Source organism: Strix uralensis, chromosome 1 (genome assembly GCF_047716275.1).
Source record: "Strix uralensis isolate ZFMK-TIS-50842 chromosome 1, bStrUra1, whole genome shotgun sequence".
Taxonomy (NCBI): domain Eukaryota; kingdom Metazoa; phylum Chordata; class Aves; order Strigiformes; family Strigidae; genus Strix; species Strix uralensis.
Window position 1 is genome coordinate 142,435,290 of NC_133972.1, and position 72,089 is coordinate 142,507,378.

Here is a 72,089-nt window from a genome sequence, read left to right on the forward strand (position 1 = left end):
ATACTGTGGAACTCTTATTAGGTGACTGGGAAATAGATGCTTTAATGGATCACTGCCTAGCTGTAAATAGTATGACAAAAGCAGGATCTCATATCAGATGGACATCATCTCAAAATGGCTCAGACCATCATAAAATGGCTCAGACCATCAGTTCCTAAACAGAGTTTAAAGCAGCAATATTTGGTCTTCCCTAGGCAAAGGATAAACAGAATTGAAAACAGACTTCTGGAACCTTCCCCATAATTAAATCAAAAAAGGAGGAAAAGAAAAATTGATGTAATCCTGGACTCTAAGCACACACATGCTTTGACTATAAATCCCTTAATTATCACTTGTCACTCATAAATTTCTCAAACAATCATAGATGCTAGTCATTTCATCTGAGCTCCTTTCCCTTGAAGTGTACTTCATAAAATATTTTTATGCTGTTCCCTGTTGAGCAAACCCATCTTGTCTCTGACTTGCAGTATGATCAGTTGTTCTTAAGTACTTATGGGTAAACAGTCTCTCTTTTTCTAAACTTGTTTCTTTCCCTAGGATTCAGTTCAGTTCTGAAGTTCAGATTTCTGGCAGTGTAGGAGTAATTAAAATTCCCCTTGATCAGTGTATTCTAACTTTTTTACAGGCCTCTTTTATCTGTACAAATATGGCTTCAAATGTGTTTTTTCTCCTTAGAGGCCAGTAACAGATCCTAGTAAACATTTTTTTTTTGTGCAGTCATATCCTTTGTCCCAGTTACTCAGCTGCTACAGATTTTGTCTTTTCTCTTTTTTTTCTTTTTTTTTTTTTTTTTCCTGGAAAGGCCATGTTTTGATATAACTCAAGCTCAGTGACCACATTTTTCAGACGAGTCCTGGTTTGCACTAAGGATCCCTGAATTGTTTTAGATTAAGCACCAGCTCCCTTCTTGCCATTGCCTTGTCTGTGGAAGAGATCTTCCCAGGCATTTTAGTGACTCAGTTACGCCTGGATAAGGATTTCCTCCTCCTTTGTATCCAAATCCCTCAAACATCACACAGATCTACCCAACATCTGCTGCAACTGTCTGTATTTGAGAACAAGTTTTATGCTCTGTGAGACATCTCAGTCCAGACCAAGGGTGAAGCAAGTATTAAGGCAATATGGAGAAAATTGAGAGAAGAAACTGAGAAAAAGAAAGGAAAAAGAGAAAGAAAAGCCAATACACATCTTTTTCTCAGCCAGTTTTGCCTGAATCACCTTTGGTTGGTCCTTTGACCGAAGAACAAGCATCCACTCCTCTGGGTTTTACTCTCTAGCAAGTGACTGGACTGCATCTGTTACAGAGACATTCACCCAGTCACTCCTCTATAAGACATATTTTAAGGAATAAATAAGTCATGACCTCTAGCTTCTTCTTAATAGGGCCACATGCAGTATTCTGAAAACACATGAATTTTTTTCAGATGCCTCTTACAAATAGTAACCAATTGAAAGTGGAAAATGGTATCTAGTCAAAAGATGCCATTCACACCTATCCTCCCAATTTTTGACATATTTTGCTTCAAATTCTAAATGTTAATTCAAACAGGCCTGAATTAGGAGGAAACACGTTAGATATCAACAGCATCATTAGCACTCCACAGCTGTTACATACACATGTTAAAGACTTTCATGTTATAATGCCAGTTACTGTACCAGAACAAAACCATATTCTTTTCTGATTAAAACAAAAAGCTCAAAAAAAACCCAAACTACCAAAACCAGCTGAAAAGAAAAGAAAAAAGTCTACCAAAACCAGCTTAAGATCCAGAAAAAACAGATAAGTATGGTAAGTATGACTGCTTTGTAAATGATGAGTTAGCTATGGCAGGCTAACAAATAAAATCTGTTCACCTCCATAGTGATGCAAAAAATGTAACTTTCACTCTCCACCTTGAAAGAGTCCAGCAGGTTTCAGAGTCCAACATATCTCATTCATTTCCACCCATTATTCAGTTTGTCTTGCCTAAAATTGTGTATTTTCTCTTCCCCTCTTTTTGCCTTATTGCATTTACAGCCAGGCAGGCATAGCCTTCAGTCTGATGCACAGAGCACTCTCCAGAAAGGTGGAGGATGTGGTCTAAATCCTCTCAGGCTAAGGAGGAACAGGAAAATGTAGGGAAAGAGGAAAACAGCAGCACCATGACAACAGTCCTTAAGGGAAAGTTATGGGGTACTACCTTTGAAAGAGGATGCTGGACTTAGGACCTACAGTAGAAAGAAGAGCCTGTTAAGTCTCAGACCCCAGAGAAGGACAAGATATTGGTTACAAGCTCAGCAGAGGAGCTGCCTACTTCAGCAGTCTACTTTAGATGGCTTCCAGACAAACATGCTACTTCTCTGGATCCAAGGGAGCACAGATTTATTGGGATTTATACCTGGGATGAGCATTGAAAAAAAACCAACAAATACTGAAATACTGCAGGCTGTGGTGATCTTAACATGATGTTAAGTATTTCTTAATTTTTTCTTTAGGCAGTTATTTACAAGGTTTTATGTACTCCAACTCCCTCTCATTCTCTCCTTTGGAGACATAACATCTGCCTGCAGCAATTGTTTTGTGAGTCAAGTCCAAGAGGTGCTGAAGAAGGGTGCCTTGACTGCACTCAGGGTAGCGAAGAACCAACTAAATTCCTCTAGATCCACAAAGCAGACAGACCTCATTTTCCCTCATGCCCTAATCCACAAGTATTTTCAGAACAGAGTATCAAAGGAAATACGGCTGTGGCTGCATGCTGGCTCCTCTAGTATCTCTTTCTTTAGTGTGCACTCATAGGATGCAGAAATACTGGTTTCCTCTCCACCCTGTGCCTATTTACGTTGTTTGGCTTCACACCTGGGCTATGGGGTTCACTCTCAATTGAACTAAAAAGAGGCTGTAGTGCAGAGGTTGGGCAGCTGCCTGGGAGGATATGGAGGACACCTTACTGTGATGTTGCTTTAACCACTATGCTACTGAACCCCATTCTCTTCTCAGCTCATGGCACATGAAAAATTTCATCAGTCCGTAAATCAGAAGTGAGAGCTAACCATGCAACTGAGAGCTGACCATGATCTTGTCTTCCAGACTTTCTCCCATTTCTGGTGTAAAACTCTTAAATACCCCACAGAGGGGCACTGACTAGATAGAAAGCCTTCATTAACTGCAAGCTGAGAAATGACCAACAGTTGCTTTTTCTTACTAACACTGGAGCAATCTGGAATCTACTGCCTGCATTTGTCCTTGACTAGCCAACTGACCATGAACCCAGGTGTAACAGTAAAAATTTCTCCTAAGGTGAGAATGAAAGAATTAAATGCTTTTAATTCTAATTTATTTTATAGCATAAAAATTGAAAAATAACTGTTTGAGTGAAAGTTTTTAGTTCACTGTATGAAAAACAATTCCATTGTCCAAGGAACATTTCCCATACCATCACAAATCACCATTTAACAGATAGAAAACAGCTTGATATAGGTACTGATGTAAGAATGATTCTAATTTCAGTTATGTTTGCTCTGATAATCATGTTTGCCACATCATTCTTCCTATTTCCTGAGAATTTCTTCCCACATTGTAGAGATCAGACCCCCTTTTGCAATCAAATCCACATTAGTACATGTATTTCAGAAATTCATATTGGGACTACTTACAAAAATCTTGTTATAAAGTAGTATAGCTTATATGAAATCACCCAAGAACAAGCTGAAGCATTATTCCCAAAGCAGAAGGTACCATCCCTGACTCTGGACTGGTCTTCCACATTGCAAAGGGGAAAAGAAAGTCATTATGTTTTTCTTTAAAATCACCCCTAGAACAAAGGATTTTCTTTGATTGTGCATCCTTTTCCAACTCCAGTGCAGCTGTGTGCATTTTAAAATAAAATTATAATTAAAATAAAATTTAAAATAAATTATAGAAGAATCCTGAATACACTAAAGACATATTTAAATAGGAACTAAACAAACTAAATCCACCTGTAACTGGGGCGTGGTACATGTTGACTCTTTTGGGAATTTTGCTGAATTTCCTTTTGGGATCTCTTGAAGCCAAAAATCCAATTCCAGGAACACTTTGTGGGCTACTTTTAGCTAGGCTCAAAGGACAAAGTTGGCATAAAGTTTGCCCTTGGCCCTTACACTCCCAAAGTGTTTTAGGAAAAGGGAGGTTTCCCAAGGTTACCCAAACAAACCTTATCAAATATTCACTGATGCTTAGCAGCATGCTGCAGTCTTTGCAGTTCTCCTGCATCCTTTCCAACAAGGCATCTAAGGACAGGCTGACTAATTTTGCTGAGCTGACTCCATAGCCTATGAAAAGAAAACTATAAGAAAATAAAGAAAAAAATATTTTCAATATTGATGAATATAGATGGTACATTGTCTTGTCTGACATCTTTGTCATATGGACCTGTGTCTGGATACTGTACTGGAGGTTATCCCATTATCCAGGTTTGTCCTATAGGAGTGCACTGTGCGTGTTAATCTTATAGTCTTCTCATGGATATCTCCTATTTACTAAACTTGCTCTGTAAGATCCAAACCTTAGAGTAAATCTTGATTCAATAACTATGAAGTGGAAAATCCAGAACAGTTAAATGCTCTGGAACTGATGCAAAGCATTTTAACTATGTACAAATGTACTAATTTTAAACACATTTGAGTTGATCATATTCAATAGACACACATTCAATAGACACACATTCAAATAACAAAAGCTGTCTCTGGCTGGATCTTAAGGTAGATCACTTACTGTTGAAATCACTGCTTCATCTGCTAAAGATGGCTTCATTTGGGAATTAACATGCCTTAAGAGTTGCAGGATAGTTCACATACTGAGTCTACACTTTCTAGAGTCCTTATTGATCCTATTTCTAAGGTGGCAGTAATCAACACAAGTTAAATAAGTCATGATAAACTTTAACCACAAATCTGAAGTTCTATCATCCACAAATCTGAAGTTCTATCATCAGGATAGCTTGTTTATCAGAACTTCTGACATGTCATAGAATGCATTTCAGTTCCCTGAATCTATATTACTTTATTCAATAACCTAGTGATGCTGTTAGACTTAGTTGTCCTTGAAGCACAAGCCAGCTCCCACATGCCCTCTGTCTTCCTTCACACTCAATTTCTATCACTCTTCTCCCTCACAGTGATACAAAACAAGATCTGAAAAGAGGTTACGTAATGGATAAAAATATTTGTTAACAAATAATAGCACTTGCTAAGAACAGAATGGCAAAATGAAAAGGAAAACATTTTGGGGCTGAAGAGGAAGTAATCACGAAGAAAACAAAGATAAACTTAATCAGACTATTAACACTTACATGGAAATACACTCCTGTAATAAAAATTTCTAAATAGATATCTTTGAAATCTCATTTCTATTCCAGTTAGCATTGAGAATTCATTCCTTCAACACTAACACATTTATAAAATGAAATGCTATCCAATACTGTGGTAATGGGTATCCTTCATGCCAGTCCTCCAGGATGGATGGATAGCATAGTCCCTGAAATGAATGGTCATTAGATCTTTCCTCAGAAATCTTCATTTATTATAAGAGTTATTCAAATAATATGAATAATTATAGAAAAACAGCTACAGATCTGCTGGTTAAAAGAGGATCCATAGTTTGGAAAAGAAAATATGTATGGGGAAGAAGAGACAGAAGAGAACAAGGGTTTCTTCACAATTTTGGTCACAAGTCCAAAATTGCTCAAGTGGGATAAAAAACTCTGTGCAGAGTATATTGTTTGTGTAGACATGTTCTGTAGTCAATTTAGATCTGTATTTTCTCATAATACCTGAGGAACAATTGCTTTTAGAAGGTTTGCAAATTGCTTTGTCTGTTATGGCTTCTTTCCCACAGTCTGTCACACATCCTTCAGGAGTAAAGGTGCACTCAAAGTAGAGCTCTGTCAGCCAGAGCACTCACCAGAGTAGACCTCTAGGCATGGGCAAGTTTAAGATCCTAGGAAACATAGGGATGTCAATATAGATTATATGATGTCACAGAGCTCGCTCAGAGCTTCTCAACATGAAAACCATACGTTGCCATCTCAAGGGTGAGGACAAAATAATTTTTACCTGCAATACCAAAAAAGAAATTCTGCAGCACTGATCATAATCAGGACCCAGGTATGATCCCTGAGAAGGATCAGAAAGTATTCATGAGAAGCTATTGACAGAGGACTAGCACAGGAGGGCTCAGAGAGCTGTTATGGGGCTGGGGAAACTCCAAGGAGTTTCGAGATAGGTGGGACGTACAAAGGTAAGGAGGTGTCTGCATAACTTTCCAGCTGCCTCCTGCCCTCAGGAGACAACCTGATTTCCCAGGGAGTTCAGGGGTCACTTCAGGAGGATTTCAGCCTAGCTGGTGGCTGCAGTGTCAGGGCAGGTTGGCCCAGAGGCAGCTGGTGGTGAGGCTGAGGTAGTGGTGCTGGGCTGGAATGTGAAGACAGAGCATAGACTTCCCTTCAATTGCTGCTTCCTGCAGAGGAGCATAGTAGAGTAGCAAGGGCAGCCACTGCATTCACTGGTGGGTCAGGGAGAGCCAGTGCCAAACAGGAAACGTAGAGGCAGTGACATGCATCCTCTGACATGTACCTGCTGAGCCTGTCATCCTTATGTTTCATTGCTAACATGTGACACAAGCTCTTGTGCTCCAAAAAAAGATAGGAACGAGTGTTAAGAAACCTAAAGACCCCCAAACTTATTTTCCAACTGCTTTTTTTTTCTTGGTGTCCTACAGAGAAAACCAGCTCTTGGAGGGCCTTTTGGTTGGACTGAGAAATGCCAGTTCTCCAAAGAGATGCTAGGTGATGCTGGAGCCTTACAAGCGGCACCCATGGAGACAGACAGAGCTAGAAATGTTGCTAGGGCTTGTCTCAGGCTACCATAGCCTTAAAACATTAGTGCCTGGTGTCTGCTGCCTGGGAAGTGTCAAGTAGGGGAGCTGTACCAAAATGCTCACCAAGAGCTAGCTGAAAGGAAAAGTACACCCCGTACTTTAATTTCAGAAATGTAAAGTAAAGAATAAACAATAAGAAGAGCAAAAGTCTTAACTCACATCTTTATAAAAGGCTGCCTTCCAGTCTTTTCCACTCTTTTTAGTGGGGAGCCTCAAAATAACAAGATTTTGCCAACACTGGTGTATCTATAGTTCTGGCCTTTGAAATGGATGAATAACTAAAACTACATGTTAGCACATTTTGTTCAGCACAGAGTGTTTTAAAAGCACTCCATGGTTCATCTATAAGACATGATGTTCTGCAAAACAAAAGGAAGAAAAAATATTTCAACAGGGGAAGAATCATTTTCTCAAGGCCAAAAATAAGAGGGAAAACAACTGTCACAGAAATGTCTATGTATATAAGTGGAGTTGACTTGGATTTGTAAAAGCTCTGAAAAAGCACAATTCAAAGCTCACATGATATAGAAGGAGTGTACGGGAGCCCAGGGTCAGCCACAATGGATCCAAAATGGTCGGACTGGTGCTGTAACACACTGAATGCCGGCAGTTTTCAAGGGGAAGACTATCCTTAATAAATTATTCACAGTGTATTTTGATGAAACTTTTAGATACTGATTATTAAAGCCATGCGTTCTGTCAAACAGGACTGAGAAAGCGTGCGTCATCTGATTCGACGATGTCAGCTCTAAGAGAACAGTATCCATGTTGAGGGAAGACAGTAAGTTCTGCTCGAGAGCCTGTAACTGCATGCTCCTGTGATGGCATTGCAGCTGTAGCCAGGGATGGATTAGTGGCTTCAGATGGGAAATCAATGGGGAGAAACGTGAAATCTATTTTGTGTACTGCTGTGCTAATATGCCAAACATCACTGTCTCCCAGTTGGCTGCCTCAGGGAGGGGCACTTGCATTTTTCTATCAATTCCTTGCAGACTGCCAACTTGGAAGATCTTAAGTAAAGCAAACCTGTGCTACTTCACTGAAGCAACAATGCAGAATAAAATTGTCATGAGCTGCAGCACTGTGATAGTGATTTCAATCAAAAATTGATAATATAATTTCAAAATACAGAACTGTTAAAACAGAGTTTTCTTGAAATTATGATCTACGCACCAGAGCCTGATGACAGATTATGGAGATCAAGCATCAGGAGAAATTATTTTCGAAGTCTTTCTGTTCCACATGATTTTTGCCATTGTAATTAATATCGGGATGCAGACCAAGCTATGGGGAACATATGCATATTAGGGAATGTATGTAAACGTATCAACCACCCAAGAGTTCTCATAGTCTAGACAAGCTAGAAATGGAAGTAGAATCACATCTCACATCTCCTGATGAACAAAGCAGTTAAATGACTTGCTTAGGGCTATGTGGGAAGCCTGTGGCATAAGGCGGGACCTCTTCTCCCAGGTATCCATTCAGTATGCCATTCAGAACACTCTTCCATATAGCTAATTGTCAGCTATTTGCTTTTGTTTGATTCTACCAGGCCTTAGAAAAAGCCCATTTAGGAAAAAAGACATCTGCAAAAATAGAAGGGAAAAAAAAGTCAGCAAAAAAAAGTGAAGACATTTCTCAATGGCAAAAGTTTTCACCTCACAGGCCAAGGTGAGTTTAGCCAGGCGAGTTTCAGAGGATAAAAAATGTGACTGCAAAGAAAGAAAGAATTAATGCCTGATGAATCACTTACAATGGATGAAAACTATGAAGTTGATGGATAGTATTTACATACAGTTAGAGTAATATCCCTGTACTAACCTGTTCAGACTGGTAAAATCCAGGCTTGTTTTCATAAACTGTTAAGGTCAGTAGAAAGCCTACCTTAGTTTTGTCTACAAGGAATGGAGAGAGAGGGGAACTAAGCATGCTGTGAGCTATGTAGAAGCAGTGTTTGCATGATATAATGGCAAACTATTAAGTCCTGGCATGTAAGAACATGATCATTCACATTTAAAGCGTGGCAATAAAGAAGACAGTAGACATGTGAGATAGAAGGACAGGGAGGGGGAAGAAAGAGGAAGGAAGAGGACAGATTGCAAACCAACCAAATTCAGTATGTGAAATGCGTATTTTAGGTACGGGAACAGTACTGACTTCCAAGCCTGGGATCAAAAGCTTTTCTGACATTTTCTTGCAAAATAGCTTGCCATCTGATTCAAATCAAAAGTGCTTATGGAAACAAGTTTTTCTTTTCCATTATTTTCATCATTCCACGGTTTTTAGGCTAGAATTTTTATTGCAAAGAAAGAGAAAGTGATAACTTCATTGTGGGATAGCTAATAGCCTAGTGATCTTTGCACTCTAACTGCTTACAGGTAGGTAGTGCTATATTCTAAGAGAATACCCTCAGTACTAAACTGCGTTACAATGAGCATGTTCTCACTCTGATTTTTTTTTAACACAAAAAAACCCACTTTGGAATATCTTTTCCTTTTGATTGTGGAAAAGGAGAAGTATCTATAAAATATTCACAAGTATAAAATAATGTGCTCTCTTCAGTGGGCCACATGTAGCATTTAGGTCATTTGCCTATCATGTTAATTGAGTGTCACTATGCATTAAGAACTGGTGGTACTTTTGGGAGGAGTGAAGGGGAGCAGTTCATTTAAAGTTGTTACACTATGAAAGGCTGCCTACCAGGGCAGGCTGAGTGATTCACAATGAATAATTTATTCTCTCCTTTCTCTCATGGAAACAAGCAGATTGTGAAGGGTTTTTTTTAACATTGCACTTCTATATTGTGTCTTCAAGCCTGGCCAAAAGCCGGTCCGAGTCAGTGGAGGACTTTGAACTGAGACATGCTCCACAGTTCATAATGAATGTCAGTAGGTATCAACCCAGGGAAAATTATGCTGCCTGGACCTTTTGCTATACAGAAAGGAAAAATCAATGATCTTCCTTTAAGAAAGAGGTTATAACATTCAGTCCAAGATGGAAATATCTTAAGTAGCAGCTCTGAACTCCCTCCACAAGGCTTTTTGCAGGCATGAAAGAAGCAAACACAAATCCTCCACTTTCTCCCAACAACACATGATGAGATCATAATAAGCAACTTCTTACTAGCTCTTCTGAGCATAGTAGACCATAACTGCTCTGTGAGAAATGGGTTTGACTACAAAAAGATGAGTGCTTATTATGTGAATGCTATTACTTAATTATAAGTGATAAAAAATTACAGCATTTTTTTCTGTTTCTTGGTTGGTTTATACATGAGCACTACCTCAAATATGAACTAAAACACTTTTCCTCCATATTGTTCATATTTTCTATGAGCATTCGTGTTAGACAGTCACAGCCACTTGATCCACAGATTTTAATGGAAGTTATACACAAAAAGACCATGAAGGAAAATACATTATTATCTCAGTAAATATCATGAAATTCTTTAAAATATTCAGGCAGCTTCCCTAGTTCAGTTGTATTTCATGTCTCACCTCAAAACTGAAAGAAATAAACTGAACCACAGTTTGAAAAGCCACACAGAACCTTTTTAAACTAATCACACCGTTTTTTCTGAGTCTCTGCTTGATAAATTGTGGAGATTAGCAGTTTTCTTCTACAGAGACATTTTTAGGCTATACTTCTTGGGAATTTAGCAATAATAAGCAACATCCCCAAGCAAGGAAACAAAATCATCTGAATTTTTAAAGATACTAAAACAAATCCTAGCAGGGGCCACACGGCACTCCCTCATCCACAACTCAGGAACTGGTATGGATTAGGGCCTTTTTCCACTTAAAACTGTGGAGGTGGCCACCCAGTTTTACAGTGTTTGATGGTATGGGTGCAGGCACTTCTGTGCCATTTAGATATAATGGCATAGACATGGCTCAAAAACCTCAGCCAGCTGGTTATTGTTTCATCACCAAACTAATTTAATGACATTTGCAGCTTTAGTTGTTCATTTGGCATTTTTTAATTCTTTTATTTTGTTTTGAATGTAAGCAAGAGAAACCACATGGTTATCTAGAGATAGGGACATCCTCCAGGATGTGGTAGACTCTTTAAAACAGAAACTTGAGTCCTAATCTTTGGCATTCTGAGTGAACTGCATTGACCAGACTCTTCATCTTCTGAAGATAGGTTGATACAGTTCTTACAGAGATCTGAAGCTCCATCCTGGACCTGAGAAACCTTTTCCAATAGAAGCCTAACTGAAACAGAGTGTTTTTTGTGAATTTTACTTTACAACCAACAAAAAAGAAGTGGTAGATATTGGAAATGTAAACATTACTTGAATGTCCTATGTGCTGATTTTGACTGGGATAGAGCTAATTTTCTTCATAGTAGCTAGTACGGAGCTATGTTTTGGATTTGTGCTGAAAACAGTGGTGATAACACAGGGATGTTTTCATTACTGCTGAGCAGTGCTTACACAGAGTCAAGGCCTTTTCTGCTTCTCACACCAACCCACCAGCAAGTAGGCTGGGGGTGCACAAGAAGTTGGGAGGGGACACAGCTGGGACAGCTGACCCCAACTGACCAAAGGGATATTCCATACCATATTACATTGTTCTTCACAATACAAAGCTGAGGGAAGAAGGAAGGGGGGATATTTGGAGTGATGGCATTTTGTTTTCCCAAGTCTTCCATTCAAGTGATGGAGTCCTGCTTTCCTGGAGATGGCTGAACACCTGCCTGTTGATGGGAAGTATTGAATGAATTCTTTGTTGTGCTTTGCTTGTGTACATGGCTTTTGCTTTACCTATTAAACTGTCTTTATCTCAGACCCACAAGTTTTCTCACTTTTATTCTTCCGATTCCCTCCTCCATCCCACGAGGAGGGACTGTGGGGCTTAGGTTCCAGCTGGGGTTAAACCACAACGGTCCTTTTTGTGCCCAATGTGGAGCTCAAAGGGTTCAAGTTAATTGCAGATTTGATTGGAATGTGCTAGATAGAATTTATAGCTGTTATTCTTGTTTAGTTATGAATCGGCAGACTCCTGTGCTTGTCGTGGGGCTTACTTGCCTTACTGTCTAGTGCTCATTAGTGGCTGCTTTTTGTTTTCACTGCTTGCTGTGCTGCTGCAGTGTTGATCATCTTACTCTGCCGTGCCTGGGAACATTTTGATAACAGCAATGGTGATGCACCTGGGCTAGCAGATGGCCAGGACATTGCTTGTGTTTCTGTGTTGCTGCACTGGACAGGCTGGAACTCCAGCGTGAAATTGAGTCGAAGGGACTGTGACCTGTGGATGAGTCCACACAGGAGCAGGACACCCTGAAGCATTTGTGGCCATGGATAAGCCCAAGCCAGAGCAAGTACCTCTCAAAGTGTCTATGGTCATGGTTATGCCTGTGCCACAGCAGGTATGCCTCTGAAGGGATTGTGGCTCAAGAATAAGTCTACATTAGAAAAAGAACACCTCAAAGCATCTGTGGCTGTGGATAAGTCCATGCTGCAGCAGGTACACCTTGAAGCGTCAGCAGCTGTGCATGAGGTCATGCTGGAGCACCACAAAGTGTGTGACCATGGATAAACCCATGGCACATATTACACATAATAGCATTCCTTAAAGAAGACTAATATCTGCAAGGAAGTACCACACAATGTTTTGTCAAATTAAAATGGTCTGCAACATTTTAGTGATTCTAGAAAAGCTCAAGAAAATAGTTTGAAATGCTACATCTGTATTCAGCTTCAATACAAAGAAGAGTAGGAAATATGGGCCTCATTTCTGATTCCAGTACAACCACTATGCACCTCTTCCTAGGAGCGAAAGTCTGCTCAAAGCCATGACACCCAGCACAGGGGCTATTCCTCTGTGTTATAGTGGAGATTACTTTATCACTCATGTTTCTGCTCCTCACTGTAAAAGTAAAGATTGCAGGGCTGAGATGTCTGTGAACTGAACTTCAGTAGAGTTACTGAGTGAATTACTAAATTAATTTTTGTCACAATAACCACAAAATTCAGCATAGAAAACTGCCTACAGATATTTCTAGGGGATTAATCTTCTCATAAGACTCAGTATTATGTTTTCCCATCACCCACCCATTTCCTTCATATTTCCTACTGACAACCTACTGTAGTGTCCTCCAAGCTTATAGCTTTTTCCAGCTAGACTAACCAAGGTAAGGTGTGTCTTTTTTTTTTCCCACACACAAATATTCTTCTTCTGTGTTTCTGGGGCGCAGCAACAATTCAAGCACTCAAAATACAGAACATGGTATTATTTCCTGCTCTTACACCTGATCCTAGAGTAGTCTGCAGGAGACCAGGGAACAAGTGCTGACTTGCCTGACCTGGAGCATGAAAAATTAAGTTGGATCAGCTGGGATAGTTGGGAGACTTGGGATGTTTAGCAATAAAGTACTGGAAAATCTCTACTACCTGTATGCAAAGAGAATCATTTTAAGGGCCAATAGCAAAGGCAATTTGGATAGATACGTGGACTGGAGATTGTAAAAATATATACTTATTTGTTAACGTTTGTGTTTTGTTTATTCCTTTGAAGTCTCTTACAACTTGTGTGCATTAAAGCATTCTTCAGTTTATTATTCTCACTGGGTAGAGTTTGAAATTTGCTCTGGAGGATTGAGATGGCACATAAATGACTGATATTAAAACAAATGTCTGGAGACCATAATGCATTTTTTTAATCATGCTGCTCAATTTGTCTTGTCTGTTTTTCTAGATGGTACATTATTTATTCACATCTGTTTCTACTGTAGATAAATCTGTCTTTACTACTGCCCAGAGTTTGCACTATGGATCTGTCATAACATTTTTTTTTGACCCTTTTGACCCTGTATACTGAATGATGTAGATATTGCCTATTTGGATAATAATTTATTTTTTAAAAACAGCAGAATAAAGACACATTTTTCTAGGAATAAAAAATAATTGCATGCTTCTACTAATTAACAGCTGCTTATTTTGAGTAAGTTCCCAAAGACAACATCAAGCACATTATGTGAACCTTTAAAATCCGAAAAAATGTAAATTGTTACAGACTTCCTCTTGAGAAACTTTAAGTAACAATCAAATAGAAAGATTGTATCACATTCTGACTACATAAAAATACAGAGCAACCCACTCCTAAAAGACAGTAAGACACTTGAATTTTCTTTATTTGAAAGGTAGAGCTTATGAAAAGAGATAGAAAATTCTTGTATTGCAAGTTCTTTCTCAGAAAAGAAACAGTCCTTAAATTTGGAAGAATGTTTTCATGTCAATACATTTGTTTCATTTTGTCCATTGTTTTTTGTTATGAAACAATACAGGCATGATTTCTCTTGTTCTGTATTTCAAACAGCATCGAGATCTGGGACTGTCACAGTTAAAGCAATTGAACTTCTCGCGGGATTTAGTTATGTTTCCTTTTCTTTCTTGTCCCCATAATGAAGGAGCTTCACAAATTGATATAGGGGCCAGAGTGGTGTTGACTTTGACCTCTATGAAACATATTTTACTTTTCTAATTTCATCAAGAAATTGGTTTCAGAAGAAAGCCTACTGTCACTCCTCTCTGGCCTCCTCCTTTGCGGACTTCCTGAAGAGAAGTCTGGTAGTGAGGAAAGGATGTGTTCCAGAGAAATGACAAATTTTCTTACAAGTTCATAGGTTACTGTCAAAACCACATTTTCAAGTGCTTTTACCAACTGTAGAGATTGCTAAAGCACATAACAGTCTGATGAGCTCTTCTAGCTTTTCTCTGGTCTCCCAGAAATGGAGGAGGATGCATCTGGTTTCTCCCTTTTCTCATTTGTTCTCACGCTCTTACCATATATGTTTGCTGCACAGGAAAAAGAGACAGCACACCTTTTGTTTGTAAGGCTCTCTATCACTTCATCTCCTTGCTAAAGGTGGAATGAGAAGGTAGGTGAGCATACTAGAGAAAGGGTCTTGATGTCCTGGGCTTCTTTCCTTAACCATACCAATAGACACTACTGGAGATGTGTCGCTAGGTTACAAGACCCTTTCATCCCAGTGGTTGCAGGGTTGTAATCACTGATCCGAAGTCCTTGCTGCCACAGTTTTCATTATAAATTTTAAAGATAAAATCACTTTAAAATATTTTTTAAAACAGTCTTGATTGTTCAGGGACCATCAGTTTCCACTTCAGGACATGTTTAAGGCATTCTCCTCAACATTGCTAATTTTTCTTTCATTATTCCATCCAAGTGCACAAATTAGACATCTTAAATCCATTTTTCAGCCTGGCTTCCCAAAGAGGTAGTTCCTTCTATAGACATTTTTATCTAATAGTCAATTTTAATGAAACATGAAAGAGGGACAGAAGCCTCCAAGACTATGAAGTTCCTAAAAGTTTGTGAAAATAAATGGCTGGGTAAAAGGAGAGAATTGCAAGTCACTATTTATTCTGAAAGCATCTTGTGTTCTGCCTCCTGGAACAGCACATCATTGCAACATATTATAGCTTTTCTTACTGCAGTTACATGTCCTTTAAAGCTGGTATTATTGCCTTTCGACTCTGTATTTCAGACCATGCTTCTCTTCTCAAAAGAAGGAGGCAATGCCTTGCTTCTGTGCATCAGCCTACATGTATACACATACAAACACACAAATGCTTACATGCATAGGCAAAAATACAGGGGGCTAGTATGTACATATATATATATATATATGCAGACACAAAGGTAAAAAATTTCTTTCCAAATTCCTGTTCTTTTTTTTTAATGTCCTTTACTGTAGATGGGATATTCTATGCCATCTTTTATTAAACCTTAATTTTTTCAGCCAATAGCATTCAGGTCTTTTCTTCAGAAAGTGTGCTTGGTAAACAGGGGAAGTAATTTCCTTTTAGTAGACCTGTTATTTCCCAGTTCATCTCAGTCTTCAGTCCATTGCAAAATACTGATTTCCATTTTCATGACAAATCTTTAGGGACTTTGAGAGGTTTAGAAAGACCATTTCCATATTCAAAGATCATTTAAATGGTGTCATTAATAAAAATAAAGGAAGGTTTCGTTTCTGTATAGTTTTTTAGATATATTTGGCTGACTTTCTCTAGCAGTGTGTTATGAAACTGCAGCAAATGCTCACAGTCATCGTGAACCCAAGAATAGTTTGTTTAACTTCCAGAAGTGTAAGTCAGAACTCTCCAGTGGCTGGATAACCATTTTTCAAACTTAGGGAATGAAATTTAACTTGCTTTTTGTATTTCATTCTTAAACAGTAACACATTCTTAAAATTGTCTAATTCCAAAATAACAATTTTTTTTTACTTCATATCAGAGGTATGTGACCTTACTCTTTATATGGAGTTATTTGGAAACAGACTTGCAGTATTAATTAAAGAAATAATGTGAATATTGATTCAGTTCTATTTGTAACCAATGGGAGCAAATTTTTTATTTCTGGATCATGTCCCATTAGGGTTGTTCATGCATATTTCTCTTGGAGCTTTTTTTTTTTCCTGCTGAAAGCATAATATAACATAAAATGTAGATAATTTCCAGTATTTTTATACATTTCTTTTACATGAAGTTTGGGGAGAGTGCTTTTTGACATTTTTTTTCCAGTCAGTTATCCCACTGACTTGTGAAATATCTCATTTCTGAATTGTATAGTCAGTGGTAGATTTGTCTCAAGAGGACAAAACAGTGTAATGAATCATGCGAATGCATTCTGAATAAAACATTTCTTAGAATAGCAGTAAATCTCATGACCTGCCTTTCAATGCTTCAAAATACAGTGTTTCTGGATATCATTAGCATATCATACAGACAATGGTTCTCAAGAAAGATGAGAATTACTGTTACTAGGCGTTTCATCAATGGGAAAGATATTGTACTCTCTGAAAGGAGAAAAATTTATATAGGACATAAGACCATCATGGTGGTGATTTATTCCATGTAGGTCTAACACATACCACCAGGGTATGAATCCATTAAAAAGAAGTCCCATTACTATTGATTGTAATGAACAGTAGATACTGTGTTAGGCACTTCCAGAGAATGATGTGTTCTCAGCTTCATCACATGCAAAACTTGACAGGACAATTTAAAAAAAAAAAAAAAAACAAAAAAACCCCAAAAAAACTTATACATCTTTAAATATGTATCTTTTGAAGAAAGATTTCATGTCCCATACTATTATATTGCTTAAACATACTTTCATAAAGAGGCTATGCATTTCAGTAGTTCCTGCCTCAAATACCATATATTGTCTATACTGAGGGCAGATAAAAGGAAGGTGTTAAGAAGTGATGAACAGCTGCCAATGTTGTCAGGCGTGGAACAGCCACAGACACAGGGATATAGGGATGCTTGATCCATTCACCTAGGTTTTCCCTTGCTGTGAGTGAAAGGATCCCTGCCAAGTCTCTGGATTGGCTGTTAATGTCAGGCAATGAAGATGCCAGGTACAAATCTATGGGAAACAAGCAGATTACTCTCTTTCTGTGAGTGATGGAACCGATCTGATTTTCTCTCACCCAACAAGAAACAAAAAAAGCAGTAGAAAACTTCAAACAAAATGTACCAGCTTCCTCGAAATATATGTCTATGAGGCCTACCATGAAGTTAAACAGTTTCACCCATGGTTCTTGCAGCAAACTACTTCAAAGTAAACACCAGGAAGAAAGAGGAAGCAAACAGCTGGTTTTAAACCACACTAGTTTTTTCAATGATGCGTCCAAATGCCATCAAGCAGAAAAGTATTGACAAAAACTACGTCCTGATATTTCCTCCTGTCTAGACCAATAAAAAAGCATTCCCCTACTGATGTCCCCACAACTGCAACTATCATCTCTTCCAATCACCCAGAGTCTCACCCAGTCACCCTGAGTCTCCAAAGTACAGATCCTGTTTTCAAGAGCTGATCTGAAGTGCCCATTCTTCTATGCAAAATTTTTTGCAACTTATGTTATGAAGTGGAGAGTCTACCTCATGAATGTAGATCTACATAATGTGATTATGGCTGAAAAAGTGAGCAGCAGAGGTCACTTATTCTCCATTCCTGTTCCAGAAAAGGATGATCATCATCCATCAATAACATGCACTGGAGTAAAGCATCCCAGAGAGGACAAACACAGCTGCTGCCAGTAGAACAAAGGAGACAACATTGTGATCAATGTGAGAAGACTATCAAACACTATTTGAGATAATCGTTAAAAACAGCCAACAAGGCTCAGTGTCATTAGCAAACTGTTTGGTGCAGACCAGTTTAATGGACCACACTGGCAGCTTCAATAAATTATGGTGTTTCAGAGCGGCAGCACTGGAAGTCAACTTGAGGGCAAGAGGAAGGATGAATCAATTCCTTTTAAAAGGCAGTTGTTACTAAAATTATAGTTTAGTCCATTCAAATTACACTGGCTTCAGGGACAAAATCTGAGATGTAAAGCAAGAAGAGCTGAAAAACAGGCTTGCTATCTAGTTGCTTTACTAAAAACATAGACCACCTCTAAATAGATATTACTTGATGCCTAGTCATGAGTTATAATTATCTTTCTGATTAGAACAATTTTCAGTATATTTTTGTTTGTGAAGCCATCTTAGAACTTATCTACCCTTTTGTGCTTAAGGCACTGCACATTCTGTTCTACTTCAGTTTGCAGATCGAGACTGGATCAGATCAGTGTATCACCACATTTTATGGGATCTGACATAAAATATTTTTCCACTAATTAAGACAAGGAACCTAAGCTTATTATTGTGTTTGTTCTTTTGCTTTTTAACTAACCTAGATTTATCTCCAAGATTGCACTTATCCAGAGACAGGATAAAACAGTTCAGAATGAAAACACAATGGATAACTGTGTAACCTCAAACTTCTCTATTTCTCAGTCATTTACTGGTGCCTGTAACATTCACCACAAAGACTGCAAATACTCTTTTGCCATACGCAGAAGCAGTTAGTTTCAACAATGATTAAATAAATTGCGATTGTAAAATGAACATAGCCATGAACTCTGATCTCTAATTTTCACACAGGTTCATTTGAAGTGCACTTTGTGAGTATACACATAAATGGGTATATGAATGAGTATACATGAATGAATATACATTAATGGCCCAGAGTGAAACAGTAGGCGTATTGCAGCACAATCAGGAGAGCAGCTCTTCCAGACATAACACAGCCCCAGTGATTTGAATGGACCTCTGCAAGATAACAGGAAAAGGTAATGAACTTAATCACATCCCACTGATGCACATCCTTCTGTCACAGGGGTTTTACTAGACTTTCATTCTGAATTAAAATCACAGAGGAAAGAAATGTTGGGCCATGTCAGAATGACCTTGATATTTTCTGACTGAAAGATACTTTCATTTTGTTTTGAAATGGCGTTTCATTTGATTTTTCTAAATTTTGCATTATACTAGTATATACTGGTAAAAATATATACATTTAATTATTCCTTTTGATTAAAAAAGGAATGTAAAGAGTACATTGCGTCATTACTTTCTATGAATATATGGAAAGTTCACAGCATCTGGCATTTGAAGAAGTCCTTTGTGCTCACTACTTACCATACACATTCAACAGATTTTTTGTCTTCAATGTGCTGTTAACTGAGATGACCAAGTGAGACAATTAAGCCAAATCAGTAACTTGTTTTGTTTCCATTCTTCATATAAAACATCAGCTAGATTTCCCTATTTTTTAATTCATAAACTCTCTTCTCTCCTTCCATATTACTTTATGTCTTGACAAGAAGACACGAAATATGATAGACACAACCTACTTCTCATGAGCAGTGATGGTTTGTTGGCCATCTAACTAAGGCTGTTAGATTTGTCAAAACATAATTTTGATGACTCTCAAGGGAAAGTTACACAAGAAGTAATTACTATGCAAAGTGAAATAAATAAATTTATTTATGTAAGATATAGCTTGATTCAATATACTATACCATGACTTTTTAGTGAAACACATTAACAGTCAATGAGAAACCCTCAGTGCTGCAGCACTCTTTGACTCCTGAATGTGGCTTGTGGTCAGCGGAGCTGTCACTCTTCTGTGACTCCCAGCAGCACTGCACATGGGGTCTGAAGGAGCCACTAGCACATTTTCTATGGACAAATTCCTGTGTTTCTATCAATATGTAATGTTACCAGAAAATGAAAGTGAAATCCCCAGACAACAATGCAATCATATTTTCTACCTTGTTTGGGTTTTTTTAAGTCTGTGGGGTTCTTGCAGTTTTTCTGGTATCTTCCACAGGTACAGGCGACTACTGAATAAAATGTATTGGTGAATACTTAACTATTCTGTGCATTTTCTTCTGGGTATTCTTGTCGATCTTCATTGTTTTTCTTCTCTTCCTAAAGAAATTTTTTAACAAATTTAAAACTAAATTCTAATGCAAATGTCATCACTACATTGTCTGGATAAATCCTGCACTGTGGACATAAGTCCATTACTGTGTGAAAGTATATGGTTACCTATGTGCTCCAATACACTTATAAGTGGATTTTGACTGTTCAGTTTGGCACACTTGAAAGTGATATCACAGTGACACTTCAGAAAAGTTTCTCCATGGTAGCTGCTGGTGTGACTGAAATCTCTCATGACTTTCCAGAAAAGGTCCATTCTGAGACTCAAATAGTGAATATTTTCAAATGATCCTAAAGCTCTGACTCCAGGGTGCTTTTGACCATGTCAAACATCACTATGTGGTTTAACATCTTCATTCAGACAGAGAAACTGTAGTATGCAAACAAGTTTGTTTGCCCCCATATAGCATAGAATCATAGAATGGTTTGCATTGGAAGGAACCTTAAAGATCATCTAGATCCAAACCTCCTGTCATGGACAGAGAAACCTTCCACTAGACCAGGTTGCTCCATCTAACCTGGCCTTGAACACTTCCAGGGAGGGGGCATCCACAGCTTCTCTGGACAATCTGTTCCACTGCCTCACCACCCTCACAGTAAAGAATTTCTTCCTTACATCTAATCTAAATCTACCCTTTTTCAGTTTAAAACTGTTACCCTTTATCTTATCACTACACGCCCTTGCAAAAAGTCCCTCTCCATCTTTCTTGTAGGTCCTGTTTAGGTACTAGAAGACTGCTATAAGGAGGTGTCCCCAGAGCCTTCTCTTCTCCATGCTGAACAACCCCCAACTCTCTCAGCCTGTCCTCATATGGGAGGTGCTCCAGCGCCCCGATCATCTTTGTGGCCCTTCTCTGGACCCGCTCTAACAGGTCCATGTCCTTCTTATGTTGGGGGCCCCAGAGCTGGACACAGTACTGCAGGTGGGGCCTCACAAGAGTGGAGTAGAGGGGGAGAATCACCTCCCTCGACCTGCTGGTCACATTTCTTTTGATGCAGCCCAGGATACAGTTGGCTTTCTGGGAAGCTACTCCAGAGAGCATTAAAGAGCAGAAACCTGCTTTAGCTATCTATTGTCTTCTTCCTTCTCTCTCCCTTGACTACTTAGCCTAGGAAGAAAAGTCTCCTAACATTAAGGCAGCATTTGGGACTATGACCCTAAAATTTACAAACAGCTGTCCCATTGCAATGCTATACAGGATACCATAGCTTTTAGGGTCAGAGCATGAAATGTTTGTATATTCTCTCCAGGAGTGCACATGCCACAAGTCACTGCTGTCAAGGGGATGACTCACACAGGAGAATGTTTGCAAAGCTCAGAGGTGACATGCTATTAAAGCATACACAGTGCACTGCTGTTTTGCAATTGGCAGGACCGTGCTCTTCCATCACACGGGATCTACACAGGCCTGTGGTCACAGCGGTAGGGAAAGGTTTTGTTAACGGACCCAGACAAGGCAAGGTGATGGATCAGGATGAGGATCCATCCAGGGACTCCCACAAGGAGCTGCAGGAGATGGAAGACACAGGGCTAGAGGCAAGCCTAACACAGGTCCAACATCCACCCACGGAACAACTAGGCACAGATTAACCTAAAATATATCTCGGGCAACAACTTGGTTCCCAGGCCTGTGCTGAAATGGGGGCTCCTGGGCCCATGGGCAGGGCTGGGGGGGTGGCTGGGTAGGGCCAGGAGGGCCTGGTAGTGCCCTCAGTGTCTGGACATCTTTTGACCCTATGGATAACAAATGATGGATCTTCCTCGGCCACACGGTGGCCTGTGAGCATTGGCTTTATATTTTCACAGCTACATCTTCACAATTTCACTTGTGTCTACTAACACCATCCCTCCAGGTGTGGAATAACCTCCGAATGCAATCTTCGTCATTCCCACATGGAAGATTCTGCTGAGAATCACTGCAGGTGACTGACATACAAAAATGTGAACAACACGATAAAATGTGTTGGTTTCCTGAGTGGGGATTTACACCCACCATCCCTTCTATTAAATAAAACTTGGACTCACAATTCAAAGCCTTTTGATTCCTTAATATACTAGAAAATTTGTCACAGTCAGTAACTGAGGTATCCCATTAACCTTTAATCTATCCTTTACGTTTTTCACTCTTTTACATTTTTACCACCATTTACCACTTTAAAACTTTAGGTACCCTTTATCTAAGAAGATAATCACAAAATAACTGGGGAATCAGAAATAATCTTTCACCCTTTATTTAAAGGTAATCCATGATTACTTCGTACTTTCAGTTAGTAATACAGTATTTTGTCAACATGATCTTAAAAAATGTTTGATGATATTATAGTACAAACAAATCTATGTTTCAAACTTTATTTTAAAAGTCTAAATAAGCAAATATTGTTCTAAAGCAGTTAGTCTAGGATTGTGTAGAAATTAATGTTTTGTTTTATGAAGTACTTTATAAAAGACAGATAATTTTCTCTTATGTTCTTGAGGGTTTTCTACCAGGGCAGAAAGGCTGTGCATTGATTAAAAAAAATACCTGGAAGAGATGGGATCTTTGCATTGCTGTCACAGCACTGCTCCCCATAGCAGTGAGCACACATGAGGTGACCAGCCGATCCCCTGGGGCTGAATATTGCCCAGAGAAGGGCAGAGCAGGCAGAAAGGCAGGAGGGAGCTGCAGGGGCCTGGACTCAATGTGGAATTCTGTGTCACTTGGCCAAAAGAGCAAACCTGATAGATATGGAAACAGTCACTAGTAGATCCAGACTAACTAATCACACAAGCTCAGATGATATCCTGACTTTCTACAACTGTGCCAGGAGATGCACAAGATTTCAGTCCAGCCTAGATTAAAGCATTTCTGGAGAATGCATTCATCTCACACTGTTCATTTTGATTTCTTTAAATTTTCCTTTGTTGCTTTATTTACTGTATCCATACTTTGCAGCATTCAAAATAGGAACCTGACATGAGTAGAATTGCCACCCTGAACAGCAACAAAACCCAAAATACAATCAGGTGGGTGTTCCATAAATAAGACAGAAATTTATAGAGTGCCATTATTGTCTATTTACATCTCTGCAGAATACACCCAGCACTGCTATATCGCTCCCAAAGTACTTTATTCCACAAATTCAAAATAACTAATAATGTTCTCCTTTGCTCTAGCCCTGCTATACAGAGCACATTTTCTCCTATTCCGGGGTCTGTTCCAGCATTCGGTATATAAAGTAAATCACAGAGGTCACACTGGTCTGTCAGAAGACAAATGCATTCTTGTTCTGTAACATGATGGGCTGCCTGAGCATATTTAGAGGTGCTAGATAATTTCCATTCTCCAGGTCTCCATGCTCCCTTTGATCTCCATATATCACTTTCCACTTCCTTTTAATTCTACTCACATGTGCATGGATGCAGCTATGCAAAACAGAGGTTATTTGTAATTAACCGCAAATTGAAGACACGACCTTCTTGCCAAGCACCAGCCCTAGAACAGAGCCTTCTCCGCCTTTCCTGCTTGTATGGTTAATTGACACTGTGCTCATGGCATTCCCCATCAAGTGTCTGCACACAGCTGAAAGAGCAAGGGTGGCTTTGAGGGACCTGCAAATGCCAATGCAAAGACAACGTGGCTGATCACACCAAAATTATGGCTTGTATAGCAGCCTGATTCAGCCAGATACTTAACCACACACTTAATAATAATACACTCTCTACATTTGAAGCCAATGGAACAGAAATACATCTTACTTAACAAAGTGTGTGTCTGAAAAATTCTGTACTGAATCAAGGCCTTGTAACATAAGATCTTAAGTAAGCTCCATGAGTACTAGTCACGTTTCGATTCTTACAAACTACTATTACAACAGTGCTTAGGAGTCATGGACAAGGACCGTATTTTGTTTGGCTCTGTACAAGGTCAGGGGGAAAAAAAGACAAAATCCTGGCAACATGAGAGAAGAGACAACCAGCTAGGGAGGAGAAGGGAACAATGAGACTCAAGGTGGGCAGTACAGCTAACAGCTCAGCCTGGCAGCAGCCTCATTATCTGAAGACCGTCACAGGTGCCCCGGCCAGGGAGAGCTTTCAGTGGTGTCTGATGGAGGGTAATGAGGCAGCTTCACTGAGGTGTGCAGCAAGCTCCTCGGAGGCAGCATGGGAGAAGACATGAAAGTGCTTGTTTGAAATGTTAACAAGTGAATGTTGAAGCTGGCATCAGTGACCTATCAGGGCTGAGAGATGACACTTTCTGTGAATTATAGATGATCTGTAGGGAAGGTACAGCTTTGAAGGGCCTTCAAGGTGAAGTCAAGTGCTTCACATTTGATGTGATATAAAAAGAAAAGCCAGCAGTGGGATGATGAGGGGATGGGAGGGAGCAAAGTGACAACCCGGTGGAATTAATTTTGCAGCAGCATGATGAAGGGCAGGGAAACGCAATATCCCTGCCCAGATCACTTGCTCCAATGACCACGGTGTCCCAGCTGCTCCTCCCCTGTACAATGCATGGGATGCTTCCACTGGCAAGTTTGATTATTTGTTTTTAAATTCAGGGGCATGAGTGTGATGGAGAGTGTACCCACGATAAGGAGTATGATAAAAATGTCTGAACAATGTTAAAAAAATTAAAATTTCAAATTTCTATTTAATTAGGTTAGAGATTAATAAAATAATCATCAGATAATCACAGGAAAGTAATCAATCATTTACTTAATTTTAGATTTTGATTCATGGTCATAATTTCCCAAGAATTCACAAGATAAAGGGGCATATTACTCCATTAATATCTGCATTTCATCAAAGAATCAATATTACACATAGTAAGAACTACTTACACTTTTAACATAGCAATCAGGTATAGATAAATGGAAAAATAAATCACACTAACAAATACAAGTACTTTGCTTAATTGTTAGGGATTTTTTTCATCCAATAAAAGCATTTGCTTTCATGTTCTTTCACCTTTTCATCTCTCAGAATTACATAGGTGCTGTCATTTTCTCCAGACATTGACCTTCTCAATAGATCACTAGAGACCTAATCCATCACATAGCTTGGCATGTCTGATTCCCCACACAGGGGATATACTCATCATTGGCCTGTTGTAACACATTCCGTACCTACACACTGAGGCATGTTTTGCTGTAATTTGCTGCTTTTATTCTGCTCTCCACCTCTTGTTAACAACCTGGAGCACTGGCGGTTGTAAATGAAATCCCAAATTTTGCTCCTTAGCCGTCGACAATGACCAAACCAGCAGTAAGCCAAGAGGTCTGCTGAGCAGCATTCTCCTACAACTTTCATTAATATCCAAGCGTATTACAGATCTCTTCAGCATTGTTTCCTACTGGGTTCTTTACAGAACATTAATTCCTTCCATTTCCTTGCATTCAGCTGTTCTTGGCACACAGACAAAAAACCGAAATCTGACAACCAACGAAACAAACAAAAAAAAAGGCTTGGTACAGCTGCATGAAAAAACACAGCATCCTTGTACATTTGTAGATAAATAGTAGCATTTGACTGGGATTCACCTCCCTTAATTTTAGCCATTTGAAAGGCACTGCATCTTAGAAAGTCATTTTTACCGTCCCTGTAGTCAATGAAGAGAAGTGGCTCCCTCCAGATAGTGATTCATCCTAGCCTCTTTTTGCATCTGCTTAGACTAGGCAACTGACTTTCATATAGCTGAAGGTACACACAGCACAGAGCCCTCTAAGGAAGCTTTCTTCCTCCTGTGAGCAAGGCTCCTTCTTCTTGTAGTGCAGTGTTGCTACACTACCGCCAGAGTCCTGCATTCAACAGATTAATGCATTTGCCTTGGGTAAAATAGAAATGGCGAAAAAAGACTCCCTGTCTCTCCATCAGATGGAGTATGAAGGTATGAAGGTATCCTTCTTTTTCAGCTGCTTTCTGTGAAATGAAAAGGTGATGATTTAGCCTTCTAGAGATGTCCTTAAGTGTACTATACTACAGACATTCCTGAAAACTCACTTCATCTGCTCTGTTGTGTGATAACTTCTGGGACACCATATTTCTGGAAATAGTCCCCATCACTCAGCAGTTACTCAGCCTGAAGCATTTCCAGCTGTAGGAAAACTTGCCTGGATAAGCAAATAAGTCTTTAATTAATTGCATACATGTGTGCAAAACCTCAGCATTATTTACATGTGCAAGTTCGCTGAGATTTTAAAAGTAGTCAAATATCTGTTAAAACAAAAAATGTTTTATTTCCCAAAATCATAGTTTTGCTTTCTTGTGAAGTTCATGCCTCTTTTACCTAGTTTCACCCATACTTGCTCCTGACTATCAAATCCAAGAAACACATGCATTGTATTCAGAGTAGTAATAACTATTCAGGCATAGCTCTGACAGAGCAAACAGTGTCTGGGTAAGACCTCACAGTTAGAAGAAAACATTTTCATATTAACCGAGTTCTAAGAAACATTATCAAAAAAAATTATCAGTTTGAGAAATTCTGAGCTGGCAGACTTCTCCATCTTGACTGCTAAAACAGCTGTGGATATAACTGAAATGTACCACAGCACAGAATCTACCTCCTTTACAATTTCCAGGTGCATGTTTAAGGTTCTTTTTGGTTTTACTGCTTATCATCTCCCTCACTTTTCTGTTGACTTTGATGTGTCCTGTGTTCATAAATTTTCTCCTTCATCCCAGTGATAGTCTTTTTTCATAAATGTTCTGGTTACACTCTAGCAAAAATTGCATTCCTACAAATATTCCAAAAAGGCTCTGCTTCCAGTGTTAATCCTTGATTATGTTTTAGAAATCCCAGAGAAACTCAGCAAAATGAAAAGAAAATATCAAGACATCAAAAAAAAAGCAGAATTGTTTGCTGGAAATCCACTGTTGACAGTGGAGGACAGAGAGACATTTGGATTAAGAATGGATGAGAATTAAGAGTAAAATGCAATTTTATTGGCAATTTAGCAATCTGTATTTCTATCCCAAGAGCCAAGATAGGATTTTTTAGGGTTCTAAGTCTGAACTCTAAGAAATAATTCAAATATATTTCTTGAAACTATAACCTGAAATATGTTCTCATTTACTGAGTTAACTAGCCCAGAATGAAAATGGGAAGTGTGCTAATACCAGAATAGAGTCCTTTCCAGTTCTTAAAAAGAAGATATATTTTCAGTCTTTGGATCCAGTCCGATTAAGCAACACACAACACAGCTATAACCCAATATTCCACAAGCAGGAGTAAGGTATTTTAAATTTTGGATAAATATCCTTGTTTTGTGATTTTAACTGAAACAAAAGAAACACAGCAGTTTAATTATCTCTTAGAAGTTTTAAATTATACAAATATAAATAAAACCAACTGCATTCGTGCTGTACTTATCTAAGAAGAGCAAATGTCATACTAGCTGTTCTGGGGTTTAGTTTATGAGATTTCAGTGTGATTGTTTATACTGGAAGATTAAAGCAAACATCAAAGAGCAACATTAGTCCCAAAAAGATGACTGAGAAATAACAAACAATTAATAAGTCTATAACCAGGTGTGGAAAGTCTTTAACTCAAGTCATTGGAAATAATCTTTTCTGTTTCCAGGTCTGCAAAATTCGTGACTGGCCAGGTACGAATGGCAACTGTGACCAAACAGCTTTATTCCTGCAAATAATTGAACCTGCCACATCAAGAGAATGTGACTTAATGCCCATTCAGCTGCAAGCCCGAGAAAAGATCAAAAAGGACTTATCATAAAAGAAAGATAAAACCTTTTCCACAAAGATGCTACAGCTCCTCCTGCAGAGAGATCCCTCTTTGAGTGAGAAAGAAATCACCCAGCCACTAAAACTGAAGGAAACCCAACCAAGAGCAGCTGCAAAGAAGCCCCACTTTTCTGCCACGGCACTCTGCAGAAGAAGCAGTGCGGTGGGAGTGCAGAGCTATGCTCCAGCCTGGGTCCTCCTTTGCACCAGCAGGCCCAGGAGCAGAAGAAATGTAAGAAGATGCAAAGGTTAGAAAAGGTTACAAACATCCTTCTACCTTCACTGCTCAGAATAAAGTTCACTTATATTTCTTGACAAATATGTTTTGCTAAAAACAACCCATTTTTATTTTTATTCCACTCATAGAATGTTTTAAATAATACTTTTTAAAAATTGTAAGAAATATTAACTGCACATTCATCTACATTAATAAGTAACTACACATTCATCTACATTAATAAATTTCCATCATTTTAGCTCTACAGTTAATATTTAAGACTGCAGAAAAAAATTGGTTTGTTCTTACTGACAATCTGCGGAAAAAAAAAGTGTTTGTGTTCCTAGGAATTAAAAGTTTCCCTTTACTGGACAAATTTTTTTTGAAGTTTAAGAGTGGTCAGGCTGGAATATTTTACTGGAATGGAAATTAAATGTTTCATTGCACTTGTATTTAAATCCATTTAGTCTTTTTTCTAAACTCAAAGTATTTCAAAACTTCTTTTTTTTTCTTTTTTCTTATGTGGACACTAGTACCTGAATTCAATATGAATTTGTGAATTATTGAGGCATATGATGAGGCCTTTTTTGAGTATAACAATAATTTTAAAAATCTTTAAGCTCTCATCCTTTTGTCTGTGGGAACACAGTTGACCTAGAGATTGCATGGTTCAGGTTAAAAGATATTGCAAGTGAAATTATACAAACATTTTGTTCTCAAATCAAGCCAAAGCAAAACTTTGCAAACCAACAAACAGTCAGTCTTTGGGTGAACCTCTTGGTAATTTAAGTCTTGAAGTAAGGTATTTTATACGGTTTCATTTTTAGTTTACCCCAAGTTTTCTATTTTTGTCAGGAATTTATCCATGTCTGAACTTGGTTTTCAAGGAAGAGTTGAAAAAGCTCAACCACAGCTATGAAAAAAATCTTACATTTAAAAGTAACTAAAAATGGCTTTTACTTATTTTCAAACACTATCTTTTCCACTTAACCAAGTTTCTCAAGACATATAATCTTCACTCATTATTTTTTTTTCAGTCATATACAAAAATTAAAATGTGTGTAATTTCATCCCCAAATTCCAGTTCAAATCACAAGTAAAATAATTTCAAAGTGGATACAAAGAAATCCTACAAAAGCATGTCCATTCTTGAGCAGGTGGAGAGGTGAGTCCTTGGACATTGCAGTTGCTGAATTCCAACATTCCCTTTTTTTGCTGTTCAAATTACATGGTAAAAAAATCAGTTGGTGTCATAAGCATGTAGTGTAGACTTACAAAGAATTATGTGTGAAAGTTCCAATATGGAGACAACTGAACTATGCAGAGGACAGGAGAATGTGGATTTTTATATTGTATACTGTTTTTCTTAGAATTCCAACAATGAACAGTCCACAATACAGCAAAAGGTGATTCACTGCAGAAAAAGATTGACTTTCTTTATCTTTTCTCCATCCAGAACCTATGACAATAATAAAATATAAGAATGACAAAATTGAAGAGTTAATGACTTGAAGCATAAGATTTAAGTCAATGCTTCCATGCCCCTAGAAGTAATTTTTTCCATATTGAATACTCAAGCATATCCATTGTACACATATATATATGTTTGCATATATATATATAAAATAGTCTATATTTGTGCATGTATATATAGTGGTGAAAGACAATTTTAGGTACAAAATATTACATACTCACTTTTGCCAGATTGAAAACAAATTCAAACAACCTTGATACTTTGATTTCTTGATCTTACACGGGGATCTTTGAACTGTTTTGTATTTTTCTTTATGATAATTATGATGTAAAACTGTAGTTGTTTTTTTTCACCTATTGGCTTAAGTAGCAATTACATGCCAGATAGATAGAACATGTTCTTCCACACACATCCCACAGAACTCAGCAACTTTGCAAAAAATTCAAATCCAAAACATTTTATCCTTAAACGAAACACATAAATTCTTCACTGAAAACTGCAAAGAACATGCAGAGATGTTGCCACAGAACCTCTTGATTATAAAAATTATGGAACTAAATTTTCCTACTTTACTTTCTAAGACTGATTCCACAACTGGAAAACATCTCTCAGATGCAAAATTATTCTTCCTCTTATTGAAATTCTGTAATGTATTATTAAGAAAAAAATGACCACCGAAATGCAGTAAGGGACAAGTAAACCCGGGAACCCAAACTATGGAGGATAATGGGGCTGTCAAACAACCAATTTAACATTGCACAGGAGGAAGAACAATTACACTTCTAGTATTGGAAATATTAATGGGTTTTGTTGTTGTTTTCAAACTCTATGTGTTAAAATATAATAAAAATTATTAGTGTAAAAAGTTAGTTTTCTTTCAACAAAAAAATATTAAAACACAACCTTGATATAACATTTTTGAATATCCTTGCCCATCAGCCATAAAACCAAATGTCATTTACAAGGGAAAATAATTATGACAAAATGCTGTAATCAATCCCCACTGGAATGAAATTACAGTCCTACTCTTGGGCCAAGTACAAAGACACCTTTAATTTCAAAGAATTGATAAGTACATAACAGTGACAGGACTGACCTTTTTTCAGGACTGACCAGTTTCTTCATTGCATTTGATAGTAAAAGAACAGGTGGGAGGAAGAAGAAGTGTACTTAGAAATAAGGGAAACTTAATGATGACAATTCATGAAAGCATAGGTATCTTGATGACAGAAGAGAGGCTTTTTGGCTGTTCTTAATGTAAGAAAAATAGATAGAAAATCCATCCTCCTCTTCAAAGAAGGATTTAGTTAACAACAGTAGCTCACAGGAAACAGAGACACAAATGACAAAGGTTTATCTATTAATTAGTGCAAGAAATATATCTAAAACAAGACAGAGGTGAGACTGTCAAGATAGATTTTCCTAACAATTTCCTGAAATTTTAGTCATGTGGCTATAAATTCTGCTATGGTACTTGCACTCAGGTATCATACCCTAAAAAACATGCTCTGTTCAGTTTACTAGATAAGACAAAACCTTTTCTTCCTTTTTTTTTCTGTTTATAGAGATTATTTTCATACATATCAACTACATGTAAATTCTAGCTCACGTAACATGCTGGCTAGAGCATCTATTCTATTCAATACTTACATTAGATGCACCTTTTTACAAGAGCACTGTGTTTCAACATGCAAAGTGAATGACATAATCCCCATCTTGGAAAGGCTGGACAACCAGAACAGATTCTCATGAATAAATGAGTTTGGACCCAGGGCTCCAAGTGTTCACATCAGTTTCTCACCTCCCGTGGGATGAGAGGAGAGTCAAAAGAGAAACACAGGTATCAGTTCTCCAAATGTGATCAGACTGCATGTTGCATCTGAGATGTTAATACTGTCCATTTTGATTATTTTGAGTTCACTATTCAATACAAACATGCATGGTATTTGACCAGTGCAACATCACTAAAGTTGAAGTAGTTCACTTTCACATGGCTAGCAGCATGCTAATGGAGAAAATAAGAATGACATACAAAGCTAATACCACTACTAAAGTGTTTACTAGAGGTGGCAGCACACTCAAATGGTCAAGAATTACAGCACTCACAGTAGTGAAGATACTTGTTTGATAACTGAGAAAGATCTCAAAGCAGATTTTTACATGGCATTCTCACATTTCAGCTGGTTTGGGTATTTCTTTGAAGCTGAAGTGCTCCCACTGAAGTCACTGACAGACAGACATGCACCCTTGAAATAACTGGAGAGGTCTCGATGGACTCCAGGCAGAAGGATTAATTCAGGTTTCTAGGATAAACTTCCTCTTGCCCTGATTAAATTCCTGTACATCTCTACAGCAGGGCCATACTAAGTCCCAGCTGAAGTCCAGGTGCGCTCTTTAGCAGAACATGATGGCCTCAGCCATTTTCTGTATGGCAGCACATACAGTTTTACATAGCTGCTTATATGGAACAGGAATCATCCCATCAGTCACTGGTAATCTTCTCTTTATAATGTCATATGGCAATGTTATCTAAAGATGCAGCTGAGGCCAGTGCAAACAGCATTAATTGAAAACAAGAGGCTTTCCATGGGCCAAAGCACTTACAACCCAAATAAATAAGGTAATAAAAGAGGTGAGAAAGTTATTAAGTTTGATCAATATTGTCAAGTTCATATTAACGGATGAAGATAGGAAAGACAGTAACCTATGCCTGAATGCACACATGGCCCTCCAGTGGATGTCTGTTACTGTCCCCTGGGCGCATCAATCCACAGAGGATATGCATTGTTACAACATCTGAATTTCTGCTCTCTGTTTGTTAGCACAAGTTCTTGCAACTCACATCATTAGTTAGGGAAGTTTCTTGGCTTAACCTGTCATGTATCAGCAATAGATGAGCAGGCAGAGAATGTACTGATATTGAGTACTAAGGAGAAAAATTGACTAAATTGTTGTCTTAGTTCACGGGATGAACCTTGGTAATTGAACCTTGAGCATAGTACTTGCTAAGTAAAATTCATTAGTTTTAAACCATCATCACATTTGCCTTGACAGGTACGCATAAACAGAACTGACTTGTTAAGCTGTAGTAACTCTTTCTGTTCCAAATAGCTCTTCACAGCCTTCTCAGCTAAACAAAGGTGGTGTGAAAGTACTAAATTAAAAACAAGGAAAACATCAAATGTTCTCACAGTAACCTCATTCTCTGTTTTCCTTCCTTACATGCCTATATGTACATCCCTTCTGAACAATTACCCACCGGTCATACACATCAGAGACAATATCTGCCATTAGTGTGACTAGGACATGGACCTGCTGCCCTCCTGTTTAGCACCTGAGGTTGCAGTGACAAAGATCTGAGTGTTGATACAGCAGGCAGCCCAAAGTAAAGTGTGGCAGTAGGTAGGACCAGCAGGCAGAAGGCTCAAGGCAGATTTTTGACTGAAGCCACACTCCTGAACTATGGCAGGACAGCCACAGACCGGTGGGCCAGCGAGCCATCAGAGGGGGGTTTGTCCCTGGTGGAACAGTGACATGTCACAGCCAGGATGCTGATATTCGGGTGGGTTTTGTGTTGCCTGAAGTAAGTTAACATCTCACAGGGCTTGACTGGCATACAAGATCTCTCTGCTCTTGCCCTTTGTAAAGTAACATTGGAGATGGGAAACACAGGAGAAAGGCCCCAAAAGAAAGGAGTGTAAAATCCTAAGACCTATACTTTGGCTAGGCAGAGAAAGGGGCTGACTGTGAAGTGTGCTGCATTTCTTACCCTTAGCCAACATGTAACCTAACCTCCTATCATCACGACATTTAAATTACACTTCTAAGGTCTCTTTCCCTTAAAAATATAGCAAAGGTAGTGTTGCTGGGTTTTTTTTTCAACTTTCCACAAGCTATTTTTTAAACTTGGATCCAAGCTCCAAACCAAGTAAGACCTGAGTGTAGACTACAAGCACACTCTGATTTCAAAAATTAAGAGCATAGAATCAGACTTCTTCTCCAAATTCAGAATTGCAAAATGAACGACCTGATTTTCTGAAGTTCTTACACATAACAACTCCCACAGATGTCAGCAAAAACCTTAATTCAGAGTTTGACTTCAGTGCTTTAGAAATCAGGTCACTTGTTCAGGTATCTAAATATAGGTTTAGAAAAGTATCTACAGCTTTTATTTATTTTTTAAATACTTAGACTCAGTGTTCAAAGCCAGTTATTGTCTCAGCTCCCGCAAAAGAATTTTGCAAAACAGTCCAGGATCCAAATTTGGTAAGGAGGCATAAAGTCCAGGGGCATACAGAGCCAGGGCTTCAGTCCTTCACAGAGACCACAGGTTCTCATCCATTTGTAGGAGGAATCTCAGCTTTTTGTTCTAGTGACCCTGTAAATGACCCTGACAGCTCAACAACAGCCTGTTCCTCAGCTGCTCTTTGTTCTTCTTCACACAGTGTTTCTTAAAAGACTGAATTAAATAATTAGTAAATGCATGGTTCAGGCAAGGATTAAAGTGCCACCGTTACATATTAAAAAAGCTCAAGTATGCAGAAATTATTAATTACACGGTTTTGATTGTTTATAATGGTATAATGTACAGAACTATAAAAATAAATGGGAAGTGGTAGATTTTTCTCTGAGCACTTTGATTTGCCTAAAAGACATGTATGTTTCGTTTTGTGTGTTTCTATGTCTGTCTGTCTAATGTGCTGTCAGGAGGTGGAGAGATTAACAGAGAAACAGCTTTTGTAAATGACAGACCTGGAATCACTAAGGGGAAACCCACTGGAGCCATAATCAGATGGGAAACTCAAAATTTTCATCATGTGTATGATTTTCACTGTGTATGAGATGATCCTTACTGAAATAATATTTTTTAGGGTTCAATTCCTTGTTGCTTTACGTACACTCAGTGCTATAGATACAGCTATATGAGAGGTGATTTTTTGCCCTTCCCCCACAGCTGTCAGGTGAAAGACTTCTTGTCTCCCTGCTTTCAGACTGGCAAAGCCATGCAGCATTATCCCCTCAAAACCAAATCTTTGTCGTTCTGCCCCTAATCTTCCCTCTATTTTAACGAAAAGAATTAAGTTTGAAAGCCTAAAGAACTTAACAACTGAGAGAAACAAAATTACTCCAAAACAGCTTCTTCAAAACAAAGTATTTTTTCCTGAACCTCAAGATATAAAGCATGCCAAAAATAAAGACAGTAAATATTGGGTTCTACATGTGTATCCCACTTACCTAAATTTTTCTTGGCATTAGTCTGCAAACTTTCCCTCATCCCAGATGGCCTTCATTTCTAGCTGGAAGACACAGAGGATCCTTATTGCAGAGAGTAATAAGCATGACTGCCAATGGGTCAATAGTCTGTTTACTCCCCCCTTCTTCCTAAAGTCATCTTCTCTAAGATTTAGCATGCTGTTTAATGGTCAGCTGAATGTCCATAAATCTGTTGGTTTACTGTCTAGCATACTCTACCAAGAAATGACATCCTGTGACAAGTCCATTACTGAAACATAGACACACGTCATTTCTGCACTAGCAAAAAATGACAGACAGCAACACTTTGGGTGACAGGGTGCAAGATGACACTTGAGTACAGCTCCTATTTTGGGGGGTTTGTGACAGGAACAACAACAGATGAGCCTTACTCCTACCACATCTGTTTCTAAGGGGTCCATAAAATCACAGTGCAAATTCTGCAGTGTAACTGCAATTATATGCACAGGAGTTCCTGCATTCAAGGAATATCATTAACCCACTGAGAGCTGAGAAACGCAATGTGTGTTGTGGCTGGCTGAGGCAGTCGGACCGGCAAGGGCCAGCATGTTCAGGTGAAACAACAGGCAGCAGAAAAGAGAGTGATCTTTCATACTGTTTGCCATGCTCTTCATACATTATGATCCACAAGTCTTAAGAGGGAGCAAGAGACACCCACATCCAGACTTGCACGCTGGTCTGGAGAAGCCAGGAGTAACCACTCAGGGCCAGCAGATTGCACGAGGGGGTCCTGAACACCCCGTTGAGACTGCAGCCCTGGGTGCTCTCCTTCCACTACATCCTCACCACGCTCAGCCACAGCAGGGGTGAGAGCCCCGGCCGCAGGGAATCGAGAACCCCAGGCACTTCAGGCAGTCTCTGCTGACAGCAGACACACAGGCACTTCCCTGGCCTCCTCTTTACTCCCTCCCCCACCTTCCACTGCCTTTTTCTTTTTCCCTCTCTCCCCATGCAACACTTCACTTGAAACCTGACAGATTTAACAAGTCACAGAGAGAAGGTTTTATCATCCGGGAAGACAACCAAGTCAACCATTTAGATTTTTTGTGTGCAAGCAGGCTGCAGGCTTCCCCACAGCCACCCGCCTCCCAGGAGCCATGAGAGGAAGGGGGAAAATGAACACCCTTTCTACATTCACTTTTCTATACATCTGTATTATTTCCATATTGTTTAAACTACCTGGGTGGGTTTCCAAGTGTCCAGAGCGCAGACAGAAAGGTACAAGATGCTGAGAGCAGGGATGTTGTCATGGAAACAGAGAGGGAGTCCCTGTGGTTAGAAACTTGGAGGCAGGTAATTAAAGATGCCCAGAAGCCAGGGACAAGTGCTTGATACCGCCCTGTTACCCCGAGGCAAATTTCAAATGAAGATGAAACCTGCCCCATGCTCATAATTAATGATTCCAATTGTGCTTTCAGGCACAGGGATTCACAGCCTTTGCATTCAGCTGGGGGAAAGCACTGTTTGTAACAGAATACCGAATCATCATTTTCCTGTGAATTTTGTTATCTGTGTTTCTGTAATGACAGTATATAACTGAAACAAAATCCCTAGACTGCTGCAGATGACCCTGTAATTGGTGACATCAAGTTTATTTGGTATCCATTATTCACGATGTAAATTGTCAACGATCAAAAAATATTCTGAAAATGTACCTGCCCATGCACAAAGATCTGTCTGTTTTATTATAGGGTGAATGATGATATGATTTACAAAAAAAAAAAAAAAAAAGAAATTACCCACTTGCTAGGAGAAACAAAAAAAAAAGTCTTGCCTCCTTCAGATTGCAAATATATATGGTTCAGCACGACAAATGAAATTTTAACTTGCTTCCCTCTGTGTCAGTAAGCATATAATTATGCACAGTTAATTTATTTGCATTCATTTTGTCCACATGGGTACTTAAGTATCCATGTAAACTCGCAGAGACAGATGTGTTGCTACAGACAGGGTCCTGTACGCCACATGATTTGGTGACTCTGCAGTTTATCCCTTGCTGCAAAAATATGTTCCAGGTACTCATCTTTCATCATGCACAAAAGCAGCTCTAGCAAGGCCTTTGTGGTGCAAGGAAAAGCCTGAGAATGTGAGCTGAATATCAACTGCAACAGTCATGTCTTCCTGCACTAGCAGGCAGAGCAAAACAATAGGACACAGATCTCAGCAATACCATTTATCTTAAAGGGCTGCTAAATCTGAAACTAGGAAATGATCATCAGAAAGTGTGGGAACACCAAAAAATAATATAGCAGTAGTAACAGAAGATTATATGTCCAGACTCAAATCTGAATCTTCATTTAAATGTATCTGAAGGTCCTGTAAAAATGCCCAAATTCCCAGCTCTGATGCAGAATCTAGGGTTCTTGGCACAAATTTTGGATGTATTTGGCTTTGTAATAGGATGCCTTTTACCTATATTCATGCAATTATACATGCACAAATCTAAATGAGTGATTTTTTAGTATACGTTTGCAGGAAATGTTATTGTAGCTAGTGCAATGCATCTCACTAACCAAAACTTATATATGAAAACATAAAATGACTGATATGTATGTCATCTTTTTATGCTGAAATTTTTTCAGCGTGAATTTGTCTACCGCATGTTGTCTGCTCTATATTTTGTGCTATGTGCACACTAACTATAAACAAAGAAAAGCATTCATTATTGTGAATTCACTAAAAAAAAAATTATACTGAGAAGAAAAAGAAGACTGTCATTTTTGTTTTGTTTAAAAATGTTGAGGAATCACACCATATCAATATTTTTTAAAAACACTTTAAAGAAGGTGCACAAATAACCTCAAATCTGTCCTTGATCACTACAATATTGAGAGTCTTTTTTCTGTCAACTGATTACAGCCACCTTCACTTGCAGTGAGTAAGAGGCCATTCATTCAGCTCAACCTGCCTTGTTTTCGGAGCTAGATTTCTGTGTTGCCGACTTTTAGGGGAAGAAGACAGTGGCAGATCCTTCAATAGCAGCTACTACATTTAATGAAGGGAAAGAGTCATTACTGCAGTCATTTGTTGCCATAGCTTCCCGTGTTAAAGCCAAAGAAACCATTAGAGCATCTTTCTACCAGAGGCCAAAGATTTTCTTTCAATTACACCCATTCTGAGTGCAATAATTTGAGTTTAGCAAAAGCATATCTTCCCAAAAGCCATCCACATTCAATTTGAATGTGCATGCTGTTTTTCATTTCAGTTTCTGAGGCTTTGACTTCCAGCTACCGGTTCTTCTTGAATATTTGTGATCCAGGAGAATATTTAGACACTATAATCAAGTCCCTTCTCGAACTTCCTTTTGATAAACTGTCTGCTGTGGCCACTTCTTAAGCAAGGAAGTACCCTGGGAAGAGAAAAATCTATTCTGGTCAACTTAGTTCTTCAGCATCACCTTTTCAGAGCATCCCACCTTGCATCCCTACTCTACAATTTTTGGCTCATAAGTTGACTCTCATCTTGACGTAAATAACATCACCACTTCTGTCAAATGATGCTGTTTTCTGCCCTCCCCTTACAGGTCTATAATATCTTTATATGCATCCCCCAAGGAGTAAAAATCCCTCCCTTCTTCTCTCCCTCTCTTGCTTGCTCACTCTCTCCACCAAGGAAGTCAGCAGCTTTATGATTATTTTAAAGACTGGCAAACAGAAGCACAGAGAGGGTAACACCTTACTCTGTATCATCTTTCAGACAAGGGCAGACCCCTGTAATCTAAATCTCCTGGCTAAATCCAGCAATACATTAATAACACTAGTTCTGCTATCTCTAACCCTTACTGCTGGTTGTCTTCTCTACACACACTGTCAAATTTCATAGTTTCATATGTTAAAATATATCAAAGATGTCTAGTATCCCCATTTTTTTTTCAGGAAACATCTATTTGTTTCCCTATATGGCACTTGGAGATTCAGTGCAAATCTACTAAAATGGGATTTTCTGCTTTGGTTTCTTAACAGACAGAGAGGAAATCTATGCAGGCAGGAAACCAGACCACTATTACTTTTAGTTTAGGATGTTCTGCTTAAGGTGCATACCAATCAAAACATAAAACAGAAAAATCTGACACTACCAGAAAAAAAACGAGGCAATTCGGACATAAAACATCAAGAGTGAGCCCTGCCCCCTGTATCCTGAATACGCAAATCTCCCAGAGTAACAGAAAGGCAATCTCCTACCACAAAGATATTGATCTCCTCTACATTGCATACACAGGCATTTCCTGGAAGTGTCAGATGGTGGATTTATAAACTTTGTAAATGTTAGGAGCACAGATGTGCATTTATTGAATCATTTCAGTATTACAGATGCCATGCAGGCTCATGTTATGTTTGATTTGAAATAAGCAACCTGTGTTTTATAAGTTTAGTGATTTAATTATTGTGAAGTCTCAATATAGACATGCAATAGTAAGTCAACTAGCTTGTGGTCAAGTCAGGCAAAATGATTTACGTCACAGATGTAACCCAACACACTGAAAAGCACACACCAAACTGCATTATTTTTGTTCTGGGGGGCAAAAAAAAGGTGATGTTTTACAGGCTGTCAAATCATCACTTTCTAGAGTAGAAGTTAATGAAGATGCTTACAGACGTGGGGGTGGACAATCACCTGAAAGACTCAGTAACTGTTTAATTTTTTATTATTAACACTGTGATTTTCAAAGAATAAAGTGACTGACTTATCAGACATGATGTGAATCTGTCAGAATGGTATGAGCTAATAGTGTTATAGCATACATAGTTTAAAGAAATCATTCATAATTTACAGTGGCATCTACCTACCTACCTGTTTTCTTATATGGATCCCATTAAATGTACCTTCACAGTGGTGACAGATTTCTCCTGACAACCATGACTATACAGGCAGGAAAAGTTATCAAACCTCACTTGTCTACTAATTTGTAATAATTTGTCTACTGATGCCCGTAAAGCAGAGTTGTACACTGGCAGTAAAGATGGGGTGACTAAAGTCCTAGGGTAAAATTCAGTGGCCTAAACTTAAGCAGTTAGTGCCATTTAAGTATCCAAGACAACCAAAAGAGGGTGGCAGACATGGTCAGTCCTGCAGTGAAACCTTTGCCTCCACAGTTGGTGTATGGGACTCAGATGGGATTCCCTGAGGAATCTAAAATAGTACCAAAGCATCCTACTCCAGGCACAACACTTGCTTAAGCGCTTCCAACCCACAGGGATCACATTTTACCTTCAAAAGCATAATAGTGAACATGAAAGCCAATTCCTTACCACTGCAGAGTAATACGCTCTTTATAGATGTTCAGTACTCAAAACTGATCTAGGAAAAGCCTTTAATGTTCTATTTTCTTCATTGTTTTATTTGCAGGCTAAGACTGATTACACACAGAGTGATCTTGGGCTCCTCCATAATCAAATTCTGTTATGGAGACAGGCTAATATTATTAGGATTATGAGAATAACCATGAGGATGCACTGCCCTGTCTTTCAAATTCCAGTGTCCTTCTCCTCCTCTCTCCTGCCATTGCTGGCAGCAACTACGTATAGACACCCTCCCCATGGCACAAGGTGGTCATCCAATTTCAAATCCGAGGCTGGACTTAGACTGGGAGCAGAAGTGTGTGCACATGTGCAGAACTGCACAGGTATGTGTGAGGCTGTACGGGGCACATATCTACATGTTCATGCCTGCCTGCCTGTGACTATATGAGAAAGATTAGGAAAGGTTTAAGGAACTGTTTTCCTTTCTGCTTTCTTGGGTCTTTTCTACTGATTGCAGCAAGAATACTTCAATTACAATTCTGATCCCCCTACTTCCATTGGGCTGTACCTCACCATTACAGCAGTGCAACTTTCACAGCATGCTGGTCTTTGGGAAGAACAAGAACTAGTGTTTTTGCAGGTTTCCTCTGGTGGGGGTACACAGAGAATGAAAAGGGAAACCTTACTGCCTCGCTCACAGAAGGATGGACACAAACCATCCTGTGTATTTTGCTCCTACAAAACTTGTCTGATCATGCAAAGGATACTTTTCTGCTTAGCAGGCTTTAGTTTAGCTGGTATACACAGGGAAGGAATCTGAACTATTGTATGCCTATTGGTGTAGGAATTATTGTCAGACTTCTGTGGACTCCAAATGTCTCAGAATTTTACTATCTGTCTACTCAATTTCTCAGGTATCTTGATTTTGCAGTATTCATAATTTACATAACCTCAACTAGCAATTCCACCACTGTTTCAAAGTAAAACTGATTAGCAAAATGTCATGTGGGTACACACCTTCCTGAATATTGCTACTGTATTTAACTATGAACAGATGTTTGATAAATCCTTACCTTTGTTTCAGTAACTGCTTTGCATCAATTTAAAGCTCACTAAAGGCTAAAACCATTTCCAAGAATGTAAACCATGAATTGATCTAAATTTACTACTCTGACTTTCCTTGCCACCTGTCAAATTATAGATTTTCTTTCTATATATATTGTTAGATATTAGTCACTAAATAGATGAAAAGCTTTTCAGACCTGACATTGTTATCTCCAAAGGTCAAACAAACCTAAAGACAAGTAAGTCTGAGTAAGGGAATCTGAGCAGATGACGGCTTTGATTAAAGACTGAAAGATTCCAAGTGTATTGAGAGATGGTTGGTAAATGGTTATTATCTGTACGAATAAGACATATCTTACTAAGACACATTCAGAATGAAACAGAGTGACGATAACAGCATTCTGAAATAATAGAAGGTCTTATACCAGAGACAATATACTGAGGGAGGGCACAGTGTAGATAAAGCAGGTGCATCTGGTAGCACTCCAGGTCTGGAGTACCCACTCCCAGTAGCAGCTAAATGTTATCATTTGTTATGTAGGCATTTTCATTTGTTTTAATTTCCCTCAGAGGTAGCTGGATTCAAATTTAGGAGCTCGACTCACTTTTGAAAACAAGACTGGGGATAATAATTAGAAATATAATCTCTGTAATAAGAATTCTGATGCAAGAAAAACATGGGAATTCATAAATGTACCAAAATTACCACATATTTATGTGATTTACTGCTCTCAGAGTTAGAGAACATGAAAAAATATATTGACTGTTCTTTTGTGTATTATAGTACTTTTTTTTTTTTTTTAAATCAGCTTATGCCAGTAGAACACAGATGTTTTAATGGTGTGATTTTTATTGCATTTCCTTCTCCTTTTTAAACTTGGTATAGAATTTTAATTGATTTTACAGTAATACATTTTTAAATCAAAATTAGCAGAAAAGATCTCAGCGATGTTCTCCTTTAGCAGATAGTGTATTCAGGAAAACAATACTCAGGAAAATGGATATGAGTATTTCCATCAAACCTGAAAAATCTATCAGTTCCTCTAGCTCATTTATGTGCCACAATAAAAAACAACAGACTCTTTGAGTCTTTCAAATCTTAGATTAATAATAAATGAACACCAAATGATAAACAGAACCTTTCACTATTCTATTGCTGAAGATTACTGCAATGATGTTAAACACACAGCTTAATGGATACATTATTTACAATAGGAAAATGTATCCAAAATTCACACTAAACTAAAAGGATCAGGCATATGTTAAAAAAACAATGTATTTTGGAACACATATTATATGGAAAAATATTTTAACAGAAATTACTTTTCAAGATTTAACTGCAGAAACATCCAGAGAATACAGAGTTATGTTAAGCTGTACAATTACAGCCTTTGCTATGTTGATGGTGCTGAGGTAGAGACATATGCTGATTGGGAAGAGAAATGCTGATTGGGAAGGGAAAAATGGTGAATGTGCAAGAAAGGTGGCAGCAGGAATAGTGCAATAATATACAACCTTTTCTCTTTTCCAGGAAATAGGCTAATTTCTAGTTTATTCTTCTTCTTTCCCGTGGATTTTCATAACAGGGCATAGATGATAGAAGATTCAGCCAAGTGGTGGATGGACACAAGATATATAAGAAACTACTACCAGCATGGTGCAGAGCTGGAGCAAAATACAGGAGAACCACTCTGCCACAGTCTTAGATGACTGGGTAGGAGACTTAAAATTGTAAGCAGAATTTTGGTGGAGAGAATGAAATAACTCAAATCAGAATATGTTCAGAAGAGAGACTTCTTGCATCATCTACTTGCCATAGTCATACTTACAGAGTGACAGAGACCATTAGAGTTTATCTTTTAGAAAATAAAGACAACAAAATATCTTCTAACACCACATTTTAATACAGCCAGGTGGAGGGTCACACATTTATGAACCTTACCTAAAGAATTCATGAAAGCAGTGACAATAAGGAGGATCTCAGCATCCCAATACATAATCAGTTAGACCAGACTATCTGCATCCTGTCATAACTAGGAAATTAAGCAGAAATAGATGTATAGAACTAGGTATTTGTTTAGCACATAAGTGCGACTACTAGTAATATACCCATAGTAACTAGTTGTACTGTCAAAAATCTGTTGAAAACATGCCTCATCCTGAAAGAGTTCAAAGGCTTGCCCTGTTTAGTTTATTCATAAGACAACGCAACTCACTTGTGGTCTACAAATATTCACATGAGAAGAGATTTCTGATGGCAGACCACTCTTTAATCCAGCAAAACAAACTCACCATGAGATCCCAAGGGTAAAAACGGACCCTGGATAGACAAAAACTATGAAAAAAAAATAGCATTTTTTTAACAGCTACTTAAATAGCTTAGCTAGTAAGGCACTGGGTTGCCTGTTTCTTAGTATGTAAATCAAAATGGCTTTTTTAAAAAACATAGGAAATATAGATCAAAGAGCTACCATGCTTACAACATAACTATTAACACTTAAATTTCTTTACCCAGTGCATTGTGATGGATATTTTTCCCTGGGCACTGAGTATGTGACTCTGGCTAGAGACTGCTCTGCTCACAGGAATTTTGAGTCCTCACCTGACACGCTGGCTGCACCCAATAGTGCTTAGGGTATGTTGCTATATAATCTGTCACCATCCAAAGGGATGAGACTGCTGTCGAGGCATTTAATTAAACACAATGTCACTTTGCTCTCTCTCTCTGCGACCATCTTTACAATGATCCTAATGCTTTGACTGATTTAGGGATGCTACTTATGTTTTTTAATGCACAGAGAGAGACCCCATTGTAAACACTAATGTAAAATACATATTCAGGAACAGATAATAGCTTGAGAAGAATTGGAAATGTACTCCTGGATTTTTACAGTAATGGTGGGCAGAATTAGATTATAAAAATTGCCAGAAGGATTGCATTCAGACTCCTGGATGCTTCTTTCTGCTGGAATTTGCATCTAGGGCTATTCTTTGTGGGGGCCTGTTAGTGATGGGTGCAAGATACGCAAATAATCATCATTCCACTAAAGACTAGACCTTCTGGAAATAAGGGAACATTAATCAGTCTACTCCTAACTCAGCTATACCTTCTTAACACCTCTCCTGAACTTTACAGATAAAGTCCTTCCCCTATCCAGGAGGAAGAGAAAAGGAAATATCCTAGGAAAATCAGTCACCTCTCTGACCTCTGTGGGCAAAAGCTTAGTTCTATAAACCACACTTTTCTTCGGTTTCCAGATGAGAAAAGTCTTATTACTCCATTCCAGAGTCCTCACAATCATCACAATGTCATTTTGCTGCTATAAAAATGATGAAAGACCCATCTAATTGACCCCTGGAAAATAGATGTATTAATAGTGACAACTCTTCTTTCCCACCTTGCACAGAAAGAGAGCCCAGCTTCATTCAAATGTAAGGGAACATGATAAAATTTGATTTCCTAATAGCCCAGAGACCCAAGTAGGAACAGTACCAAAATAGGGATATGTCTCTCCAGGACTATGTGTTCACCACATTAAAAAAAAATTCAATGAGTAAAAAACTAAAACTCAGGTAGTCCTTTTCTGTTTTGTAGCCAAAATCTCAGACTGTCTTATGACCAACATTAATGATGCATGAATATAGTGTTTTTCAGTATCATTCCTTTCTCAAATACAGACATTAACAGACAATCAGTAACAAGTTCTTCGAGAAATTACTTCATTTTTTTCAGCATAGAGAAAAGGCAGAAAGAATGGATGTCACTAATCCATCATTATCATTCATATTCCTTGCACAGTTAGCACTGTGCTTTCTGAGTTGTTCAGCCATGCTTCTGAGGTTTCTGTCATTTTCCCACTTTTTCCTTGCCTTGTCCTGGTATTGCCACTTACTCCTGGACTATTGTTTGAATAGTTGGCTCTACAGAATAAGCTGTCAAATTCAACATGCCTAAGGAGCACCAGAAAAAAGGACAAGGTTCTTACCATTCAACTCTGGCAGGAATTTCAAGCTTAGCTTTCCTCAAGCCCTCTTCTTCTTAACCCAGTATCCACTGCAAGAAGCAAAACATCTGACAGAACACCACAATATAAATCATGTATGTGAATTTTCAAATCATCTTGCTAGAGAGGTAAAACCTAAAAATCTCAAGTACTTTTCTGCTTGTTCACTTTGTAACTTTTCCACTGCTGCACAAATCTAGGGCTTGGGAGAGCAGATGTAACAAAGGATGAACCACAGCTTAAGATAGCTGTATTTTGGTTTTTAATTTTTCTCCTTAATATAAAGATGATTGTACATCATTAGGAGTTAGTGACATCATTAGTGAAAAATCACATCAATTATACTGAGTTTCCATTAGTAGTATACTGCACATTTCCTTCTGCCATCCCTATTATATGCTTATTTTTATAATTCTAGGAAGAAGAGCAGGCTAGATTCTGACATGAGAAGCTTTGAAACCAATGGATTTACAATGCTAAGTGTTACTCAGCACAAAAAAAAAGGGAAGGAGAAAAAGGCCTCAACTCTGCCACTGAGGTTGTTGCCTCCACATTGTTTCACCTTTTGTAGCCTGAGATCTCTTCTCCACTGCTTTCTCTCTCAGAGTTTTCAAGAGCACTCTCATCTCAGGGTTACCACTTTAGTGGCATGGAGTTTAGCATCAAGACTTTGCAGAATTCTCAGGCATTGGTATTGCAAAACCTTTTATATGAAATCTCCAAATGCCTTGCAAATATTTGTTTGTTAAACTCCATTGCATTCAATGACATTGTATTATCACCATTTCATATAAATGGACAAATTGAAATTATGAGAAGGTAAGTGACCTTCCTAAAATTATAGTGGGAGCCAGGGGCACATTTACTAGTATATTTTAAATATCCTTGCCCTTCCCTGGTCATAGCAGTATATTTTCTTGGCCCACTTGCAATTTTGACGCCAAGGCAGTTCAGTGAACATCCAAATTACCAGAGTATTAAAGAAAAACTGGCCTGAGCTACTGTGTAAGTGTGTCATGGGAAATCTGCTCAGGCTAACACCAGTTCAGTCATAAAACATTGCTTGTGGCAGCCTGATACTAGCAGAATGATTGATGTCCAGTGCCAACTACTATTTGGCAGAGCCCTCTAGTCCCATGCTAAAATTCCAGGCATCTGCAGAAAGAAAGAGTAAAAACCATCTCTATTTTTATATATTCTTCAGGACCAACACACTTACAAATGGGAAATAAGAAGCCACAGCAAATGCCATATGTTTTATAAACCTCAAAAGCTTTTTTTTACATGCTTTCTGCACACCGAGGCACTCACTAAATCTGGCACATCAGGAAGAATTCACTCAGGGGACTGTCTTGTTGGTTTCTATCAGGAACCAAGGAAAGCAATTTTCCAGGGAGGATGCACATAAGACCCATACATTTCTTGTCAATATTTGACTGAGAACAGAGTTACAGAAACAGAAATAATGGGAAGCATCCCCTTATACTGAACAGCCAGCCAAGAAAGTGGTGGCCAGTCTCTCAGCATAATCAGATCATCACACTGCTCTGAAGTCTGGCCAGCCTTTGTTTCATTTATTTGCTTGATCATTACTTATCTGTGCTGAAAACCAAAGCTTAATGGCTGACACCCATTTCTAATGTATCCATGTGACAGACAGAAGGGACATTACTGCCATCCCAATGTACGCAAATATTGGTTTTGTTCAACTGCCTTTTCCACATCACTTGATCAAATTGGAAATGTTTCTTACGGATCCTACTCCCAACCGTTTTATAAACATCAGCTTTTTCAGAGCCAGTGGTTTTCATTGTATTGTACGTAGCCCTTCACTCCCCTTCACTAATAATAAAGATCTGCTTTCTTTAAAACAAATAAAGAAACTGATTGAGCTGAGTCTAGTCAGAGGTTTAAAGATGGTAGATCTTGTTTCCATCTTTGCTCTACTTCTGTAAATTATTATGCTGCAGCTGCAAGGAGAACATAAGCCATTATGACCTGCAGCGTTTCTCCAGGGATACAGTACAAAAGTGCTCTATCAGAAATGCAATCAATTCCAGAGATGACTGCTTCCTGCATGCTTCCAAGCTGCTGCTTTATAAAACAGCTCCCCATAAAAGGAGCAGGAAATGCATGACATCGTTTAGCAACCGGTCATTAGAATTTAATGGAAGAGGATTAAAATACAAAAATGCCATGCTTATAGACCTTCCCATACATTACCCCAGCCTTAGAGAGGAGGAATTGGTGACATATTGGTAGAGTCTTAACTCTTTCCTCTACCTTCAGAGAGAAACATCCAATGATCAGTAGAAAATTAGAAGGGAAAGTCATATTAGAAGGGGAAGTCAAATAAAAATCAAACCTCTGAATGAAAGTCACAGTCAAAGGTTAGGTTTCTCCAGTTTATGGCATCTCTCTATTTAAAAATTTCTGTCAGAAAGAGAAATGTGTTCCCTAATCTTGATTTCTCCTTAATTGTCTTTGTACAGGTGCCGTACCATGGCATTTCTTGCATTTTAGCAGTTTTCTCTTTTCTAGTTGCCTACATTAAAGTGCGTGTGCACTCCCTCTTGCATACACACAAGGTACAATGAGAACAAACAAAATAACCTCTGAAATTATGTTCCTACTGAGCTATTGTGAAGACATTTTTCATAATGAAAACACCTGGTGCATGGTATCGTGTGCATTGATAATAACTCTGGCACAGATTTTTCCTAGGGCAAAGCAAGTATTTACAGCTACATGAGCAGAATGCTGGTGATGAAGTCATTCTTATCACAATCAAAAGATAACTTCAAAAGCAGGAATATATCAAGCTCTTGAGGCTCAGCTCTCTCTAAATCACCCCCAGAAGGTTCTGTGAGTTTCTCTCCCCTCTGCAAGTTTTAAAACTGACAACTGCATGGTGCTGATAACCAATATCTGTATAAAAGCTTTCCCCACTATTAGTTAAATTGTACCTAAAAATAAGTTACAGACCATCTATCTTTAAAAAGCATATTACATATCTCTTAATGATTACATATCTCTTAAATGACAAGTCTTTCAGCATACTAAGCCAGAGGCCAGAGTGGAGGTATGTTCTTTTTTGACAACTTTTCCATCTCTCATGGTGCTTTGCTCTCCAGTTGAGTACAGTTCAAACCACACAAGCAACTGGGAGCCAAAGCACTGACCGGCACCCAAATGACCTGGTCCTTGACAGCTACACAGTCACATCTTGCCATCCTGTAGTCTGAGATCATTACCAGCAGAATACAGTTACAGGAATTTAAGGTCCTCAACTGTTAATAAAATGCATCTTGTAATATTGTGAAGTGTTGACTCATAAGGCTTGCTTGACTCACATTAAATATTTACTGTTATTGGTTAGTTTAGTCATTCAGCTGTCATAAAAAGTATTCCCTGCAGCTGTGCCACCCCAGGCTGTGATCTAACCATGCTCCACACCCAAGTCCATGCCAGCCAGCCAGGAGCTGCAAAGGATCATGGCAAGGACAGGCATCTAACACTGGGAACAGCTGCCCCTCCATAACCAACACCTCCTCTAGGAAGAGCAGTTGGGAAAATGGTGTAGCTGGAAGCATTGTGTTCTGGGTGAAATATATTTTAAAAAAAAGAGGTTCTGACCATATCTGACTATTAGATCAAGTAAGCTTCTTTTTCTCTCAAAGCACAGAGCTTTAATTCATCACTCTAAACCAATTGCTCTTTATTTCACAGAATCACAGAATCATCTAGGTTGGAAAAGACCTTGAAGATCATCCAGTCCAACCACTGACCTAACACTGACAGTTCCTAACTACGCCATATCCCTAAGCGCTAAGTCAACCTCCAGGGATGGGGACTCCACCACCTCCCTGGGCAGCCCATTCCAACGCCTAACAACCCGTTCTGTAAAGAAATGCTTCCTAATATCCAGTCTAAACCTTCCCTGGCGCAACTTGAGGCCATTCCCTCTTGTCCTATCGCTTGTTACTTGGTTAAAGAGACTCATTCCCAGCTCTCTGCAACCTCCTTTCAGGTAGTTGTAGAAGGCAATGAGGTCTCCCCTCAGCCTCCTCTTCTCCAGACTAAACAACCCCAGTTCCCTCAGCCATTCCTCGTACGACATGTGCTCCAGATCCTTCACCAACCATTTCAACCATTTGACTCAGAGTTTGACAATCCTGTTATGGGTTTGGCACAGCGTCACCTAACTATACCATCTCTCTAATGAGAATGTTTCAAATCTACCATCACAATAAGACATTGCATTCCTTGTGTCCTAAATGTCAAATATAGTGTTGTTGTTTATTGTTTAAAATTGTCATGTTCAACCCAAAGGTGGATTTATTTCACTATTACACACAGGCATTCATTTATATAAGAAAAAAAAATGTTATTTTTGCCATAAATGACATAAACCCCAAGACTAAGAAGACTTGGAGTCTCCCTCAACTATCTCCCCTCCTCCCTTCCAACTGCGCATTTAACACACTCAGTTTTTCTATACACCCATGAAATTATGCAGTGTCGCAATGATAAAGATTAAGTCAAAATGAACATAAAATACCAACAGGAAATTGTAGCTGCTTCAAATGAATACCCTTTATTGTGGCAGTCATTTAGAGTCTAGGTAGCCTGTGATGCTGAAAATCATCTAAATGACTCATTTAAAACCTCTTTAGAAAAACACACGTTAATTTAACATGCACAGGCTTCTGAGAAACATTTCTAGTATGGAAATCACCAGCACCAGCCACAAAGGTAAAATTCAAGTCTAACTTCTATTCAAAGATCATTTTTACAGCACTTCTTTAAAAAAAGAAAGGTGTATACAGGAACCTAATATAAGACAAGAAAGAACATAACACTAGCTCAGAGCAAAGGCCTACCTTGATCGATGTTCTGTCTCCAGCAGTGGACATGTAGCGAAGAGAAAGAAAAAGGAACATATGTGATCTAGTCACTTTCAGCCAAGGAGTTTTCCCGATCTGGACACAATTTGTAACACAGTTACTGAATATCAGCAGATCTCTCTTACAAGTACTTGTGCAGTCTGCCTTCAAACCTAGCATTCCTCTCCGTGCCACTCGGAACTGTGTTGACTTCTCATATCTCGAAGAAATAACATCTTTTTCAGGTTGAAGTGTCCTAGTCCACCTCAGCTACATCCACATTATACAGTAGGTAATAGGAGTGCATTTGTAAAACAAAACTATTGATGCAGAGTCTCCAGTATCCTCAGGGGGCTTTTTCTTCCAACTAGCATAAAATTGGTCCTGCAGACTGTATACCCATTGGCAGTTGGAGTGCACTAGGCATGTTGCAGGACATGAGTCGGTTTTGTTTCATTCAAAAGGAATTTAGTTCAGGTGCTCCAAGACTGTCCTGTGTTTGAACCAAAGTGCAGTAAGTGAGGATGATTTGAAGATTTGTTTCAAAACCAGATGCCTGATCTGAACTAAAACTGGTAGATGTACCTTGTTTTTCCTTGTATGGAAGATTTTGCATACCTCTGAACCGTCCTTGTCACTATTCTCTGAACCTTTTCCTCTTTAAGCACATACTTTTTAAGATGGGAGGACCAGAACTGCACACAGCCGTCAAGGTGTGGGCAAACCATGAATGTATTTGTTGTCATAATGATGTCTTCTGTTTTCTCCTCTATTCCTTTCCTAGTATTCCTGTGTGAGAGATGAGAAACCAGGCCTGTGAGAAACTAAGAAAAACAGCCTGAAAAAGCAAAAGTTGAGGCTGATCGAAGAAATGCCTCAAACACTCACAAGAGAAAACTGAGTCACAGGGTGGATGGTGTGGAGGTCGAAGCTGATAAGGCTGCCCGAGTAACACAGGATGCAGCTGGAGGAGGGAGCCCTGTGGAGACAGGACGGCTCTGCTCTGGTGCACCTGGACAAATTTCAAGGGACATCTGTCCGGTGAATGACCTTTGCTTCATTATCCATGAAATGCATATTAAAGTTAACACCCCTCAATATGCTAATGAAGACTAACATGATCATGCTAATTACATTATCCCATGAAACACCTTACCCCTCCCCGTACATGGGATACGTAGGTCTGTGGGTCAGCCTAGGGGACAGACCCAATGAAAGTGTGTATAAATCAAGGGAGGGGAAAGAAAGGGGGGTGCCTGGAGAGTGCAGTGAAGCAAAGAAAACGGATGCAAGAGAAAAAGATGGCTACCTCCTGGAACCCTCGCTGGCGGGATCAACGCAGAAACTCAGACCAGTGATCTGTATTTCCCTATTCCCTCTATCTCCCTCTTTTCCCTTTTCCATTAAGAAATGCAAGGCATATTGTATTGCTTGCCACAACTTGCTATATACTTAGCCAGTTATCGTGTGTTCAGTTAGTACATTGTGGGTAGTTAATAAATGTTTGGACTTAGAGACTTGTTGTCCGCTCCACTGGGGATTTACGAATCTGAGTCACTTGTCTCCCTCATCTGAGTGGGACATGACATCCTGAACATTTGTTGCTTTTTAGACTGCTGCTGAACACTAAGCTGACAATTTCATGATACTATCTATAATCTCCCCAAGGTCTCATTCCTGAGTGGTAATGGTCTCTCAAAACACAATATTTTACATGTAAAGTTAAAATTGCTTTTTCCTGTATGCATTGCTTTATATGTATCTATTGATCTGATTTTTGACACATACATATGAAATCTAAGAATTGATAGAAACATTGTGCGTAGCACAAAAGTCAATTAATCAGCCTGTTATGCCGCACAATGTTCTTTTGAGGCATGTAACCATTATTATATCCACTTATACACTATTATATCAGGTTTTGAGAGATAAATTCACTTTGACAAACAAACTCAAATGAGGGGGAGTTTCTTCATCAGTGGAGCAAGGAATTCCCCCTACATTTATCCTACTTCTAATAGATTAAAAAATTGCCACAACTAGAAAAGAAACCTGGAAAATGTCTTCTGGTACAGCTCCTTCCAGGACAAATCCTTTCAGCCAAAAGGCAATTTGGGAACACTAGTATCATCTAAAGAACACATTATAACTTTGGGTTATCACGTCAGGAAAGAGCATCCGAAAGTTAAGTATGTTTTTGAATTGCTTGGCTGTTCCTCACCACATGCCAGGAGTTACCTTTGGAATGACATTCAGATGCTCCAGACACCAACGTTCTCTGACAATAATAAATATAGTTCAAATAAGCACAGCTAAGCTCCCTTTTTCACATTGAGATATTGAGGGTTTCTAGATTCCTTATCAAGAGCTTTCTGACAGTTAAATTGTTTAAATGTTTCCTAAATTTAATACAAAACTGCTGAATTTTGTGAATTTTAATACATAACACCAGATGATGAGCTCAAGAAAGAGTTCTTGGGGAAAAAAAAGAGATTAGAGAGACATTGAAGCTGGGATCTAACTTCTGGCAGGTCATAACACAGATCTTAGCTAGCCAATACATCAGACTTTTTATGGGAACAGCCTAAATTTAAAAAGCTTGCATTTTAATTTCAGATTTTCGATTACTTGGCACAAAAACTTGCTTTGTAGCTTTTTTATCTTCTTTCTTAAGGAAAACTTTTTCAATGTTGATAGCTATGAATGTTCCAGAATCACAACAGAGACCCTTGAGAAGGAGGATATTAATCTGAAAATCATGAGATTAAATATATTTAATACATTCTATTATATAAAACATATGTATTATATAATTGCAATACATTTTATATATATGTATCATATTAATGCCTTCTGGCTTTATAGTCTTGGCATGCCTTCAGGTTGCACTTTCTTCATAAAAATGAAGGCTGGAGAGCTTTTTGAACATGAAAGCTTAGATTTTCCTATACTCAGATTTAGGTTTTAGCAGACCTTTTTGAGGCAAATACCCTTGTGCTTGGCTTTTCCCAAGGTAAGAAATTTTACCCTGTGTGATGAGAGTTGAACCTTTGCAGTGTGGATGAATTACCTTAAGGTGCGCACATCTAAAGCACAGTGTGGTTTTGGTGTGTGCATATGTGAGCTTCCTTCACCCTGTCACAATCAAAGTGTCTTTGTATTTATCTTCATCTGTAATGAAAAGACCCTATATAAAATCCCAAAATAAGACAGAACAACCCCTTGGTTTGCACAAGGCAGAAATCTTGCACAATTCTTGCACAAACTGAATCACTGGAGAAATCATAGTATTTCATTATCTGCTGAGCTCTTCCTGCACAGTCCCCTGTTCTGGCTGACATGTGTTACCGCAGGAGGGGAACTGAGCAGGACTAGCACAGATCTGCTCAAGTGCTTTGCCCTGTGAACTGTGCAGGTCCATCATTGCAAACTGCTAGTGCAGATGAAGTCACAGTAGGATAAAGACAGCTAAACCAATACAGATTATATCTATGACCATACCCAAATGGGCTAAAGACAATAAAGGCACCTTTGTGTGAGGCTGAGATGTTGTCCTTGTCAGTGAATCAGTATCAATTTAACTATTGTATCCTAAGCCTGGTATGGTATGTCTAAAAATGTCCTCAAAATGTCCTCAAAAAACATGTGGACAAGTTCTGAAGGTCCAGATCTGCATCCATACCTAAAGACTTTTCTTTGAAGGAGCATCTGTGGGGGATTTCCTTAGAGAAGGATTTTCTCCAAAACCTCTGTTCTGTACAATGATTTCTTAATCTAGAGAAGTGTGCTCTGTTATGAATCTCTCTTTTTCCCTAAGGAAGCATGACTCATGTAGTGCTAAGGCATCACTTATTCAGGAAGGCCTCTCCTTCTGATGGCCTGAATTTGCTTTTTCTGATCTGTTGATTGAAGATATTTTGTAGCCTTAACTTTTAAAATAAAGTAGTGGTTAAAACAATTCAAACGCAAATTTATAGACCATTTTCAGTAGTCTGTAAATGGTCTCACTGTATATAAGTCTGTAAATGGGATAACCCATTTAGCACTTTCTGAAACTACATACAGAGAATATCAGGATTTTTGGAAGTGTATTGATCGACAAGTATGTCCGTAACTGCGTCTAATACCCACATCTTCAAAGACAGCTACAATTAATATCACTGGACATCCAGGCACTTAGTACCTGAATGAACTCAAGAGAATACGTGGAAAAAACATACATTCAGGCCAATATATGATGGCAAATCCTCTTAAAAGATCACTTGACATGGAACTAAACCTGTTAAAGAAAGGATTTACTATACTCCACGGGTGTGCTTTGAAGAAGCTTCCACTGTATTCAATTACTATTGATTCATTAGGTACATGAACTGTACAGCTCTAATTAAAAACCTTTTTCTTTCCTTCTTTGAAACCAGCAGGGAACCTTAAACAGATTTACTCTGAACTGAAAAAAAGTGATAAAAAGATTAATTAGAAAAATGCTAACCCAAACTCCCTGGCCTTCTTTGTGTTGATGTCTAAGTAACCATAGTGTCCCTGGCTCTCCCTGAGCTGAGGCAGCAGATGATGTACCTTCCTAAGCTCTTTGATTGCTTGTCTTCAGCATGAACATGCTTTGGCATGTCCCACGGGCAGGCAGTGCTTGCTCACACACACTGTCCTTCCCATCTCTGGCAGAGAAAAATCCCAGTGCTGGGAATCCCAGATGGAAAAGACAGACGCAGAGAAGGAGGAATGGCTTTATTTGACTAACCGGCCTTCCAACACACTGACTCGTCGAGCCTTCCTCAGCTCAGGGGAAGGGCTGACAAAGCACAGTGCTGGGAATAGGTCTGGCTGGAAAGGTTTCTGCTTGTCAGGCTGCATCACAAGAGCTGGGGAATAACTGGTGGATTGTGCTGAGCTTTCTGTCTCACTCTGTGGATGAAATCCAGCCTGTACTGGTGACCCAGTGCCCAGACTGTGTAAACCCCAAGAGCCTTTTGAACTGCAAAAAAGGTTTCTTCGGATAAGGTTCTTCATCCTCTGACCATGTTCCACAGCATTTAAGAATTTAGAGAGTCCTCCAGATGTTCCAGAATCAGTCAAGATTTTGCCAGCTGGACTGAAATGAAAATACTCCAAACCTACTCCAGGAGAGGGAACTATGTCTCTCACTAGGTAGCTCACTACTTCATGTTTAAAAGCCTGTCACCTGTGCTACTTAGGCTTTGATAGCCACTCATAGAAATAATAATTAGGCAGAGGCATTTTAAATACTTTATACCTTCTGATTGCCCTGCAAGTAGTAGCTAATCTGAGACAGTAACAATCACCATGTCCTTCCAACGCATTTCCATACATGTCAGTGAGTGGTCAGACTTCCTTAGGAAAAATGCACATCCTAAACATCATCAGCGCTTTCCAAAGCAATAGTGCATCTAGGCCTTTATTTCTAATTTCATGCAGCTACCAGTGGGTCAGGGCCCTGTTCTGTGGTCATTCGCCAAGCCAGGATTTAAAGAGATCTGTTACCATAGGGATGCTCTGCTTTAACATAGACTCCTACAACCTCCCCCACTGTTGTTTTTCTTGCAGAGATGAAGCTGGATTCATTCCGGTTCAGGGCTGTGGTGGTTAGGCTAGGCACAGCCCATGTGCCCCGTTCAACCCATTGCGACTGGCAGCTGACAGACAGCCTCTTCTCCAGTGAAGCCGCAGCAGGGCCAAGCTCCAGCTCCCACAGCCCTGCCCTGTCCAGCCACTGAAACAGAGTTTTGAAAGATCTGTTAGTATTCAATAGCAACAAGACTCTCGATTACTCACTCGAGATATTTTTATGGAACAGAAAATTTCAATTCTGATCTTTAATCAATCTGTAAAATCTTAGAGCATATACACCTGTATACAAATTACTGTAGTCAGTAGATTTTTCCATAAGGATTTCCTAGACTCAGTTGATTTTAGATAGTAATTTTTAATACAGATCTTCAGTTCTGTTTCATTTTTTCCAAAGTTTCTTCCTGCTGTGTGATGGAAATAACATATTTGTCCATGAGCGAGGGTGAGTATTTTCCTATGCTTGCTACATCCAATGCTGTAATTGTGATAAGCTGCAGCTTTATCAAATTCCACCCATAAGTGGGTGGAAGTGGCTACTTCTGCTCAGCTTCCACCATGGACCCAGACCAATGTGCAGGTACATTTACACATTAATAAACTTTCACCAGTGGCTGCTGCTTTAATAAACTCTGTTCAGTTCAGACAAATACTGGTCTACCATCAGTTTTTTTCCACTTAGATATGTTTTAGCCTGTCAAGTGAACAGAAAGAGTAAGCCATTACTTTTTTAAGTGTAACAAGAAAAATGTCAGGAGCCCCGTTACTTAAAACTGAGCTGGGCAAGGTGAAGAGTAATGTATGGTAGGGACCAATTCAGCATGGAATGGACTAAACAATCCACTGAACTCCATTTCATCAGCAATTTGCTGGCTTTCATTTAATTTACTTGCATCAGTAAGCTTGGTTAATAAGGCACAGACCCCTGCTATTCCTCTGAAAGGCTTCAGCACTGCATTATACAGCAATTTCACTTTCCCATCACTAAAAGAATGCTATTTACTTCATGTTGAGGATACTTTCAACCTAACTTAAAACATATGTGGGCAATAATTTAAACAATGCCACAAACCCCACTCCCCCTCTCTGTCTTCAACAACTCCATGTGCTCACATGCTGTTTTCAGATGCTGGGGAAAGAGGGCACACTTTTCAAAGGAGCTCTAAAGGCCATGAATTTAATTTTCATGTAGGTCATTTTCATAGTCTGAACAGCTTCAATAGGAGATGGCTAAATCACTGCGCAATTATTTGAAAATTCAGTGCTTGGCTTCTTTCATTGCTTTATGGGGTTATAGAAAAAGTCTTAAAATTATGCATGGTCTAAAGGATAAATTTCATCTTGAGTTTCAGTTCTGCTAATTGCTAAAGCCAAAAGGAAGTCTGTCAAAGGCTAATAATTCCCCAGCATCTTCCGAGATTTGAATGTATATTATCAAATAAGATTATGCATTACATTCATCCTTTAGGCATTCTGTGAAGAAGGAATATGCTCTGGGTAACACTGAGGGTCAGATCTACTTTGGTGCATATCTCCATATTTGCACTTAACCCAATGAAAATACATGAGTTACACCACTTACAGACATAATTCTTTGTCTTTAAATGTTTATTCTTGAAGCCCGAACTGATTTTCAAATGGATCTACATGTCTTCTCAATAGATTTCACAAGTAGATTACAACTGTTTCTTTATGTTTTATTCTTGACTGTATATCTAACTTGGATGATAAAGAAATAGAGCCACCCAAAGGGAACAGTTGTTGCTCATTGTCCCATAGCCATCACTGGTAGGAATTGTTTCATATCTGACTTCTCTTTTCCTAGGTCTAGTGACATAGATATATTTAAATAAAGAGTTCAAGACACCAAATGGTTCATGAGCTATAAGTAAATTAATTCTAAGGGGTTTATCAGACTGTCACTCCATAAGAATAAAAAATTATTTTGAAATTCAGGCGGTCTCTGGTTCATTCGCAAGAATTAACATTACTGGCTAATAATGGAAAAAATATCAGCAGCTCCACAGCACCTTACTAAATCTTGTACTTAATCCTTCAGCAGATGTGACTTTTGGCATGGATTTCCTGAAAGCCATCCAGGTTGGTGATTTTATTGACATGTTTTTGGAAACCAGAATTGTAAAGACAACTGGACAGGATGCAAGGTCCAACAATGCAAAGGACGGGAAAGCATGAAATATGAGATAAAATTTTAAAGAATCACCCAATTTGGATTAGAGAGATGTATGGACACATCAAGAAGACAGTCCAAAATATATCGGGATAAGATAAAGCACAAGAGAGGCAATGTCTTCTTTATTGAACAAAGGGAGGAAAGGTATGAAAAGATTAGGTTGGTAAAAGAGAAGATGGGGTTGTGTACCAGGAAAGCTTTCTAACAGAAAGGCCATAAAATCAAGGAGAGAGACAGGATCCTCAAAGGCTCTTCAGCAAATCTCCAGCCTCAAAGCAGGACCCAGACATTGCATGCAATCATTTAAAATAGGCATGGACAAGTGCTTCCAAACACAATTCCAGGAGGAAAATCCAGAATATACTTTGTTTTATCTCTCATTAATGTGTTTAACCCTGTGAAATGTGTTCTTTAAGGTTATTTGAATGCCTAAAGCTGATTTTAAGCATGTTCCAGTGGGTTGACAGATGACACTAAAGATGAGATTAGAGGGGAGTATCTTCAGAAACTATCTGAATTCCTGTCTCAAATCTGAAAGGTTGCATAATTCTGAGCTGTTGGGCTGATGTAACCAAATATATAAAATTACCCATAACAATGACTCTTCTCCGTGCAATGATGACTTTCAATATGACAAAGGGGAATAAAAAAATTGAACTTCCATGCATCTTCTGGGTCTCAGAAAAGGCTGCATTGTCATTTCTACCTTCAAATGAAACTCAAAGCCAGTTATTCACAGCATCAGTAGCTCTGTTCTCCCTGATCATTGTAATTCTGCATTGTGATCAGAAGCATACAAGATTTCTCTTCAGTATATTATTTTCACTGAAAATATTTGCCAGATAAAAAGGACAGATTGCTATGAGAATAAGTGCCACTTTTTCTAGCAGTAAAAGCCTCTAATTTTTGCATTTCTCAGAATTTTCAGGGCTTGGCAGTTTTGACTCTCTGACTTCCCAGCACATTCTAAACAGGTCTTTCATTGATCCCATTTTCTGCAATCCTTAAAAATCAAATATTGCTACTGAGGATAACTTTAAATTGCACAGTGTTTCTCTACAAATCAATTTGATATCTATGGGACAGTGCAAGAACACTCAGAGGTATCCTTCAAACATTTATTTTCCTAAAACCTCTAAGAGCATCGCAAAAACTAATGCAGTAAACGGTTCTCTACTTCTTCTGAGAATCCAGTTGATAAATTAGGAACTATAAAATAAATATTCATAGGGTTAAAAGATGAGCATCATGCAAAGAAGGAGTAAACAAAAATATGTGTATTCAGCAGGACCAAGAGAAATTTCATACCCTGCATGGTCTAGGGAAAGCGAATTCAAAATTCAAGTTTGATTATATGTATGTATGTGTATCTATCTGTGTGTTTGTGTGTGTGCAAGGCCAGTCATGTCTCTCCCATTTACTCTGCATCTGATTTTTCCTCTCTGAGACTCTATTTATCATTACATACAATGGTTGAACTGTACTTTGAGATCCTTGAAAAATGCCATCTACTGCTATCAAGTTATCTGTATATTGGTTAAATGTTAAAATGCACCAGCCACTAACCTTTCAGCTAAGCACATATGTAGTTCTTCAGATGACTGTATTTTTCAGTAAGATAAAAAGGAAACTAGGGCAGTTTGATGGACATTTCATTGTGAGCATATGCAAACGTCTCCTAGAAACCAACCACAGAACAAATGGACAAGGTAGATTCGTTTTGACTGGGATATTTGTCATTTTTCTTTATTATAAACTTAGTTGAAATCTGTCAAACAAAGTTCTGAGAGCAGATACAGACTACCTAACATCAGAAAGAAGGCAGGTCTGAGTGTGCAGAAATGGTGAGTCTGCTTTTGATAACAGAGGTAGGCATAGGCAGTGCAGCATGCACATTCTGTGAGAGAAACCTGAACAGACACATCCACCACCTCAGAGAGCTGCCTAAACCTCGTCATCAGCAGCTGAAGCAATAGTCCACCAGCCTGTATACGGGGAAAAACATTTAAACACTTTGTCTGACTTGACACAGGACACCTGACAAACTCAGCAAGCAACAGGCATCAGATTTTTATAAATGACAGATCTTGGTTGCACCACATTCTTGTGTAAGAACTTACTTACCTAGGAGAAGAAACTAAGTGCAGAGATGGAGGACACTTACCTGTTTCCAAAAAGCAGGAATGCAACTAAAGAATCTAAAGTAACTTTTTGAAGAACACAGATTATTTGCTTATAAATAATATTTGCAGTTGCCTTCAGTTTGACAAAATGTCAGCAACAGCAAATACGTTTCCAGCTTCACTAGCCAATCCATACAGATAATACAGCATGTATTAATCATGTTCAGCCTTCCAGTCACTGGTAAACTTTTGACTCCTCAGTCTGTAGTAGAACATAATTGCTATAGCAGGAGGTAGATGTGACAGAATAGTCAAAGGAAAATGAAAAGTGTGGGAAAACAATGTTAAGTAAAACAGTTAAACACATACTTTACTCAATGCATATGAGGAAACTGCTTTGAGATCTGCTAAAGATCTAAAAATCTTTAACTCCACTTTATACTAAATAGCAGAGTACATGAATACCAGTTTTTATTTGTGATCCTGCCTGCTTTTTGTCTTGAAACAAGTTGAGATTTAATCCCTCTCTGACATTGTTGATTGTGTTGCAATTACGGGAAAGCCAACACAACCGTGAATTTTACCTCACCTTTGTTGGAAGTGCCACCCAATGACTCCATCTTAATGTCTACAGTCCTGAGACAGTTAGTAGTAAAGCTCCCTCTCCACTGAAATTGATTTAGTTGTGATTTAATAACTCCTGAGGAACTAAGTTATGAGAAAGCTGAAATCTGTGGTGAGAAAAAGTATCTGAGACCTACTGTATGGCTGTCATAGGGAATCAGTAAAGGTGTCTTGAATTAAACCTAGTGTTGCAGGAGAACTGTGGATATGTTCCCAGTAACTGATGCTCTTGATGCAGCAAGTTTTGCTTTCTGGGAAACTGAAAGATATTAAGTCTGTATTTGCATTTGCCAGTCTGGAAATGCTTGGCAAGCCAGCTTTATTCCTCACCACTGTTTCAGATGCAGGCCAAGTTCAGCTCAGGTTCACTTCAAATTTAATTAGGATTCTGGTAACATTAAGCTGCTGCCACAGGCAGTGATTAGAGAGCGGTGCAGAATCAGCCTTTGTAAGTGTCTCTCTCTAATTGTGATTAGAAAGGGATGACTGTATTCCTAAAATGAATGCCCCAGAAACCAAAGTTAGATGATTCAAGTCTGTCCTCTGGTTTCATAGCAGCCACAAGTAGTTAACTGAATATCTAGCAGCATTCCTGATGAAAATACTCCTAGCACAGGACAGCCTGACTGGCTCAAGACTCTGTTTCCAGTTCAAATACAGGACTATGCACAAATCCTGTGAAGCCCTTCTCTGAACTCTCCTTTAACAGTCTACAAAGTGACACTGGCCTGTGTATTTTTAATAGAGTCCACCCAGTCCCTCTCATCAGACAGAGTAGGTGGGCTATGTATGGAGAAAAAGAGGGGTTCCAAATGCCCAAAGAAAGACTAGTTTCTAGAAGGAAAGAGGTTGGATTTCAGTTAGAGTACAAAGGAAGAAATTCTGTATAGTACCATCCATTGCTGTAATCGGGGCCATATGTAATAACACTTGTGTTTTCACTGCCTAGCTCTAGGTTCAAGACCTGTGCAGGAAACTCCTCTCTCTTAGCAGAACAGCTGATACCAGCATGTGAGCTTTATTATTCTCATGAATGCTTATCAGAGATGCCAAACCCAGGGGAAATCCAAGTGCAGTTCAATTAGTGAAAGCAAATGGGGTCACCTATCACCTGCAACCTGATGGGATTGTCTGACAGGGCAATGGAAACATCTGTGTATCTCAAAGCATCACAGTAAAGATTTTCTAGAGGACAGTGAAATATTTGCCCCTTAGTATTTCACAGATGGTTGAGAGGATCTTCCTTATTAATGAATTCAGACTTCACCACAACTTGTCTTGACAAAAGGATAACATTCAAAGAGAGTAAGTAGCAAAAGAGGTTGTCTGAAATAATTTAGATGAATTATATTCTTTAATTAATTTCAAGGTCCATTGAGCATAGGCCTGTTAAATATAAAATCTGTGCATAAGAGTTTAAACATTTTTAAAATATCTGCTTAAGCAATACCCAGAGTCTGATATAAACTTAATTGTGCAAAGTAAATAATATCAAAGTTAGGACCTTAGTGCTGCTCCTCACTGACATCCACATTTGGTTTTTCTGTGTTTTATGACTGGGAATTTAAGAACAAAAATTCTGAGGACTTCTCTGGGAACACAGTAAAATTTAAAATTCTAGCTATAGCCGACTTCTATGCTTTTCAGTGGCATATACCAATACTCATGCTTTGTTTCATTGTAGTTTTCAGGTTTGAACACACTGTCTTTTTTTCAAAGTTTCCCTCTCATTACAAAGGGGAATTATGACCAACTGTCAGTCCCTGCTCAGACGATAAAACAGTCTCCGTGAGAATGATGAGGAGCAGTGGCCAGCATGTGGTTTTAGCACCACTGGTGTTCACAAGGCTGCAGCACTGTAAGAGAGAGAGGAATCTCCTCTTAACAGCTCTTTGTAAAGAGATCCCCAGAATTATTTATCTCTGACGTGTTCAATGTAACAAAGTAAAATGGAGTCTTGAATGTAGTGGGTAAATGCTGCTGATACCCAGATTTTAAGGGAGGAAAGTTGTTACAAGTGGTAGAGCATTTCAGAAAACATGGATGGACTTTGCCACCTGGACAGGACAGAGTCTAATGAAGAGACATCCAAGGCTCTTGTAGTTGTGACATAAAAACACAGTTGCAACACAATAATCTTTATTTAGTTGAGTTCTTCTTGTACCAGTAAGAACAGGTGGTTGCACCCGTAGAAATGAGGGCCAGACCATTACAGCCTCCCCACCTCCATCACCTTCAGCCATTACTCTGAGCAGAAAAAGGGTTTCTTCTTCCTAATGAATTGTTGGAAAATTTTCCAAAGCCACCAAAACCAGATCAAAAGCATCTGTAAATCATCTCTCTTTCCCTCTGAATAATCTGGTAGCACTGAAGAAAGAAGTACTATGGTCTCCACCTGTTCCCCAAACTACCTAGAGAGAGACTGTGCTGCCAGAGCAGCATGCTAACTAAAAATAAATGAGTAAAGAAGAAAAATTTGCTCAAGAATTTGCCTAGATTGTTAAAACCGGTGGGAAATGTTGCTTCAGAGAGATACTCTGACAAGGAAAACCACTTATGCAAAAGCATCAGAATATTCTAGGGGAGATGTCATTTTCTGCTAGGAAAAAGAGATGCAATTTTCTGTCAGGAAAATAAAAATGATAGTTTTGTGATTGCCCACCTGGAGGGACCCTATCTGTTAAACTCACTACTCACAGGAAGAAAGCAAATAGGTAAGAGCAATCCCTCAGGAAGCTGCTACCTGCTGCAGACGTTGTTGTTTCCCACACAGATATTGATTAAGGCCCTAGGTTTTCTTTCACATTTTCCAGCTTTCCTGACAGTTTTTTGAATTATTATTATTTTTGTCTCAGATAAAAATTTTCTAGATGCACAGGAAACATTTCATAAAATCTTAAAATCCATGCTGACTCAACTGACAGCAACACCTTGCAGGAGAACAGCTTTAGGAAAGGATCTACTATTACAGAAAGCATGGTAAATTAGTTTTTACTAAATGTCTTCCAGGACCTGCTCAAAAGCCTCTGGTTACTGAGCAATATACAGACCACATTATTTCCACCCACATGGATTTGCACTAGTGTGAAAGGTTAATTTTCATGTAAATTGCATGGGAAATGGAATTCCACCCCTGGAGCCAAGGACAAGGTAAGTAAAAGAAAATGCAGATGAACAGTATCATCTGAGATAAAATAAAGGGCAGAAATGAAGTAGGATGTTGTAGTTCATAAAAATGCCCTGGAGATCACTAGACTTATCTCTCCTTTGCAGAATCTCTCTTCTACACCAACATCAAGGTCCAGATTCTGATCCCCATAATTTACCTTCTTCCAAGAGCAACATCCAATTTCCTGAGCATTTATTTTGGTTTCCTTTGACGTATTTGTGAATGGGGTGCTACATAACTTAGAAAAGTGTAGTAGAATGTAGAGCATTTTCTGTTTCTTCTACAGCTGAATGATGACATGATTGCCATAATAAAAACTATGCTGTCCATGACCTTAAATACTTAGCCTTTGAAATGAAATTCAAAGAGGATGAAAGTAGGTTTTTAACCCTGTACATCCAGGACAGAAATGCATCCTGGCAGAGTCTGCAGAAGATGTCATGCCTTCATTTCAGATGGAAAATCCCTACCTTCAAGACATTAAAACTTGATGTTCTGAACCTAGAAAGAAATAATTATGAGAGTCCCAAACACTAGTGTATTTGGAATTGAAGCTACCTCTGCAGAAAGAATTGAAACAAATGGCAAAATGAGAGCTGTGCAAGGCAAAAGGAAGAACTGGGAGTAAGAGAATTAAGAAGTAGCAAATAGCAAACATCTGCAAGAAAACTGCTGATTTATGGCTGAACAACCTCTCTTACTAAGCCAGGTGGTTCATTAGCAAAAAGCATGGGTAGATGCCAAAGCAGCTTTAACTCTGCAGTGACCAGCACCTGTACCTAGTGCTTTCAGGAGCATTACAGAGACAGGGCACTTCAGAGCTGTGTGACATACTTTAATGTTAAGGCTGGCAGTACTGGATCATTGGTCTCCACTGCAAATTCTAGCTTGTAAATAGCCCTGACATGCATGGAGGTGAGGCATGCATAAAGATGAGGCAGCAGGTTATTTTTGAAGGAATAGTAGATCTGTTGCTTTGTAACGGCATCTTACTGCCCTTTGTTGTTACCTCTCCTTTTATGACCTCTTTCCACCACCCATCATGTTCTAGGGCAAATGTGGGTTTGCACAATGTCCAGTTTCTTTTTAACTTCTCAAGGCACTAGATGTTCTCTTTTCATTTGTGCCTTTACTTTGTGACACGGATGTTGGCTATGAGGAATGCTCTGTTATTCTTATGCCCAAGGCAGAGACTTATTTTTAGCTTTGTAAATATACTACATGCTGTGGCCATATTTTCAGTTGCTCTTTGCTCTCACTTTGCTTAGTCTCAACTGTGTGTGAATGAGTGTTTGAAAATCAGGTCTACCCAGGCTCATACAAATGCTCTGTGACGATATTTGTCCTTACAGGAAGCATAGAGTGGGCGGAGAGATTACTGCCCTCTTTCACCTCAAGAACATCAGGACTGTAGGTTGTCCATGAAAGGAGGCCTCTAAGAACATCTGTGGCTTGTATCTCCAGGACTGTCTCTGTGGAACTCAGCTGATACTTCGTGCTACTGTCACTAAATATTTTCTTAACATCACACAGAGCTGAGCCCATGACAGGCATTTTTAGTTGCCTTTTTCAGACTTTCTTCCCCATGCTGCCTCTTGTATCTGCCCAGCCATCTCTGACCTTTTGCTTCTTGGCCATGGCCAGCTTTCAGGAGATCTTTATTTTCTCCTACTCCCAGAGGTCCTTCTTCTCTTCAGGCCAGAGCTTGCCTTGCCCTGGCTGGAGGGTCTACTTCAGTGAGCAGTGCTCCCACTGGACAGATCGAAGAGACACTCCCTTCCACTGGTAGTACTATGAGCATTAATATAGTCTTCCCAATCTCCCACTGCAGATTTCCCCCATGTCCCAAAAACATGGTCAGGGTCCTCCCTGTGAGGAAAATAAATGTGTGTTTGTACCTTCCCAAGGTCATGTTCAAATGAAAAGGAAAAGAGCTGTGGAGTAAGGGACAATGGCAGTAATTTATAATAACAAACTTTACACAGGATGATGGGGTACATAGTACCCATCAAAGACAACTAAGTGCATAGTAGATACTGAGTCAGGCTTGTAATTTCCCACCAGCTGGCAAGGATACCCTCTCAATGACTGAATATGCTTTCTCTCATGCTTATAGCTCTGTGCTTAAGGCTAATATTATATTTAAAAGTATACTTAACATTATATCAATATAATGTAGTTCCTTCCCCTTGCTGGAGGCATCTATCTGGAGTATAAATGGCTTGGAAAAGCTGGCACCATCAGCAGTGATACTGTTCTGTTTATTCTGGAAGCAGTGATCCCATTTCCAAGAACCCAGATACAAACCGTTCAATATAGCTAGACAAACACCAAAAAAAAATGCATACATCTGTCTTCTTTCTCCATTTGTCATAACTTGTCTGCATTGCACCTGGACATTATTCCATCATGTGTTTTATATGCCTCTTGCCATGAAGCTCAAAGGACAAAACTCACTTATAGCCAGCGCATACTACCCAGGCATTGCTCTCAATCTTTCTTCCTCATCAAATTCCAAATTCAGAAAAAAAATTCTGATCACATGTATCTGGTCTTCCCATTGTTCACTGAAAATCACAGTGTCATTTGAAAATGTCTTTATACATTCCTGATGGGGTTAGAGAAACTGAATGCTGAAAAACAACTATTTCCACTGACCAGATGACATTACTCTGAACTCCAGGTGTGGAAAGGCCAGATTCTCTGCTGCCCCAGCTTCACCCTTCTGGTCAGAGGGATACACTAAGGTCCCTTGGTTAAAAACAGTGAGGATACAGACATGACAAATGAACAAATCTAGCACTTCATCAAATATACCTTCAATTTGGTTTCACATTTACTTACCAGAAAGCCTTCTGGGTTAGGACATCACTACCTGTCTTTCCCTCAGGATATGGGACTCCTTTGTCATTTCCTATTTTTACATCTCACTCAGCTCTTGTTTTTGACTAGCAGCTTCTCTGGGTTTTGACCTTAATTCAAGGACTTTTTTTTTTTTTTTATGGAAGTGTCTAGATGTGATAACAGGTGCATTTGCTTCATCCTTGAGAGAACACATCCCTTAACTTCTGTACCACATAAGCTAAAGGTTTACAGTGTTGTACTGTCCTTTGATTTCCTATTTGCACTTCCTCTGATAACTTGTGTGATTAGCCTCAGCTTGGGTTTACAGAGATAAGGTGCTACTTAAAAGCCTTGCTTTTCCTCCCTCCCCATGGAAAAATATTTCTTGCACCTATGGCTCAACCAGCCTCTATTTCAAAGTATTTCACATGGATCCTTGCTATTTTGCAAATAGCTTGTACTGTAAACCTGCCTGCAATACTTGAACTTTGTTAGAATTCTGTCCCCTGTTCTTTGACTATACCCTCAAGGTATAGTCCCTGTTCAGCAAGGCCACCTGAAAATTTCTCTTCTTCCTCCTCACCCCAGTCTTACAACCCAAATATTCTTGTTGACTGCAGATATTACAACTTTGCTGCTGCCTCCCAGAAAAAGAGAAGGGTGTCAATAAATGAACCAATGGTTGTGGTCTAATTACGAAGTGCTCTATCATGTCCTCTGATATCTGACTAAAACACTCTACCCACTCATCAGTTGTGCATGATAGGTTGACAACCTTGGCACATAAAGAGCCGGATTCTCTTTAGAATAGCAGACACCTCTTTTATTAGGCATGATACACAGTTAGTGCATCAATCAGTAAATATTTCTTTGTGCAATCAAACTCATGAAATAGCTTAGTTTTGCTATTCATATTTTGGGATAGCACACAGCATAATTTATCAGCACCTGCATTCATGGTCACATATGTGACAGCTGATTCGCAGCTCTGAACGCCTCAATACGCACCTAAAGATAATCACCGGTAGCTGTCTTGTTATTGTTCCCCTGGCATCTCAAGGATGTTTATTCATGGGCCTCTGCCTGTCTTCCTATCGCTTTGGCCCTGCTCTCAAGTGAGCAGATCTGAGCCTGTGTCATCAAGTGTATTTCCCATTGTCATTATAGAATAATCATTTGTATTTCCACCATTTTCACTGAGCCTTGATCAAAACTAAAGTCACTGTCTAGAGCTGTCACAGTTTTCATGCACCAGCTTTTTTCCATTGTGGAGAAAAACAATAAAAAGCCATCACACTACTATGGAAGAGCAGCTCTCTGGGACCCTATTTTTATGCCCTAATTCATGACTATGATATTTCAATCAGCCCTCTACTTCTCCAGTTCTCATCTATGCTTTCACTCTTCCAACATACTCTCCATTAGTTTCATGCCACAATCTCTTTCACAGTTTCTCACTTCTGCTTCACTGAAGTCAAAAGCTGAAGTTGCTAATCCTCTCCTGCTCCTTGCTCATACAGTCAGCATCAGAGAGCAGAGCCAGGAGAGTCATGTTTCCTTAAAATGGCATTTGTGGGGTTTGTCATTCCATCATTTTTAGAAATATAGGATACCTGATGCAGCACTAGAGCTGCCCACAGTAGAAGTACCTTAAGTGTTGAGATGACAAGGAGACTGATGCAATCCTCCAATCACATTAAGCTTCACGTTGCATCTTTAATCTTTGGCTCTCTCATAGGTACAAGGAAAGAAAGCAGAAGGACACAATTCATTTATGCATTTCTATATGTAATTTTTCTTAGGAGATGGGACAGGGAAAAAATACAAAGCCTAAGAAACTACAGTCCTATGACTGCTCAGTCAACATTAGCATAGATAATTCATATACAGAGAGAACATACAGTTATTTCCTCTATTTTAACTAGTAAATCAGATCGAAATTAATCTATTTACAACCAGTGTGCAAAATAGGTCATAATTCTACAAAATTAATTTCAAGTCTGTGTATCCAGCAAAGATAAATTCAATTGACTGAGAAACCAACCATGACACAAGAAGGTCTTACACTGAATAGTGAGTATCTAAGTATGCAGAATTATGCATAGCTTGATCAAAAGTGTGTTTATCAACAGTACCCATTAGAACACAGAGTTGAGATCCTGCCAGGTATATAACATACATGTTTAGGGACTTGATTTGGCTGTGTATAGTAGCTGGCAAATATTTTCAGCGAAGTGTCCTTCACACATACCTCTACCGCCCTTCAGCTGCACAACACAGCAATAAAGACTACTGGTAGAAGGAAACTTAACCAAATATAATATATATATTACACTATATAATGAGACTCTAACTGTAACTCTTTTCACTAGGAAGCTAAAGTCGCTGATACATTCACTGTATGCAGTGCAAAAGAATATAGTGAAAAATGCCATTCATGTGCAGACAGGTGGAAATTGGCCCCTTGCAACTATTACAGAATCACAGAATCATCTAGGTTGGAAAAGACCTTGAAGATCACCTAGTCCAACCATTAACCTAACACTGACAGTTCCCAACTACACCATATCCCCAAGCGCTATGTCGACCCTACTCTTAAACACCTCCAGGGATGGGGACTCCACCACCTCCCTGGGCAGCCCATTCCAACGCCCAACAACCCGTTCTGTAAAGAAATGCTTCCTAATATCCAGTCTAAACCTTCCCTGGCGCAACTTGAGGCCATTCCCTCTTGTCCTATCACTTGTTACTTGGTTAAAGAGACTCATCCCCAGCTCTCTGCAACCTCCTTTCAGGTAGTTGTAGAGGGCGATGAGGTCTCCCCTCAGCCTCCTCTTCTCCAGACTAAACAACCCCAGTTCCCTCAGCCGCTCCTCGTACGACATGTGCTCCAGACCCTTCACCAGCTTCGTTGCCCTTCTCTGGACACGCTCGAGTACTTCAATGTCCTTTTTGTAGTGAGGGGCCCAAAACTGAACACAGTAATCCAGGTGCGGCCTCACCAATTAGCTGAACTTTAAATATAAAGACCCCCTTCTGTTGTATTTCCCTTTGCTAACAAGCCATATCTGAGTAGCTAACAAAGGCAGATTTGTCAAAACTCAAAGTATTCAATGACCAAACCCACCAGCCTAATATTTCAGCAGTTATGGTCTACAACAGAGCAGCTTCTATTGACACTTCAGTCACAAATGCAGATCTTTTTGCAACTGCAGTCTCCATCTGCTTTGATCTATCTTTATTTTAAAGGTACATGAAGAAGAAATGGGGTCATTAGCATTGCTGAAATATTGGAGCAATACAGGAGGTCAGGATGTCACTGTTCAGTTTTCTCCAAATTCTTTCTTCAAGGCTCTTAATGGGAATTTCAGTCATATTACCAGGTTCAAAGGACACCTTGCTATATCGTTCAACAAGTTTGCTTTTCCAGGAAACATCTTTCCATTTTTGTGATGGCCTGTAGCATTGTATGAGGCCAAAATGGCAGACGATCTCACAGTTACATTTCTATTGTGTTCCAAAACTCCCAAAACCTGCTTTGCTTTAACCAAGATTTTTATATTCTTTGCTCATAACAGCTATCTTGGGCTAGCTTTGCCTTACTATTCAAATTTCATTCTTCTTATTGTTACAGTGCCAGTACAAGAGTCTGAGAGTGGCTGTCAGTGAGTTGACTTCATGAGGGATGTCATTGCACCTGTACACAGAACAGCCCAAAGTTGATCCCACATGGTGCATGGCAAAACCAATATATTGTCTTGCTCAATTTCACATGCATTTGGAAAGACTGTTCTCATTACAATGTATTTCCTAGTTTAGGAAAGAAATATGCTTGATTGTCAGGTCCTAAGTGTTTTAAATTTTCCCATGATCTAAATGTTGCTTCTTGCAACAATTCGTCAAAGATAGATTGTCACTTGGAATGATTTTATGTATCAGAAAACAACTAGAGGTAAGAGGTAAAACATCTCTTAAGTTAATTATTTATACCTAAAGCAAAGCAAAGACATTAAGAATGTATTATTTTAAAATGAAGTAAAAATGCTTGTGTGTTTAAGACAAACAAAATGGCACATCAGGGATACTTCCTTCTTGTCTGGGTTCTTAGTGACTCTTTCAAGTGCAGTCTTAGTCAGGTTGCTTGTGCATTTTGCTGTGGACTTGGTCCCTGCAGGGACATTGGTAACCCTCAGCAGTTCACCTGTTCCCTGTAAAGTGTGATGACAGCTAAGCATTAGTATTCATGAAGACTGGCAAGAGCTACTGAACCCTAACCAGGAGGCAAAGTTGAGAGACTTCCAAATTCAACCACACCCCAGGGACTGCAAAGCTTCTGAAGTGCTATGAAAAGGTTGATCCTTTCATTCAGGGTTCTCAAGCCTACACCTTCTTCTGCAGGTAGTGTTGCTCCAAGATCAAGGCAAAAGTCACCATTTATGGATTTAATGTTAAACAGATGTTAAATAAAATGCACAAGTTATCAATGGAGCTAGCACTGGAGCTCCAGTTTGCTTTTAACCAGGCAAATGTCCTAACTATGGCCAGAGAACCTGATTTCTTCTGGAAACTCAGAAACAGCCCAGCAGTCTATGAGGACCACCAAGAACTTTGGATGTAGGTGCTGAATACCCCTTTAGGCTTTCAATTAGGTTTATGAACCGTCTTCTGACTCTTTGAGGAAACTAAGGAAAAAAGAACAAAAGCAAAGTCTATAAAGGTACTCAAAAGCTTAGTTTCCTAATCTCTAAAATGGGTCTAGTGATCTATGTATTTATGCATTGCTGTGTCCATGCTAACTGTATTATTTTCTTGCTCATGCCACTTACATGTGCATTGTGTTATGCAGTGCATTGCCTGTTTTGATATATTGCTCCATAGAAACTGAGTCATTAGCTAATCATATGTGCAGACATCCAGAAACATTCTTGAAAGGATTTTGCCTCTTTGATTTCTTCAAATATTCACTTCAAATGAAAATTACAATTTTTCCACTCCACTCATCCAGTGTTTTAAATGTTAAGTTACATATAATATTTCCCACAGGGGCTGAGGCATTAGCTGATATTCACGGGCTCCTAAAGAGAGAGATGTTGATGGCAAAATGGAGCGTCCTTGTCTCAGTCTCATTATATATACGTACATTTATGTACATGCAAGAAAAACAGTCCTGAAGACTTCAGGCTCAGAGAAGAAGGAAGGGGAGGAGGTGCTTCAGGCACCTGAGCACAGATTCTCCTGCTGCTTGTGGAAGAGACAATGGTGAAGCAGGTTGTCCCCCTGCAGCTCATAGAGGACCATGGTGGAGCAGGTTTATGCACTTGCAGCCTGTGGAGGACCCCACAGGTTATCCCACCTTGTTCTTTAGCTTCTCACTTTTCCCTGGCTTACAGCCACATATGGATAACTATAAGCTACCAAACCTCTGCTTCCACACACCACCATACAT